The 70,555-nt window shown below is 43.4% G+C and overlaps 4 protein-coding genes across 4 annotated transcripts in view; all 4 read right to left on the bottom strand.

The window, feature by feature from the left end:
• Window positions 1-4,468, bottom strand: part of LOC138166981 (zinc finger protein 783-like) — an 11,369-nt gene extending 6,901 nt beyond the window's left edge. Inside the window, exons 1-3 of the mRNA XM_069095464.1 lie at window positions 4,215-4,468; window positions 3,542-3,910; window positions 1,683-1,809 (exon numbers count right to left, since the gene is read on the bottom strand). Of these exons, the coding sequence (XP_068951565.1) occupies window positions 1,683-1,809; window positions 3,542-3,910; window positions 4,215-4,238 (520 nt within the window). The 5' untranslated portion in view covers window positions 4,239-4,468. The remainder of the gene's footprint in view (window positions 1-1,682; window positions 1,810-3,541; window positions 3,911-4,214) is intronic.
• A 6,306-nt stretch (window positions 4,469-10,774) lies between these two features.
• Window positions 10,775-18,208, bottom strand: LOC138166982 (zinc finger protein 425-like). Its single transcript, XM_069095467.1, has 4 exons — window positions 18,048-18,208; window positions 17,144-17,270; window positions 14,826-14,984; window positions 10,775-12,908 (listed from the first exon to the last, which is right to left on the bottom strand). The coding sequence occupies exons 1-4, from the start codon at window positions 18,069-18,071 to the stop codon at window positions 11,575-11,577; spliced, it is 1,644 nt and encodes a 547-aa protein (XP_068951568.1). The 5' UTR covers window positions 18,072-18,208; the 3' UTR covers window positions 10,775-11,574.
• Window positions 18,209-20,413: 2,205 nt separating this feature from the next.
• LOC138166899 (zinc finger protein 420-like) lies at window positions 20,414-68,884 on the bottom strand. Its single transcript, XM_069095388.1, has 11 exons — window positions 68,739-68,884; window positions 67,882-68,008; window positions 62,363-62,521; window positions 59,230-59,942; window positions 55,380-55,568; window positions 55,131-55,205; window positions 52,411-52,537; window positions 50,212-50,343; window positions 47,957-48,109; window positions 43,191-43,857; window positions 20,414-21,802 (listed from the first exon to the last, which is right to left on the bottom strand). The coding sequence occupies exons 1-11, from the start codon at window positions 68,832-68,834 to the stop codon at window positions 21,166-21,168; spliced, it is 3,075 nt and encodes a 1,024-aa protein (XP_068951489.1). The 5' UTR covers window positions 68,835-68,884; the 3' UTR covers window positions 20,414-21,165.
• Window positions 25,585-32,111, bottom strand: LOC138166980 (zinc finger protein 783-like). Its single transcript, XM_069095463.1, has 3 exons — window positions 31,815-32,111; window positions 26,554-26,680; window positions 25,585-25,966 (listed from the first exon to the last, which is right to left on the bottom strand). Exons 1-3 carry the CDS (start codon window positions 31,836-31,838, stop codon window positions 25,878-25,880), a joined length of 240 nt encoding a protein of 79 aa, XP_068951564.1. The 5' UTR covers window positions 31,839-32,111; the 3' UTR covers window positions 25,585-25,877.
• Window positions 68,885-70,555: the final 1,671 nt, after the last annotated feature.

Raw genomic sequence — 70,555 nt, 5'->3', positions numbered from 1 at the left:
CCACTCTTCCTCTTTATTTATATTGTTCCGTTTTATAGGTTCCTTGTTATCTTTAATGATAAATTCCTGTGACTCTTTTATCAATGACTTTATTTTCAATTAATCAATATTTAATGCACATTAAGGATATGTAAGGTCCTGAGTGAATTATTGTCAGACATGGAGGCCCTTGGTTTAGTTCTCTCTTTTTCTGCCTTCCTTCCACTTCAACACCGCCCCCCACTCCCAACAAAGCCAGCCTCCAGGGGTGGGGAACCTCAACATGATTGTCCAAGGAAGGGATCACTTCATTCAGTTTTGCATAAACTTTCTTTTTAAAATTTTTTCTAAATTTTAATTTATTTTTTTTGCTCTAAATTTTCTAGATCTCCTTGAGATACAAAATTTTCCCAGATCTCCCTGCTCACCAGTTCTGTGGCCACTGAAAAGCACCTATGTCAGAATTAATAGGGAGAACAGTCACTTTCGCTGTGACCCTTGTGATGTGACCAATAACTGCCTCTTAGTAAACCGTCAGTGACAAAATACTACAATGTCACCTGGTAAACCCACTGGAAAAGCCTGTGAGATCACAGATCAGGTTGGAAAAGTATAAAATTGGGTACCAACAGCAGGTAATCCTGTTAGGGAAGAAATTAGGCCTCCTCTATCTGAATCCACAAAAGTTCTTGATAAAATAAGTATAATTTAACTACCCAAATGTTAATGATAACAGCAAATCTAGAACCTAATCTGGGAGACAGTTTATGAAATCAAACTGATTTTAATGAACTCAGATGTACTCTGTGGGACTTAGTTTGGTTTCCTCAGTGGGCCTCCTGCTGAGCTGCCTATGTGGATTAAGTGGTTGGAAGAATTTCCACACACTTAATTTTAAAACAACCATAATCTTTATAGCTGTGTTCACACATGATGCCTTCTAGAAATGGAAACCTCTGGAGGTCATGGAAGGATGGATGACTCTTTCAGTTAATACTGTGTAAGGTATAGAACAATGCCATGCAGCTGGTTACAAGTTCTCTGACCAGCATCACACATGTATATGAGGGTGAGTATGGATCTGAAAATTTTAAGCCATCATCCTAAGCCCTGGGCAGGGTCAGACCCAGGCATTATTCATACCAATCCTTTTTCTAAGTCCCTTTAATACAGTAACATGAAATGTAGATTTCTATGTCTGTACTCCAGAATCCTTGTGGGATCTTGGTTTGACTACAGTGAGTTTGTTATCCAGCAGCTACCACCTGCTACATTGCCCCTGCACAGACTGATAATGGGGAGGGAAGAAGGGGTAAGGGGTACGTGGCTCTAAGGTTCTCCTCATCTCCATATTCTGAATTAAATAGCCCATAAGGAGCCAATGAAATCTGAACTCCACCATGGAACAGCCAGAGCTGCCAACACTCAAAGGGTCTGGGACCTCCATACTGCAGGGAACTCCTGGTGTTGGAAACTGCCCCAACCAATGAAGACTGTAACTCATCTATGACTTGAGAGATAAATCCCAAGGAGTAGCCTGCCTGAGCTACGAGTTTAAATGACTTGTCCTGAGTCAGACTACTAGCAGCTGTTGGGGACAGTATTTGAATCCAGGTCTGCCTGCCCCCAAGGCTGGCACTAAATATGTCACACCATCCTGCCTCTACAGTCTTCTAACAAATGATTAGAAAGTAAACCCATACCCAAGGAGACAAGCATCTCATAGTTGCCTGTCATCACGTGCTTGTAAAGCTCTTTCTGCCACTTGTCCAGGTTCCCCCACTCCTTCTCTGAGAAATATACAGCCACGTCGTCAAATGTCACAGGTACCTGAAACCACAAACACCCCACATATTATCTCTGGAGAGATGCATACCATCTCATCTCTGCCCTGTTCATGCTATTTCTATCATTTCCACCTAAAATTCCTACCTTCCACATTTCTCCTCCACCAGTTATATCCCTCTGCTCAGGGGGTTAAGATGGGGTTAAGAGATCCCCAGGGGGTCTCTGGATAGAGTTCAAAGGTTCATGAATGAATTCACTTTATGAATTATTTTGATAACTATTTCAATATAATTGGTTTTCTTTGTAATCCTATGGATTTTATTTTGTGCATTTAAAAACATCTTTTGGAGAAGAGGTCCATGATGCCAAAAAGATGAGAACCCCTACTCTACTCCAAATTCCCCTCTGCAATGCCTTCCTATACTGATCCAATCACTTCATTCTCTTCAGATTCTGTACCGTTCAGTACCATTCAGTTGAGATTGGATTGCTAATAGCCAAGTTAATTTCCAGTAACTCTGTATAATTCTGTATTATGTGTCTGTCAAGAACATACAGTCTTCCCCATTAAAACCTAAGTTCCACAAGGAAAGGAGTTATCCCTGATAAATGTGTTCATTCAAAGAACAATCATTAAGCACCAGGGCTTGGTGCTGGACATCCTGGCTATCCTCCTACAACACGGCCACAGAGCAACAGCTGCTCTATGTGGTTTCCTCCTGGAAGCTAGGCAGAGTTATTTTATTAAGTGAATAAAACTGCTAGTTCTCTTGTCAAGAAACAGTCCCTTTTGCATCACATGTTTCTTCTAAAAGTTTGATATCTCTCCTCCAAATCACTAAGAGGAATGTCAATTAAAACAGCTCTGAAGTTTCATCTCACACCCATGAAATTAGCGAAGAGAACAAGGAGATGGAAATAGTCAGGGGTAGAGTGACTTGGGAAGGGGGAAGACTGATACATCATTAGTGGTCTTCTGAATTGGCCCAGTCACTGGAAAACAATTTGTTTACGTGAGAGAAGTTACTAAACTCTCCCTATTTTTGCTCCTAGGATCATAGATGAGTTGGAAAGGAGTTCAGAGGCCACCTCTTCCAACCCCCTCATGTTATAGATAAGAAAATGAAGACAGTAGGAAATGCCACATATAAACCAAAATATTTATAGTGGTGCTTGTTGTGGTAGCAAAATAGTGAAACAGTGTCAGGGTGGATGCCTGTTGATTGGGGAAATAGCTGAATGTATATGAACATATGAAATAAAACTGTGCTGTAAGGAATGGGGAAGGTGAGGAATTCAGAGAAACTGTAGCAGTCATATTATAAGTAATAATAACAGCTTGTATTTTTCTAGTGCTTTGAGGTTTGTAAAGCTCTTTGCAAACATTTTATTTTATCTTCACAACAGCCCTGGGTGGTAGGTGCCGGTATTATCCCCATTTTGTAGATGAGGAAACAGGCTGATTGAAGGGGGATCTGAATTCAGGTCTTCCTAACTTCAGATATATTCACAGAGCTACCTAGCTACCTCACATATGATGCAGAGAGAAGAAAGGAGAACCAAGAGAATGCCTATACACACACACACATTCACATAAGGACCCACAATCACGTAAAGGAAAATCATCCTGAAAGATGTCACCATCTGGATGGAATGGAAGGCCTGATCCTGGGGCAGAGTGGACTCCAGGCACCGGACGTCTGTCGGTTTGGGGGGCGCTCTTTCCTCTGGGTTACGAGGGAGGAGGGGATGGGGGTGGGGAGGAGATGCATACCTTGGGGACTTCTCCGCGGCAGCCGGGCGGGAGCCGGAGGATCCAGAAGTTGCGGTTCCTCAGCAGGTTCTCCATGTTCTCTAGCCTCCTCTGGAGCAGCCCGTACTCTTGGAGCACAGTCTCCAGCGTGGCCCATTTGCTGTCCAACTGGTTCCCAAACTCCACCGCCGTCTTCTCACAGTCGATTAACTTCTTCTCCACGGCCCCCGTCCGGCCCTCCAGGGTCATTAAGCGGCTGGCATGGGAACAGATGGTCCTCTCCACCGCCTGCATCGCTGCCACCACCGGCCACAGGGAAAGCTCCGAGGCCTGGAAGGGGGCGTCTGTCTGGAGGCCCCGGAAAGGCGCGCCCACGTCCCACTCTGGAGCCTGGGGGGAGGAGAGGGGCTGGGGCACACACACACCAAGGACACCGCCAGGACGAGTAGTCCCATCACTCCCTCCGCTCCCCCGCCAGGTCATGGGGCTTGCTCGGCCCCGGAGGCCCAGGCTCACGGATAAGAGCCGAAGGGACGTGCATGGGGGTTGGCCAGCAGCCCCTGCCGCCCGAGTGCACATGGGAGAGCCGAATCTCGGGGGCTGAGTAAGTGCAAGTAGCCCGTGCAAGCTCTTTCCACCCCCACCGCCCCGTGACTAGGCTGACTCCCGGGCGCTCCCCCAGGGAGGTCTTTACCTGAGCAGGAGCAGTCTCGGCCATGTTCCGCCCACTTCCTTCCCTGCCACCCTCCGGGGAGATGCAGCCCGCCACCTGGACTCGGCTCAGCTAGAGTAGGTGCGGCGCCAGGGGGCGGGCACCGGGCAGCCCAGGCTGCGCTCCGCGCTGCTGGAGGCCGAGCCGGCCCGTGCCTGCTCCTGGCTCTCCGTGCCCCGCTCCGAGCTGGTGCTTCCTCGGGCAGCAGCAGGGTTGTTTCCTGTAGCTTCCCGGAAGACAGCGGCTCCTAGAGATTGGAGGAGCAAAGGTAGCTGGGGAGCTTCTCATCCAGCACCGCCCCGCCCCAGGACCCTGGAACCGCCCTTCCAGATTGGCACCCCTGCTACTCAGTCTGTCTCTTTCACCTTCTTTCTGGACAGTGTGGGCAGGCTGTAAACCGGGTTAGTCTGGAGCCTGGGTACTTGGCCAAAGAAATTGAATGCATTCTTTCTTCCTAGCCTTAGTCTTCCCCGTCCTTTCCTCTCACTCTCTTCTCTATAATTCAGCTTCTGATATCATTTAACCAATGCACCGCTCTCCAAAGTCACTAATGATCTTTTAATGGAAAAACTAATAAACTTCTCACTCCACATTCTTCTTGACCGCTCTGAGCCTTTGACACTGTTCATCATCCGCTTCTCCTTTCTCCGTGAAAACTAAGTTTTCGCGACATTCACACAATCTCCCGCTTCTCCTCCTACCTATCTGGTCTCCTTTGCTGGATCTTCAGCCTCATCACACCAAGTAACCTTTAGCGTCCCTGTCACAGGTCTCCGGACCTTTTCCTCTTCTCCCTTTACATTTTTTCCACTTGGTGATCTCCTCAGCTTCAGTGGATTCAATTATCATCTCTAAGCTGATGATTCTCAAATCTACTTATCTAACCCTAACCTCTCTGCTGACCTTCAGTCTCCATCTTAAATTGCTTATTGTATATCTCAAACTGTCCTGTAGATGTATACAACTCTACATACTCCAAACTGAACTTATCTTTCCCCCCCAAATCCTCCCCTCTTTCTAATTTCCCTAACTTAATGGCAGTCCAGGATACCGCCTTCTTCCCCATCACCTAGGCTTACAATCTAGTTGTCATCCTCAACATCTCATTCTCTCTCACCTCCATATCTCATTCGGTGCCAAGGTCTGTCCGTTTCCTAATGTCTCTCATGTCTACCCCCTTCTCTGCTTTGATACTATCCTGGTACATCACCTTACACCTAGATTATTGCAATAGTCTATTGGTGGGTCTACCACAAGTCTCTCCCCATTCCAGCTGCCAATGATCTTCCTAGAGTGAAGGTCTGATCATGTCATCCCCCTACAAAATACACTCCAGTGGCATCCTATCACTTTAGGGTCAAGTATAAAATCTGGTTTAGTGTCCAAGCCCTTCATATCCTGCATCCCTACCCCTTACCTGTCCAGTCTTTTTACACCTTATACAGCTCTCCACCTTGACCTCCCCTCTCCCCAAGTACTCTGCAATCCAGTAACACTGGCCTCTATTTTTTTCCTTGAACAAGAAAGTGATTTTTGCTGGCTGTCAGTCATGCTTGAAGTGCTCTCCTTTATCTCTGCTTTCTTGACTTCCCTGGCTTCTTTCAAATCCCAAATAAAATCCTACCTTCTACAGGAAGTCTTCTTTAGTCTCTCTAAATTCTATCGCCTTCCGTCTGTTGATAATGTCTCATTTATACTGCATATATGACTTGTTTGCACGTAGCTGTTGTGTGTCTCCCCAGTAAATTAAGAGTTCTTGGAGGGCAAAGGCTTTTTTTGGTCTTTTTTTGTATCCCTAGTACTTAGCACAGTGTTTGGCATGTAGTTAAGTGCTTAATGTTTGCTGTTTGTCCTTTCTTGGAAGAGGACCTTGACATCAGGGATGTGATGCCATGACTTCCAAGTGAATTAGACACTAGCCCCTCTTTCCTCCAGAGCTATCTGGGTCCAGTGGCAAGATACAGATCAGGACAGCTGGAGATGGCCCCCTAAGTGCTTACTGGCTGACTGTGGACCACTGGCTACTTCCGGGAAACTGTTCTCCCTTGCCTGCCATGACAGGACAGGGTCCTGGTTATATATCTAGATCCACTCCTCTATCTTTTTTACTGGCTCCAATTTCTCCTACCTGTTAAAAAGGATTTCAGCCCTCTGCTCTCTTCTCATCAGTTCTCTACAGTCTCTCCTGAAGAAATCACACCCACTCTGAAATCTTCTATTTTCACTTCTCTGCAATGAGATGACTCCAGAGTCCTGCATCCTATCTGAATTTCAGCTCTCCTATCTTTACATGCCTGATGGATTATCCTCACTTGGATGCCCCGTCAGCTCAAACTAATCAGTTTTTCCTCCAAACGAATTTTTCTAGATTTCTCCATATTTTTAAGTAGTATAAGAGGCAGTAGTTGATAGTGTGCTGGAATGGAAGTTAGGAAGACTTAGAATTAAATCCTGGTTCTAACACTAGCTGAGTGATTATAGGCAAGTGATTTAACCCCCTGGGGCCTTGGTTCCAAATGCAGATAACATATGCAGTACCTACCTGTTGAGGTTATTTCAGAGAGCAAATGAGATTGTGTAAAGTGCTTTGCCAATCTTAAAAGTGATAAATGCCAGTTCTTATTATTCCCAATAAGGCTAGACACCTTAGTCACTTTTAATGCTTGCCTTCATTCAGTGTTGGGTAAGAGATCTAAGAATTAGAATACTTGAGTTCTAATTCTGATGCCTCTACTAGTCATACGTCTTTAGACAAGTCAGTCTCTTAGTTTTAACATCTGTCATAAATGCAGCTAATACCTGTCCTATCTATTTGACAGGGTTGCCCGAAGGATAAAAAAAATAATGTATGTGAAAGTAGCTTACGCAATACTATATAAATGTAAAGCATTGTTCATTTAAAAAAACATTTTGTTGATATCTAAAATTTTACTTTGCTCACATCATTCAGTCTTTTGCTCAAAAACATTGAATGGCTCTCAACAGCCAACAGGCTAAAGCTGAAATTTTTTAGCAGGGCATTCAAATCTACAATCTGACCTTGACTCCCATCTTTTTCTTCAGCCTTATTTTCTTTTTTTAATTTTTTTTTAAGCAATCGGGGTTAAGTAACTTGCTCAAGGTTACACGGCCAGTTGTTTCTGGGTGGGTGCTAAGTGTCTGAGCCCGGGATTTGATCCCCAGGTCATCCTGACACTGGGGCAGGTGCTCTTACTCGCTGTGCTACCTGGCTGCCCCTTCAGCCTACTCTTGACATGAATTCGTTGTGTGTCATATAGGGTCTTGATCTGTTTCCTTTCTACAGCTATAATTATCAACCATTTTGCTGACTGTACAAAAGATAATTCTACAGCAGCTATGGAGCTACTCAAGGATACTGTGGATTGTTGTATCCAGAGACTGTACCTTGCTAGATCTTGGGATGTACAGATTTATCTTGTATATATGTTAAAGTAATTTAAGCCCTTGCTATTACACCCCAGGCCAACTGCTGCCAGGCTGTCAGTTTAGTCCTGTCCCCTCAGTTGTTTTTAGTGTTTTCTTGGGGCCACTCAGAACTCCAAGGAGTTCTTGCCTCAAGCAAAGTACTTGGATCACAAAGAGAGCTATGGAAGCCTCAAGGCACAGTCACAAGGTGGAGCAGAAAACCTAGACTTTCCTCCTTCACTAGTACCCATGAGTGACAGGTTTCAAGTCTTGGGAGTGATGTCCAACTCTTTATCAATCCAAGATCTATCTCTGTTTTGGGGGGAGGGGGATGCTTCATATAACCAATACAAGGTAGCACCCTCAATTTGGAGACTACATAGATCCCTGGGGAAGATGGGGTTCACTCAAGGGTTAGGTTGCTTGACTCATCTGGTGGTAGGGCTCAACTCTGGGGTGGCAGTGTAAATCTAATAGATCTCTGTGTATTTATCTATCTCTATCTCTTTGAACTTGGGTTTGAGTACTTTTTGCATTTTTTGTTGTATGAAATCCCAAAAGACTGAGAAATGTAGTTTCTTCTTAGCTAGAGTGTGGAAAGGTCATGCCCCTGGTGGGAGCTGACAGCAAGTTAATAAGGGCACTGCAACCTCCAAGAAGAATAAAATTTGGGGCCATTGGAATCTTATCTGGCTTGCAGGTGTGCTTAGGGAGTGATCTATGTGGACAGAACTTGCTGTTATCTGGTCATGCCTGCCTGGCTGCTGGGTGACTTAATCCACTCTCCAATTTGTCTCCCTCAGTTTCATTGCTTCAGGGTGAATATACATTAGTGCTTATCGTTTGGAACTTCAGACACTTTTAAAGCTCTGTTATGTGTACTTTTATAATGGGTTGTATCTTCAGATAAAGGTAATCTGACTCACTGTATTCTGAGCAAGCTATAGAAGTATGGAAGCATATTTTTAAAAATCTCCTAGAATTATTAAGAAATACTGTTTCTCCAGCCTAAAACCCCTTTCAGACTTTTCCCTTTAGAAAAGTCAGAACAAAGGCTAGGGACTTCTTTTGAAACAGAGTAAGGGTAATAACCAAATTGATCCCATTTAAATGACTGCCTTCTCACTCACCAGGACTGATTAATGCTCAGACTGACCAAAGGATAGTTTGTACTATAATCTGAAATTAAAGGTTAAGATACTGATGACAGTAACTATTTCTTATCTATTGAAGAGTCCAGGAAGAGACTCAGTTTTGGAATAACATAGCTTTAGTATTTACAGATGAGGAAACTAAGGCTAAGGACTTGCCCAATGTCATACAGTTACTGTGTCTGAGGCTTGATTTGAACTGGGGTCTTCCTGACTCCAAGTCCAAGAATGATAACTCCATACTGTATTTTAACATATTGTGACCTCCTTATTCAAGGTTCTAAATGTTCCCTGAAATTGTCTTGGAGCACTCAGGTTGGAAGACGTGAGAGACAATGACAGTCTGAACATCTCTCTCTCCAATCCAGAAATTATATGGATATATGTATATATATATATATATATATATATATATATTCAATAAAATTGTTTCTGGCAGACTTGAGTCCAAATCACAGAGTACATTGGTATAACTTTTTTTTGGACACTTTAGTGGTACTCTTTTACTCAGACTACTGACACCTAACAGAAAGAACATTGGCTACAAGACAACTTCTCTCTAGGAATTTTATGGTCAACTAAATATAGGTGAGGAACCTTTTAAATCCTCTAGGAAGCTTTTCCTAAGAGAACAATTCCAGCCTTCCAGGTAGGCTCACAGGATCTGACCATTTGAGAGAGCAGCCAAGTCTGTCAGATACAGAGAAGGGTATCTGTGCATATCTTCATGTCTGTGTTGGTGGCTACCTTCCCGTGTACAATATGTTGCATGTGGAAAGCCTTCCTTAAGCAGCTTTAAATGCCCTCCGGCTCTGGGTCTAACTTGGTGAGCCTGGTGACAGGGAAGTTTCCTTACCCTCTTTTTTGCCAGGGGTAGTGACAGTCCACATAACCTTTTACTGCATTACTGCCACTTGGTTAAGTACTCCCAGCCTCAGTTTCCTTATTTGTTAACTATGACTAAAAATGGTACCTGCTTCATAGGCTGTTGTGATGATCAAGTGCCTGGCAAACCTCAAGGCTAACTATTAAGACAAGGAGTAGAAGGGGCAGGTCTTTAAGTTGATTATATTCAAATCACTAAATGGTGTAGTAATGGACATATTGTTGCAAAGATTTTTTTTTTTACAATGAATGGAATTTTCAAATATATTCCAAAGCAGGAAGGGAAACTGCTGAGAGCCACATACTTCAACACTGGTTTCCACAGTCTACCATCAATGAGCCTCTGCTTCTCTAGAGCTGGGGCAGAGGGCAGAGTGACTGGGCTTATGCCAATTCCTCTGGTCCAAGTGGAAAAGGTGGGTCCCTGCAGAGTAAGGAGCCTCTATCCAGTGATCTCCAAGACTAAACATGGTGCAATTAATTCCTGATTAATGTCTTTATGGAAAAATCTAGGAAAGGTTTAACGGGCAATTCAAGATACTACATCCTCTACCTAGGGCGGGAGCTGTAGATGTAGCATACACAGCTATCTTTGCACAGAGGAGGCACTCAGTAGACATGGGTCATACTAAATGAAAAAGGTCCGCAGGGCCAGGAGAGGTCTTCTAGTTTGGCTTCAGATCCAAGCAATTTTCCTGCCCGAAGGAAAGTGTGTCTTCTGAGTTCTGGCCCTTTTAAGGCCCTAAGTATTTATTTTTTAAATTTTTCCTAAGTATTTCTTACAAAAGGCTACTGATGGGTCCATTATGAATTCACACTAACTGCAACTGGGACCTGACTACAGGGAAGCAACTTTTGTTAATTTCTTATTAATTGGCAATTGTTACTAAGGTTCTGACCCCCCTTTTTCTATCCCTCTACCTGACCAGGAGTGATAAGGGCTTTTCAGACTTCATGAACCATTGCAATCATCAGGGGCTTAGTATATCTGGGATCCCTACCAGTGATGTGTTCCTGTCTGGTGAAACTGCAGAGTGAATACTGGGTCAGTTGTCTTCACTATTCACTATGCAGACCAGCTTTGATTCCAGAATGACTCCATTTATTATTGCTGTCATTGATGAACTACATTAAAGAAACAGACTTGCCAGCTGTGCTCATGCCTGCAAAACCTCTCAAAGGATTAACTGGTGAAATCAGGACCATGTTCTGCTGGGTCAATAGGATAGGCAGAGAGCTTATCACTCCATCCTTTTTTAACTCAGAATGGCAGGGGAAAATCTTCTACTACATATCTATGGACCTTTCCCTGTTTTTCAATGAGGCTTCAATCCAATCAGGATCGGTCCTCAGTATCTGAGGGACAACATCTCAGGTCTTAAATGGTACTACAGGAAGAGTGAGGCAGAGAAGAGATGGTGCCTAAGATATGCCAGGTACTGTGCTAAACACTTTAGAAATATTATCTGATCCTCCCAGTGACCTGTGCCATGGATGCTGTTACCATCCTCATTTTAGAGTTGAAGAAAATGAGCCAGAGGTTAAGTGACTTGTCACATAACTAGTGTCTAAAGCCAGATCTGAATGTAGGTCTTCCTGACTCTAGGCCTAGGGCTCTATCCACTGCTTTACCCAGCTGCCTTTGGTGGGCCCAAACTTTTAGCAATGAAGTCTGACTAACCCTTTTCCTGATTTCTTCCTATCAATCTTGTCTGTCTACTATGAAGACAGCTCAGCTGGCCACTGAAGGAATCGAGATCTGGGTTCTACTTCTGCTTCTGCTACTTACTAGCTGTGCAACATTTGGGCAAGATGTTGTCTTAGCTGTAAGATGAGTGGCATGCTGGATGATGATTTCTAAAGTCCTCAAATCCCAGAATCTATGAGCTCCAATCTTCCTCTATTAGCCTAAAGAGCTGGCCTGGTTTTGCTTTCCCAGGGTCATGCAGGTCACTGGGGGGCTTCTCCCTGGTGTGAACTCTGATGTGGGTACTGAGCCTGGACTGGTGAATGAAGCCCTTGCCACATTCACTGCAGGAGAATGGTCTCTCCTTATGGTGTAAGCGCTGGTGGTAATTCAGGCCACTCTTCAGGCGGAAGCTGCTGCCACACTCAGGGCACTGAAAGGGTTTCTCCCCACTGTGGACTCGAAAGTGCTCAGTCAGTTTATACTGGTGAGTGAAGCCTCTACCACATTCCCCACAGGAGAATGGCCGATCCTTGCTGTGCACACGTTGGTGGACCTTGAGGGTTCCCTGAAGGCGGAAGGTCTTGTCACACTGGGGACATTGGAAGGGCTTCTCACCTGTGTGTATTCTGAGGTGCTCTGTGAGGTGGAACTGCCTCGTGAAGCCTTTGCCACATTCACTGCAAGAGAAAGGCCAAGCCCCACTGTGTGTGCGCTGATGGGCTTTTAGAACTGCCTTTAGACGGAAACTAGTGTTGCACTCGGGGCACTGGAAGGGGCTGTCCCCGCTGTGTGCTCTCCTGTGATCAATGAGCTTAGATTTCTGAGTGAAGCCCTTGCCACACTCCAAGCTGAAGAGGGGCCTCTCCCCGTTATGTAGGAGCTGGTGGGTCTTCAGGAGACCTTTCTTGGGGAAACTCCTGCTGCACTTGGGGCAGGAGGACTTTTTGCCCTTGTGAAATCGGGTGTGTTCCGTGAGCTGGGTGAGGTCCTGGACAAATGCTCCCTCTCTTCTGTATAGGCCCTCTTCTGCCTTTGTGTGATTCTTCAAGCAGAAGTCCTTTTCGTTGTTCTCATTCCGTGGCAAGTGCCTTGGCCAGCCCTGCATGCTCTGGTGCTGCTGGAAAACAGATTGCTGCCTGAAAGTCTTCTTGCCCTTTGGGCACTGGTGCAGCTGGCCTTTGGAGTGGCTTCTTCGGTGTTTCACCAGATGTCCCTGTAGGCAGAAGCCGTTACTGCAGTCAGGACACGGGCAGATGCTCTGCCTTGTGGGGATTTTCTGGAAGGAAGGGGATCCTTCAGTTTTGTGGTTCAAGTCTTTCTTGTTCAAGTTGGAATCCTTAATGCTGTGGACTTTTGAAGCTAAAGACTGTGAATCTTGGTTACGCGGTCTCCTTAAGGAAGAGCCTTGCTGACCATGTGTAGAGGAAACTTGTCTTCTTTCTCCTAATAATTCAGAGAAGTCCTGATTTCGAAGACCACAAAAATAGTGATTTTCTTTTTGTGAACTCACAGATCCCTGGTCCTCTGGAATTGAAAACAGAAGTCCAGTCATTATACATTCTAAGTGTTTTGTGGCAGAGAACTTCGATCTGGACAATCCTCCCTGAGTCCCACTTTTGGGGCATCTGTCAATCTGTTCCCCAAATGGCTTTTCTTCAAAAGATTTCTGATTCCATGGATGTGAGCACTCTCACTCTCTCTCCTAACACAAAGCAATCCCTTCACTCCCTCTGTCCCTCCCTGGAAAGGTACCTTCCAACATGATCATCTGGCAGCCAGCCTTCTGCAGAGATGTCTTTTGAAGTTAGCTAGGTGGTTCTCAAGTCAATTGTATATTACTAGGTAAGTATATCACTCAATGCCAGGTTGGTAGGATCTTCTAGACAGAGGTGGGGAACCCTGCAGCCTTGAGGCCACATGTAGCCCTCTAGGTCCTCAACTTTGGTCCTCTGATTGAATTCAAACTTCAAAGAACAAATCCCCTAAATAAAAGGATTTGTTTTGTAAAACTTGGACTCAATCAAAAGGCCGTACCCAAGGACCTAGAAGGCCACATGTGGCCTTGAGTTCCCCACCCCTGTTAGAACATATGCTCAGCTGACCTAGCCTTTCAGGTTAGGTCAGTATACTGCAAGGTCAGCCATATACTACAATAAGGTATCTCTCAAAGGAGGACTTCAGTCTTCACTAACATAACCAAAAATAACTAGACTGCTGAGGCTCAGCTGAAATATGACAGACATACCTATGCAGAGAACAGTAAAGTAATAAAAGAATACATGTGGCTGTTAACAAGACCTGACTGTGATACAGATTCAACCAGAGGAGGCAAGGAAGAGAAGAAATCAGACTGGTAAGCTGTGTATTCACTGTCTATTGCAGGGCACAGAGAAGGTACTTAATAAATGCTTGTAGAACCAAAGTGTTGAATCCCTGTTACATTTTCTCCAGTCTAACTAATCTAAGTTCTCAAGAGGTGAGGCAGGGGAGTTTGCGGACCATGTTCATCTACCATCTGCATACAGCCCCCAAATGGATTATTGATAGAAGCAAGATATTGAGGGATATGGATCTTCATGAAGGGGAAATACTAGCCTAAGAAATGACTTCAAGGAATCCCCAAGGAACATAGCTGGACTTTCTAAGGTACTTTTTTTTTTTTAAGCAATCAAGGTTAAGTAACTTGCTCAAGGTTACACAGCCAGTTATTTCTGGGTGGGTGCTAAGTGTCTGAGCCCGGGATTCGATCTCCAGGTCATCCTGACACTAGAGCCGGTGCTCTTACTCGCTGCGCTACCTGGCCGCCCCTAAGGTACTCTTATAATGTAAATAGATGGGCCAGTGAACATGGAAAATGATGTTCCCAAATTAAAAACCAGGAAAGGAGGAAAAAAATATGGCAATCAGGAATGAATAGCCACATCTTCCCTACCTTCTCTCAGATTCTGAGGTCTCTTAATTTAATCATAACCTAAGAAAAGGCCCATTCAAGTTTGCTGTTTTCTTCAATTTCTGACCAGAATACAGGGTTCTTTGATTTGCTTAGTCTTGCAGTAAATATGAACTGCTAGGCTTCCACCTCCTCATCTGAAAGATGACCATTTGACGAGAATCAAATTATTCTAATAATAATTGCCAGCATAACACAGGCAAGTGTTCTGGAAACCACAGAATGTTATATTGAAAACTGTTGTGATAAGGCAAAAGATAGGTTCTAATCTTGGAAGACAGCTCATCTATGGGTTCAGTTGCAGAAGACAGTTCCCAGTATGACAGGGAAGTCTTTTGGGGTCTCTATGGGCGCTCTTGAAGTCTATCTAGTGTCTATTTAGACACCAAACCCCAGCTCAGCCCAACATGAGGGGAAAATGTAAGTCTCGGAACCAGGAGAATATCGACATGCTCTCTTTAGTTTTACTGCCTTCATCCTTTCTCACTCACCCCCAAACAGCTGCCCCTCTGTGCTCTTCGAATGAAGACACTCATCAGCTCTGCTGGTAACTGCCAGGTCTTTTCTCTCCAAGTTTCCCAGATCTCTGATGAATGGCTCTTGCCCCTGTTCAATCCAGGTGATCAAGTCTGGTTTGGGAATGGCACAGCCTGCACAGAGCCCACAAAGAAGGAAGCATGTTTACTTAAATTGAATGCCCTTGAATTGAAAAGCATGTTGACAGTGATTCCATTACACCTGATTTCCTAGGAGAACAAGAGAAATGTTTGGCAATATGGGGAAAATTTTTAAAACAGGTCTCTGGGGTATCCCACCCTAACACTGTGCTCTTCAACCTATTTGAATTCCCAGCCTGACTTCTCATGCTCTTAACTCCTTGAAATGTGCTACATGGTACATTTTTGAGGGGTTTCAAGCATATGATTTCATTGGTAGGAGGGAATTACTAGTGTGGAAACTCCTTTCTCTGATGCAAATCACCATGCATTCTGTAACTTAACCTTAGAGGGTTTCCTAGGGCACAGGAATAAAGTCACTTGCCCATGGTCACATAGCCAATGTATGGAAGATTCAGGATGATTTGAAACCAAGTTGTTTTGAATCTTAAGACAGTCTTTCATTCCACAGACCATGCTGGCCCCGCCCACCCTCCCCCCCCCCCATGGTATAGAGTGGCTTAACAAGTACATTAAAATTTCGAGCTGATCCTCCTGGTTGAGTGTGTGTGTGGTGTGAGAAAATACCTCCTAGGCATAGTGTAGACTTCAGGCAACCATAATAAATCTAAAGTTTAACAAAAAGAATTGAACACAATTATGTCATATGCAGAGGCTGGAACACATAGGCCCCCAAGAGGAGTAGGTATTTAATCTTACTAGGCATGCAACAGAGGGTTCTTGAATTTGACTGAAGAAATATGAGAGCCCTGAGAGAGAAGTAAAGAGATAAGAGAAAAGAGAACCTCTGACCCTCTGATCATGAGGGTGATAAACTCACAGATAGCGTTCTAAAACACAGACAGGAAAAGGTTTGAACACCCTGACTGCTATACAATATTTCATTTCTAATACACCTATATCTATAGGGGATATACACATTATATAGTACACATATGTGTGAGCAAGTAGAGATAAACATATCTTAATATTACATATATTGTATATAATGTATATGTGCATACATGAATGGATATACACATTATAGATAATTTAACACACAATTGTGTGTGTGCATGAATGAAATAATTACACATTAAGTATGAATAGAATGGAATAATAACACATTATATATAATGTAATCTTGCATACGCAAGTAGATATATACATTATATACTATATATAACATATATGTATTCACTAGTGGTGATATATATTATAAATAACATACAATAATTCATCTGTTTGGGAGAGCTGATAAAGTGGAAAAAGTGCCAGGCCTAGAGTAAAAGACACATTTTCCTGAGTTCAAATTTGGCCTTGGACACTTACTAGCCGTGTGACACTGGGCAAGTCACTTAACCCTGTTTGCCTAGTTTTCTCATGTGTAAAATGAGCTGGAGAAGGAAATGGCAAATCATTCCAGTATCTCTGCCAGGAAAACCCCAAATGGGGTTATGAAGAGTTGCATATGACTGAAAAATCACTGAACAACAGCAAAATGTGTCTATCCACTTAAATATAACATACACATAATGTGTTTATGTATGCACAAGTGGATATACACATTATATGAATATTGTAAATATGTGTATGCATGCACAATGGGTATAGACATCCTATATATCACATTTAACATATATAATGTGTATGTGTACCTGAGTGTAAAGATAAATGAATACTGAATATAATATATAGTGTATCTATGTATACATCAGTGGATAGACACACATATAACATGTAAACAATGTCCATCTACTTATGTATTACATATAATATACACATGTGTTTACACACAAGTGGATTACACATTACACACACACACACAGTTTCTTGAGAGCAGGAACTGTTTTATTTTTGTATCCCATCACCTAGTACCTTGCCTTGGCACATGCCTTCACATCAGACCCGAGGATGGCCTTGAGAGTATCTAGTGAACTTCACAACTGCCTCCTGGCAGTACAGATGACTAAGCCATATTAGACATTCTCACGTACCAGTTTCAGTCTCTCAAGTAATGAAGGCCCTAGCAAAACTACAATATTAAAAACCATCTTTTGGGTTTTCTTGGTGAAGGTGCCGCCAGGACAGTGGGGAGCAGCATCTGACTATGCAAGCTCCCCCTGCCTCCGAGACCTCCCACGGCCTCTTACCCAGGAAGACCAAAGTCTCGTAATTGGACTTCATGATGTTCTTGTAGAGGTCCTTCTGCCAGTCCTGCAGCTCCCTCCATTCTGGCTCTGAGAAATACAAGGCCACATCATCGAAGGTCACAGGCATCTGCAAGCACAGGCAGGACAGCGTCACTCAGACTGGCCTCACTACCCAGTCCCAGGCCGCCTCCCGGAGCAGGCGGGCCACGAGCGATGCCCCCAAGGTCTTTTCAGCTTTTTCACAGGGGGGCCCGTGTTTCTCCAAGAGAAAGCCACGACAGCGTCTTCCAGGAGAGCGGGCTTCTGGTCCCGGTCAAATACGACACTAGGTGGCACATCTTGCCTAGGTACAAACTCAGGGAAAAGGGACCAGCAGGCTGCTCTCACTGCGTTACTCGGCCCGGCTCGGGCCAGGGCCGCTGCTGGGAGGAAGGGCGGGCGGAGGAACGCGGACACCGTCGGGGTGCTAACCCCGGCCCAGTGGAGCGGGCTCACCTGCCTCCCCATTTCTGGCTCAGCGGGCCTGCCACTTCGCGTTACACAAATGGCTCCTGACCCCCGAGGTCGCGGCCGGCCGCTCCCAGTCAGGCCGGCCCCGCACGGTCCCCTCCTCGCGGGGAGCGCTTCAGCCCGGTATCCCCCGGCCCCTCAGGGCTCCCGAGCCGAGCGGGCGGGGCCGGCCTGGCGCGGAGCAGGCGCGTGGTGCGCACGCACGAGGGCTCATGCCTCCGAGCCTCGGCTCCGTCCGTGATGCGTAGTCACGGCACCGCAGGGCTGCCCGGGAGCTACGTGTGACAGACTCGGCAAACTTCAAATCGCCTCGTCCGAGACTTACGGATGCCCCAGCCCCCACCCCTTGTCCCACCTCTGGGAGGCCTGGGCCCCGGATGGGGGCCGCTCTTACCCGAGCAGGCGCCCCTGGGGCCATGGCCTCCTAGACTCCTCCGGCCGGGAGCCCCGAGCTAGAGACCCATCACGCTGTCCGGACCGCCCCCCACCCCAGGTCTGAACCACGACCTGCATCCGGGAAACACGCCCGCCTGCCTCGGGGAAAGCCCGCCCCTCCAGCCCGCGCTCCGCCCCCACAGCGCCGCCTGCGGGCGGGCGGGGGAACGCCTCTCCCTGCCCCGCCCCCCTACCCTGGTTTCTCTCCGTCCCGCCCAGCCCCTCCTGCCCGGGCTTCTCTCAGTCCCGCCCTGCCACGCCCCCTTCGGGTTTCCCAGCCTGGTAGCCGTCCCCTCTCCCCCACCTTGGCTCAGTGACCTCTCTCCCTCCCTCCTCTAGAGGGAGGAGCGGGCCTCCCGGTTTCCAGCTGCGGCGAGGCGGCTCTCTTCCAGATCCCCGGCCGCTCCGCCCTCCACGCACGTGTTTTCCCGCCACCTTGGCGGTTTTCTCCCGGTCTCCCGCGGTCCTCTCCCCGCCCCTCGGATCCGTTCCTTGCAGCCCTGACCCTTTGCTGGCCATGGCACGCACGGTTTAATTCGGTTGAAAACATTTACTAAGCGCCGGTGTTGGAAGCATGAAGTTACTTAGCTCCCGGAGGGGGCGGGGTGCTCACGTAACGTTTACTTGTAACTGAGTTGACCCAACGCGGCAGACGTGCCTGTGCTGGGGCCGCGGAGAAGATTCTTTGACTGGTGGGGTAGAGGGGGGAAGAGGGGACTGCCCCTGGTAGTAAGTGGGTGAGCAGTGAGGGCAACTTCCCTTAAGCAGTGTGGTAGCAAAGGGAAGGTTATATGAGGCTGCGGGACTGGGTCTCACAGATCGTGGTCTAGACCTGAATAAGGGAAAGTTAGGTGGAAGGCCGTGGGTGAGGAGGCGGGGGAGCTCACCCCGGGCGTTAATCTCAGCACCTCGAAAAGCGAGTCCAGATGCCCTCCCCAGCTGCTTCACCCCCTGGAGCCATGCACCACCGCCTACCCACCACGGGCGTCCTGCTCTCGAGTGCCTCCCCACCCCTGCTTTTCACTTCGTGCTCTGGACACCAAGATTCAGCCGCGGCGCCCGGGAGTGGTGTGACAATCCGCAGCTCTTGGGCTCTCCTCTTAATCCGGACCGCCACGCCAAAGCTTCCTTCCTCGGCCGTGGCTGTGGATCCGTGTTGTAGGGCAGGGACTGCCTCATGTTTTCGTCTCCCCATTGCCAAGCCCAGTTCCTGGCACATAATAGACATTTAATAAATATTTGCTGATCAACGAACATATATTGGGGCTTGAAGAGTATATGAAGCCACCACTCAAGATAAATGCTTGCAGAGCAGTAGTTAAAATACAATGGGAGGAAGATAATTTGAATTTGTCTTGGGACCTGGCAACAGGATTTTGGAATTTTCTCCAGAAACACTCACTGTCCCAAAAGCAGGGACAAAATGGACTGTTAAAATGATGGGCAGCTGGGGAGATTTAGGAGGGTGCAGGAAGACAGGTCATGGGCCTTAAGGACAACCAGGAGTAGTCACTGCAGTATCCGAAGGAGGGGAATGATGTGATAAAATGGTGCCTGAGAAAAATGGATCATGCAGCTCCATTCTGAAGGGCTAGTCCAGGAGAGATTTAAGGCAGAGATGAGATGAGAGCTGGCTGGTATCTACTATCTTGAGCCTGTGATGTGCACTAAGTTTGTTGAAAGGCCTGGTTCCATAAATACTATGAATGAATTGTGAATGCAATGTTAATTTCATTTTCACATGATTTTCAGTTGTTTGATTGATCCTGACCACAAACTTGTGCAGTAGGTCAGCAGGTATTACTATTTATATTGTAGGTGAGGGAATTGAAGTTCTAAGGTTAAATGCCTGTGGTCCTAGAGTGAACAAGGTAAACTAAGTGATTCAAACTCATGCCTCTCCAACTTCAAATCCAGTGTCTTTTTCTCATCTCATTCCTCCCCCATTGCAAAAAACCTAATTTCCTCAAAATTACTCTTGTGGAAATGTTTGTTCTTTTTCACCAGCCATGTTGGAGAACCTTCCTTGTCCATTTTTTTGCCTGAAATGTTTCCTATGTTCCTTTTCAGTGCAGCTCAGAGTAATCCAGTGCTTCCCAGACAAACCTTACTGGGTGTCCTCTGGACCCTTTGTGTCCATGGTGATGACAGAAGGGGGTTCTGCCACACTCACTTGTGATTATTGATGTTTATTTTCCTTGGGCTGGGAAAGCAGGGCCTAGCTCCTGTTTCCCCTCTTCCCCTGCTCATTGTAGGGAATTTTTCTCAAGTTGAGGAGATTTTGGGTAGGTGTTACAGAACTCACTGACTCTTCATAAAAACCAATCATCTCAAACTCAGAGATGTTTTATTTACCATTGTGTCATTTACAAAACTACAGCAAAAAACAAAAACAACTTCAGCAATCAATGCTTCAAATACAATTGTATTCATTCAAGACTATGTTCTACAAGGGCTTCAAAGTGCCTATGTGGCCATCAGCCTTCTCTGTGCAGGTCTGAGGTGGGCAGGAGGGGTTCCTGGCCCTGTCAAACTATTCTATATTCAGGCTTCTCTCTCACACTTTTAAGGGGAACTTCTTTGGTTTTTAGGGAGCACTAAGTGAAAAGGGATTTTCCAATAGAAAAGATACTGTGACATTTGAAGAGGTGATAACCTCTTCAGAGCTAGCTTATGAGGCATATAAGAACACCAGTCTCACTTTTAGTTACACTTAGTTTTTGAAAAAAAAAAACAACAAAAAATCCAGCATCATAGTTTGATCACCAACTCTATTGGCCAGACTTCCCTGAATAGTTGAAGAGCTGCCTTATGAACAAGGAACTTAACTTCTGCTTGGCTCCAGAAAGAACTGAAAACTAGGTGGAAGTTATGAGGAGCCTGATTCTAGTGCAATCCAAGTAAGAACTTCCCAGCAATCAGAACTATCCCAGACCGAATATAGCCTGCCTCATGAGGTAGTAAATTTCCTGTTACTAGAGGTGCTCCAGCAGAGGTCTAAAGACCACTAGTCAAAGATGTTGTAGAGAGCTTGGAGCATATTTGATATTCACCCCTTGTATGCTAGAGATTTTGTTTTAACTCCAATCTAGGTCCGTGAGTCCATACAGCAAGCACTTGTAATGCTGTTTCTTGGTATGTACCTTAATGTGGGCTGTAAGCTTGGACTGCTTGGGGAATGCCTTATCACACTCACTGCAGCAGAATGACCTGGCTTTGCTGTGTATTCGCAAGTGACCCTTCATGTCTGCTTTCAGGCGAAAGGTCTTGCCACACTCCGGACACTCAAAGGGCTTCTCCCCTGTGTGCAATCTGATGTGCTCAGTGAGATGACAATGTTTGGTGAAGCCCTTACCGCATTCACTGCAGGAGAAAGGCCGTTCCCCGCTGTGTATACGCTGGTGGGCCTTCATGTCAGCTTTCACTCGGAAGCTCTTGTCACACTCTGGACACTGGAAGGGCCTCTCCCCCGTGTGCAGGGGCAGGTGCCTTAGCAGATGCCCCTTCTGGTGGAAGCTCTTGTCACACTCTGGGCACTGGAAGGGCCTCTCCCCCGTGTGTAGGCGCTGGTGCCTGAGCAGTCGGTCCTTCCGGCCATAGTTCTTGTTGCATTCAGTGCAGAAGAAGGGCTTCTTTTCTCTGTGTACCCTGATGTGATTGGCTAGTTGAGATTTGTGGGTGAAGCCCTTGTTACACTCACTACAGCGGAATGGTAAGAGCCAAGATGAGTTCTGGTTTTGAAGGTTTTCCTGCTCTTTTGAACTCAAAGATCTAGAATTCCCTGGAATTAAAAACAAAAAATCCCAATAATATTCATGGCTGTGCCATGTTAAGAACTAAGGAACTTTACTTTATAAACATATATTTCATATATGTGTATACACACACTCCCAATTTCAAGGGGATATTGTGTCAATAAAAGGGTAGACTCCAAATAATACTTTGTAAAAGAATTTATGCCTTTATAAAGCACTATATAAATGTAAGGCCTGATATTTTTGGAAGCAAATTAACTCCTCTATGTCTTTAGTAAAGTTAGATACTGACTCTGAGCTGTCCTAAAAATCCAAAATTTCATTGCTGGAGATGCTCTTGCTTTGCCTCTAAATTCATTCTTTCATTTCATTATCACGACTGTGGTACAGACTGCTGAGACTCTTTTCTTTACTCCCAATCCCTCATTACATGTGACAAAGTTAAAGATTAGAATCCATCTGTCCAGTAATGTCAAGCCCTGTGAGTCCACAGATTCCTCTCTGGAAGGCAGTCAGTCATATGAATGAAAATACTCTGGAAGGTTTGGGTACATCGTGGCTACATCTTCCCTAGTTTTTGATGTGACTCATGGAGATCAGACAGGGGAACTCAGGGAGAGTGTTAATCTCAAAAATTCTATTACAACGTTCAAGGAAAGTTTGCAGGAAGATCTTCCTCTGGAAGAATGGTGGGTCTCTAGGACTTTATACATACCACCTCATGTGAGTCTACCTCACAGCAAGTCTGTGAGGTAATGCTTTATGTGTCGTGCAAGCACTGCCATCCTCACTTCACAGATGAAAGTTAAGATGAGCTAGACATGGCTCAGATTAAATGGATTGTGGTCATTGGTACAGGTGGGAGGTTAACTCAAGCTATACTCAGTTTGGTGTGCTCCTTTCACAATACCATGGTGCTTTTCTTATGGACTTTGAGGAAAAAAAAGGGATCAGGAGAAACTACCTTGTTACATTCTCCTTCCTTTGCAGATTCAAAGTTGACAATTCAATTTTGCTCCTGAGCCAAAGTCCGTTAAAATGATTTTTCCTCAGATTCTTACTGATCTGGAACAAATGTTTCTAGCAAAAACACTATGGCTATGACAGGTGGATTACCGTTGGGAAAGGAAATCAGATGCTTAAGGACTTGTCTCTTGTGAGGAATAATATCGTAGCCACCCCTGCTCCCCATTTTTATTACAGACATGTCATTTATTTTAGTCAACCAAAAGCGGAAGGTCGAAATTCCACTGACAGTTGAAAAGAACTATGTGTCTTTTCCTTCCTGCCTTGGTAGAGCTAACTAGGAAATCCGTGCTTCTTCACCCTGGAGCAGGGTCTTGTTTTAGTGATCTAGTTCCTGTTTTATTTAGCCACTGGAAGGCAACAGCAAAAAAGGAGCAAGACATTTTTTATCATGATATTACAAATTTGACTCCCTAACTCGTGACAGATTTCTTTTTCAGAGGCTAGACTTTCAGATTTCTGAAACAAGAAAAACAGGACAGGACTCCTGTCTGTATGACATATGTGACATGAAGTTGTTTGGGGTCCGGAGCTCTGGACAGCTGATCTCTTTACCTGCCCCCTTGAAGCCAAGCCCTGCCCTGACACCAAACCCCAGCTCAGCTGGACATGAATCTGAAAGTTTCATCCTCAGTTTCACTCCTTTGACCTCTTCTCACTCACCAGAAAACAGCTGCCCCTGTGTGCTCTTCCCAATGGTCAGCTTTCTTGTGTCTGAGTGTCCGCTATCTCTGATGAATGGCTCTTCTCCTCGTTCAATCTGTGTTATCAAGTATGGTTTGGCAATGGCATAGCCTGAACAAAGGCCACAAAATAGCAGTTAAGTTTATTTTTCTTAAGATCCCTAGAAGCACAAGTTTTGGGGACACCTATAATAAATGGGCACTCCATGGTGTTATAAGAGAATGATTGTCAGCATCCTAGCATTAGGTTCCTAGCGTGTGCACAACCTATCTGGCTCTAAGATGCCCATGACTTAAGTTCTTCACATCTCTTAAAGTGCAGTATTTGTATGGTGATTAAATTGTAATTGTTTTTTGAGTTCCTTGATAGCCACTTGAGTTGACTCGAGAGAGACATGGAGCCTGTCATAAAAACAACGTCTGAATGACTGTGCCTTGAAAACAAGTGATTCTAGGTAAAATGTTCCCTAGTGTTCTTGGTGATAAGTTTCCATTACCATCTGGCTCAAACAGATAGACTGTCCTGCTTGGAGTTAAGGGGCTGTCCCAAATCAAGTCATATTTATATGTCTTAAAGTCTACAGAGACCTTATGAGATGGATAGAGCAAATGTTATTATTCTCATTTTAAACAAAAATAAATTGAAATGCAAAGGGATGAAGTTACTTGCTTGTAGTCATATTAAGTACAGGGAATGAGATACTTACCGTGCACCAGGCACTGTGCTAAGCACTGAAGACACAAAAGAAAGGCAAAAGACAGACCTGCCCTCAAGCTCACAGCCCACTTTGGGAGGCAACACCCAGAGAACCATGCACAAGCAGGACATACAGCCGATAAGTCAGTGATGATCACCTGAGGGAAGGCACTGGCATTAAGGGGGGTTAGGAAACGGTTCCTGTAGAAGGTGGTATTTTAGCTGAGACTTGAAGGAAGCCGAGAAGCCAGGAAGCAGATATGAGAAGGAAAAGCATCCCTGGCATAGGTGATAGGCAGTAAAAATACCTTATTTATAGTCAGGTGATGGAGTGTGTTGGTCAAGAAAGAGCAAGGAGGCAAGTGCTACTGGACCATGGAGTATGCAGGAGTGAGTAAGGTATGAGAAGATTGAAAAGGCTGGGTTATAATGGGCTTTGAATATTAAACTATGGATATCCACTATGCCAGGTTGTCTTCAAGTCTGACCAAGTCAACCTTCTTAAGTTTCAAATGCAGTAAGACGGTGTTGCATAGGGGAAGTTGGATGTACAGAGTTTGCTGTAGTCCAGGTTTTCAACTTAAGTCCTTTAAACCTAGCTTTCATTCTGACCACTCTGCTGAAACTGGTCCCCATGAAGGTCACTGGTTAAAATCATCAGCCACTACTCATTTCACCTTCTCTTTGGGGTCTTTGCAGACTTCAGCAATCAAACCTTTTTTGAAGATTCCTTGACCAACCTCCTCTAGGAAGTATTTCCTCACCCTGGAGTTTCCCCCTCTTCTGAACACTGCAGCTTTACAGCTGGTAGTGCTGGCTTCACCTCATGACAACTCTTGCATTGCTGAATTTATTTCTTGTACTATAATGCAGAAGAAAGTGTGGCAGATTGGACAGAGTGCTGGGTAGGGAAGTCCCAAGAGTCAGAACCTGTCACTGACACTATCTGAAGAGCCAGGGGCAAGTTAACCTCTCCCCAACTGGAAGTTTTGGTACCAAAGGCAAGGGGGATGGGCAGAGGGCTGGATTTGGAGGTATAAGTCACACTAGCTATGGGAATCTGAGCAATTCTCTAATGTTTATCTCATGTATTTCCACATCTTCACAAAATCTCAGCTCTTTCCTATTATTTACACATGTATATTTGTATCCTATGCGGTCTGCTTACGTTTTAGGTTTTTTTCAAAGAGAATACTAGTTCTTGGAGAGTTAACAGGTTGTATGTTTTACACTAATAAGTTAAGAGAAGAAAAGCGACCTAGAGCAGGAGTGTTGAAACTCATAGAAACAGATCCTAGCTGGCAAAACACTGACTTAGAAAACCACAAATTAACATTATCTATGTAGTGTTGTATTTTTATTTTGTTAAACATTTCCCAATTACATTTTAAGCTGGCTCCCCAGTGGCAGTATGTTTAATACCACTTGAAAGAACTGAGCAGGTCCAGAGAACTGGACCTGGAGTCAGGAAGATCTGGGTTCAAGTTCTCTCTTTCTTTTTCTCCCTCCTCCCCCATGTCTAGCTGCACATGTACATTACACACATTTCTATGTATTTTCCACAAAATTGAATGTAGTGCTCCATACAGTAGGGATATATTTGTCAGCCATATAAAGTTAATTTTCCTTTATGCCACATAGTAAAGCAGAAGGCTTCTGTAAAATTCTGGTTGCTGTTTTTTGACAGAAAGGGTCCCAAAATTTAGAAGATATAAAGCTGTTAAAAGGAAAAAAATGAGGAGATGCACTTCAGGATGGAAAACTTGAGTTGTCATTTGTTCTTGTAGGTATTCGTGAGATATTTATAGAACTGAAAAGGAGATGATGACTCCAAATGAGAAAAGTGAGGTAACTAAGATTGGCCTGAGACTCCACTCTTGAGGGTGAGTACCATTAGCCAAGCAAAACGCAGACACCACAAAAAATAAGAGAAAAATGCTGTAGGGAGGATATTTTACTTGATAGGATGGACCTGGCTTGGTGACAAGTTAGACCAGCATCACAGCCCGAGCATGTACAGTGACCTACACTTCCAATTTCTAGGCAGTCTTTGTCAATATTGATAGCATATATTATATGTTACAGTTTCACTTTTGTCCTTGTATTTCTAGCACCTGCCACCTTAATATATATATATATATATATATATATCGAACTGAACTGAACCAAAGTATTACCCAAATTGAAGGACTACCTATCTATATGCATTAAGATTTAAGCACTCAAGCTAGATGACTTTTTGAGGTCTTTTCCAATATCTTATTCTATAAGACAACCTCAAATGTTCTCATGAAAATACCTTACCTAGTGAGACCAAGGTCTCATAGTTGGTCTTCACTACATCCTTGTAAAGTTCCTTCTGCCACTCCTCCAAGGTCCTCCACTCTTCCTCCGTGAAATACATGGTCACATCGTCAAATGTCACAGCAACCTGGAAACACAGGCATGAAACATATTTACCTTCACTCTTTGCCATTAACTCAGAAACAGCTTTTTCTTAAATTCCATTTTTATATCTTTCATTTTTCTGTTGCTTTTATTTCTGAAAATAGTCCTCCTTTTTCCTACTCAGTAAACTATTCCATGTAACAAAGAAAAAGGATTAAAAAAAGCAGCTCAGCAAAACCAACCAACAAATGAAGAAATGAAAAAGCATTTAGTAAGTGCTTATGCTATGGCAGGCATGGTGTTAAGCACTAAGGATAAGAGTGCAGAGAACCGACTTTCTCCTAGGGGAGGACAACACATAAGGGCACTGGTGGACAGGGAGGGGTGTTTTAGTAGGGAAAATCACACAGATGGTGAGTCATAGGGTAATTGATTGATATAGTTCCAATCAAGAGTGCAGGACTCCAAGGCGGTTGGGGGTGTTGGGTCCAAGGCAAGAGGGCAGTGTAACAGGAAAATGGCAATGGTATCCAACACCATGACACTCACAGTCCTCTACTCTGAAAAGAGGGGAGAGGGGTGGGATTTTCCCAATACTTCTTTGGGGTCATTATAATTTAGTTTTTAAAAAATTCTTTCCATTTAAGTTGTTACCATTGTGTATATTGTTTTCATGCTTCTGCTTATTTCACTGCATCAGTTCAGAAATCTTTCAATTTCATTCCTTTCACATATGGTGGATGTAACAGACTGATTCCCACAGGATGTATTTTTATCATTTTAAAGTTAACTTTGACTGTAGCCCACAAGAAGTCTTGGGTGTAAATACATCTTCCAAAAAACCAAGTGTTCTTTTTTCAAATGTAGTAATAATGCTGCTGGAAGATACTCAAATGAAGTGATTTACATTCTGAAAAAATCTGAGACCTGTTATCCCATGGAGACAAAATTTCCCAGGGATATCCTGAGATATCATTTCTTCATATCTGTTTCCTCATCTATAAAATGAGGCAGTTGTACTATGAAATCTTCAATGTTCCTTTTTGGCTCTAAAATACAAAAAATTCTACTCTGATGTCTCACTCTGCTCCTTTCTATCAAGCCCAACCCAGGCCCAGGCCCCAGATAATAACGCTCTTGCCATCTGACCTCCTGCCCTGGCCACCTCAGCACAAGACACTGGTTTATGCTTTACTGAAAATACTGAGACCATCTACCCCAAACCCCTCTATGTTGTACATATTAAAGTCCCTACAATATCACACCCATTCTCTCCTCCTTTGCTCTAGTGCCAAGGCCAAGGCCTCTATTGTTACAACCTCCCCTCTGTGCTCTTTGGGAGCTTATTCCTTCAATCCTTCTCATTCTCTTATTTTTGGTCTCTCCTTATCTTCTGGTTCCTCCTCTGCTGCCTACATTTACATCTTGTTTATGTTTAGAAAAGAAACTTGATCCTACCATCTCCTCACACTAGTCCTCTATCTTTCTTTCCTTCTATAGCCAGTTCCTAGGAGCTTTCTGCCTTTTCTCACTGCCTCTGCTTCCTTGCCTCCTATCCATTTCTCCACCTCACCATTTGACTCATCCTGTTCTTGACTGCCACATCTTTCCTGAGTTCCCAGCCTCTTGGCCTACATGCAGCATCAGCACCTGATGAGATGCCCTCGCCTTTGGTGGTTGTCATGACACTGCTCTTCTGGTTAGCCCCCTTTTTTTCTAACCACTCCTCAGTCTCTTTGCAGGGTTGTTTTCCAAGTTCTGGCCCATAAGTGTGAGAGTATTTTAGGTTTTAGACCCAAGCATTTCTCATGCTACAATCTCTTACTGATCTCATCAGTTTGCATATGTCAACTCTCTTTTTCATACAGATAATTTCCCAATCTACATATACAACCCTCCTATCTCTCCAGAGCCCTCGTTCCATATTATCTGCTTGCAGGGGATCTCCACTTGGATAGTTCATGGGTATCTCAAACTCAGCATGTTTAGGACTTGTTATCTTTTCCCCAAACCTACTCTTCCTTATATTTCTATGACCATTCTTCCAGAAAACCTAGGTATTCAATGTTGGAGCCACCCCTGACTCTTCACTATTCCTCATTCGCCGATTATTTAATTAGTCACCAAGTTCTCTGTGGTAAGTAAGATGAACAGAATGGTCCCCTTCCCTTATTCAGTAGCAATCCAATCTTTCTAACATGTTGATGACAGACAATAAAATAAAAACAACAAACATTTAAAGTTATGGGAGGGTCCATTAGGGAGCCGGATACAATTCAAGTACTGTGAAAGACTGACCCATACAGACAGCAAGAAAATGGAATAGAAATAAAAGTATTTTGGAAAGGGAATAATTAAATCTGAACAAATTCAGGATAGAAGATGTCACTTTATCCTTCTGATGAAGAGGACCCACAGATTTATAAAATGGATTAATAATTTTCAAGCATAAAAGTTGTGGGAGTCAATTTTTGTTCTTTTAAAGGGGAAAAAAGTCTCTGAAAAAGATCTCAGTACTTTCCAAGAGCCCATGACAAACAACTTAGCTGGACTGCTTCTCTTAAAATCCCAAATCATGGTTCGTTAAAGCCTGAAACATGGTTCTGCTCTAATAGGAATTCTATTTCCTTCACTGTTATATATACCGATTCACTTTTCAGTGTGGGCAGTGTTTACCTGAGGAATTCATAATTCTCATGTTCAACGTTGAGTCATTTATTGTTCTCATATTTAAGTAGCCTACTACCTAAAAAACTCCAGTAGCCCCCTATTACCTCTAGGATGAAATATTAAGTTCTCTGTTTGGCATGTAAACTTCTTCATAACATGTCCCCTTCCCATCATTTCCATTTTCATACACATTACTCATCTCCTGGCACTCTGAAGTGCTGTTCTTCACAAAGGATGTTCCATGTCCCATCTCCATGCCTTTATGTCGACTGTGCCCCTGCCTGGAATGCTCTCCTTCATCAATTCTGCCTTTGGATCCCTGGCTTCCTTCAAAATTCAGCTTAAGCATCTATCTTCTGGGGGAGACTTTTCCTGTTTCTACCCTGAGACGCCAAACACCAGTTGCGAATGCCTTCTCCTTTAAAGTTATCCAGTAGCTTGTATATGCGTATGTTTGTGTGTTCATTGTCTCCTCTGTTAGAATATAAGTTCCTTGAGGGCAGGGACTGTTTCACTTTTGTCTTTGTACCCCCAGTGCTTAGCAGAGTGTGGGCACCTGAAAAGCAAATAGTGAAATACTTGATTGACTTTGAAAGGCAGTCTCTGAAGGTGGCAGACAAGATAGGGAGCAGGTAGGGGTGGCTAGGTGGTGCAGTGAATACAGCACCAGCCCTGGAGTCAGGAGGACCTGAGTTCAAATCTGCCTCAGACACTTAACACTTACTATCATGTTACCTTGGGCAAGTCTCTTAACCCCAACTGCCTTCCAAAAAGCAAAAAAAAAAAAAAAAAAAGATAGGGAGCAGGCAGGGAGAGACCAAGATGGGCAGCAGGGTCCAGGAAGGCTTCTTGAGTAGGTGAATCTTGAGCTGGAGGAAGCTCGACTGGGAGATGAATGGCCCAGTATCCCTGGCATCAGAACTTGTGGATTGACAAGCACCAATCACACTCTAGTCTGAACCACATGGACAATGTGCTTGGGCAAGGTGTGGGCCACCACCTGAGAACCGCCCACTGCCTAAGTCCTCAATGCTGCTTCCACTGTACTTTGGGGGGGGGGAACATCACTTTTAGGGACCCCTATGCTGCTGCCCTGAGGAGCCTGCTTTGGTGTTTCTGAAACCATAGACCCAGGCTTATTTCAAAGTCAGGTAGTTACTAAGTAGCTGGGGAGAACAGGGGGGGGTGGGGGGGGGGAGTGAACCCGAAAATGCAATGGAGAGTGAGGAGTATTAAAGCTCCCCCACCTAAACCAGGTTCCACTCAAACTGGCAGCTGATGTTCCCTTCACATACCATTCTACCTTGGCCTTGACACCATTAGGCCGTTTTCCATGTGTGGAACATTCCTTAGCCTTGTACTCATCCATAACTTTCCTATATTCTGGTTTTGTTTTGAGCAAGAATGCCAAAGTCCATGGAATTAGTTCTCCAGTAACTTGTCTACTCGCTGATATTCAGAAAAGAATCTCATAATAAAGTACTAAGTTAACTCATCATTAAAAAACTTGGGTGATTCTTGGCACCTTCTACCACTTGGGTAAGTTGGGGCTTGATCAAGTCAGGATATTATCTACCCCCAGTATTATCTGGGGGATACCACCAATCTAGAGCCCGGCCTCTGATGGGCATTCTCCTAACAGAGGCCAACTCCAGCTAATGCACGCTGCTTTCCCTCGGAAGATGAGGCTTTTTTTTTTGCCTGCGCTGATACTGATGATCAGAGCTTCACTGACCCTTGTTTGTTCTTGGGACAGACCTGAGAGACTCCCGGCTGGGGGCGGCCTACGCGGCGCATTCTGCTCCACACACACTTTTTAATAAAATATATAAATTACAGCGCGATCCTGTCGGCGGCTTCCCGGCTTTTCGAGGGAAGACCTTTTTCTGTGTCAGTTTCTGCCTCCCCTTGCACAGAGTAGGCACTTAATAAATGCGCATCCCTAAGATCCCTCTAGGAGGGAGGAAACCTCGGGTTTCTCACCCGCGGAAGGGGGCGGGCCGATGACTTGGTTTATTTCCGCGGCTCCAACGGCCAAGAAAATTTCTCCCCACGTGGGCCTCGCCGCCCCGGCAAAGTTGGTTTGGGGCGGCCAGGCCCACGCAGGAGGCCGGCAGCAAGCTTTCCCCAAAGTCCCTTCCCTCCCATTCCCTGGGCAGCTGCCAGCGTCCGCCCGGCTCTGCCCTCCCGGCCCGAAGCTTTGGGTCAGGGGGTGGGCCTCTGGGTCGGGGAGGCCGGAGTTCAAATCCCGCTCTGCCGCCGGCTCTCTGGGCCTTGGTTTCCCCTTCTGTAACATGAGAGAGGTGTGGCCTCTACGGCTTCTCCCAGGTCCCTCCCAGCTCGTATCTGGGGCCCGTGGGTGCCGGGCCCACGAGCCGGAGGCTGTCCCTCCCGCAGGCTGCAGGTCCCCCCGCCCCCCGCGAGCTCCGCCTCCCTCCCGCCTCTGGTCCAGGGCCTCCTGCCCCGCCTCTGAGGCCCGGCCCCGGGCGGGCGGGGGCCGGTCTTACCGGAGCAGGCACCCCCGGGGCCATGGCCTCTTCGTCTCCTCCGACCCGGAGCCGGGTATCCGGAGGGCCCAGAGCGGCTCTGTGCTCGCTCAGTCCACCCCGCCGGCTCCAAGCGCCGGGAGCCGGGCTGCACCTGGGACACGCTCCCCGCCGGCCGAGGGGAGGGGCCGCCCTTCCCCGCCTCGAGACCCCTCACCCCTCCGCCCTCACAGCGCTCCCTGCGGCCGGAGGGGAAGCGCCCCTGAGAAGGACTCCGCCCCGCCCCTTCGGTCCGGGCTCCTGTCGGCTAATGCCCCTCCAGCCCGGGCTTCTCTCGGCCCCGCCCCTCCCCGCTCCTCCTGCCCCCCCCCCCCCTCGGCTCCGCCCCTTCTGCCCGGGCTCCTGTCGGCTCCGCCCCTCCAGCCCGGGCTTCTTTCGGCTCCGCCCCCCCACCCCGCCTTCTCTTGACCCTTCCTCTCCTTTTCGGGCCTCTCCCGGCCCCGCCCCTCATGCCAGACCCCCTGCTGGTCTGCATGCACTACCTTCAATTCTACTGAAAGAACAAAACAAAACAAAACAAATTTAATAAATACCGACAATGTGCAAAATGCACAGTGCTAGGCACTGGAGAGACAGAAAAACCCGTGTCTGTCTTCAACGAGCTAACATTCTACTGGTAGGAGATTCAGCAAATAAATATACACAATTATGCATAAAATTATATATAAAGACATGTGTTGTTATGTATTATATACGTAAATACACACACGTATAGACATCAATTTAAAGAGCCTGCTATGTGCCAGGCACTGAACTAAGTGCTGAGAGTACAAACACAAGTTAAAAAACCCCACACAGGCCGTCCTTGTCCTCAAGGAGCTTACAATCTAATACATAGAAAGAGGTGAATAGAAAAGATTCATGTCCAAATCAACAGTACTCAGAAAATTAGTTGGATTGTGTGAGGGTAAGAAGGAGGCAAAGAGTCCAGGAAGTCTCTAAGGTTGGGAACCTGGGGAAGGGACAAGCTTTCAACAGAAATAGGGAAGTGGGATGGAAGGAGAAGCAGAAACTGCATGACTTTCATTTTAAACACGTTGAATTTGAGATATATCCAGATGAAGATACAAAATCAAAGAATCTCACAGGTAGGAGTACTTCAGTAGTCATTTAGTCTGACTCGCACTTGAAATATAATCCCTACTAAAATATATCTGACAAGTTATCATACAGTATTTGCCTGAAGACCTGCCATATGGCAGAATTCATCCCCTCCAAAGGCAGCGCATCCCCTATTTGGATATTTCTAATTGTTTGCTTGTTTTCCCGCTTCAAGACTCAGTTTGTCTTTTTGTAACTTCCATGCATTACTCCAAGATTCGTCTTCTGGGGCCAAGCAGAAAAAAGCCTCATGTCTTTCCCAAATGGAAGCCCTTCAAATAATTGGACAGCTAGCTATCACATTCTTCTGATGTTTCTTTTCTCCTGGTTGACAAAGCCCCATTAATGACTACTCTTCAGGTCCAGCCAGCCAACCAGTTCTTAATCCTTCAAACTGTACCATAGTCTAGCACTAATTTCACCTGATGCTTTTATGGCATTAAGGCAGTACTCTTAACCATCCTTTTCCTCTAGATACTTTTCAGTTTATCAGTGTCCTTCCTAAAACACACTACCTATAACCGAAACACATATTTCATATGTGATCTGACTAGGGCTCAGTATGATAGGATTATCACCTCCTTACTACTGCTATGACTGCTTAATTTTAGCCCAAGATCACATTACATTTTTTGACTGTCCTATCATAACTACATTATTGATTCACTATATTTTCCATATCTCTTTTAGACAAATGTCCATCCAACCATGCTTCTCTTAACTTGTTTTTATGAAGCTGATTTTTTTAATATCAAAGCACAAGACTTAACATGTATCTCTATTACATTATATGTATATTTTAAAAATTAATTTGTTTACTTTTAGTTTACAACAAACAGTTCCACAATCCCTTGAGTTTCAAATTTTCTCCCTCTCCTCCCTCTGCCCCCATGTCAGCGTGTAATCAAATATAGGATCTACAAATACCTTCACATTAAACGTTAGTCAGGTTGTAAAGGATTATAACCGATGGAGTGAACAATGTGTGAGAGGAAACAAAACAAAACAAGAAAGAGAGAGAGCAAGTAGTCTGCTTCAATCTGCATTCAGACTTTGTAGCTTTTTCTCTGGATGTGGACATCTCTTTCCATCATGAGTCTTTTGGAGTTGCCTTATAACCTTACATTGCTCAGAGGAGTCCAGTCTATCAAAGTTAGTCATCACACATACATTGTGTCTGTTACTGTGTACAAATTTCTCTTGGTTCTGCTCTTCTCACTCAACATCAGTTTATATAAGTCTCTCCAGGTCATTATGAAGTCTGTCAGCTCCTCATTTCTTATAGCACAATAGTATATCATTTTTTTTGGAGGGGGAAAGGTAGGACAATTGGGATTAAGTGACTTGCCAAAGGTCACACAGCTAGTTTTTGTGTTAAGTGTCTGAGGTCAAATTTGAACTCAGGTCCTTCTGACTCTAGGGCTGGCCCTCTATTCACTGCGCCATCTAGCTGCCCCCACAATAGTATTCCATTACATTAATATACCACAACTTGTTCAGCCATTCCCCAATTGATGGGCATCCCCTTGATTCCCAATTCTTTGCCACACAAAAAGAGCTGCTAGAAATATTTTTGTACATATGGGTCTGCTTCCCACTACTATGATCTCTTTGGGATACAACCCTAGAGTGGTATTACTGAGTCAAAGAGTATGCACTTATTTGTAGCCCTTTGGACATAGTTCCAGATTGCTCTCCAGAATGGTTGATTCTGTTCACAACTCCACCAACATTGTATTAGTGTTCCAATTTTTCCACATCCTTTCTAGCATTTGTCATTTTCCTGTTTTGTCATCTTTCCCAATCTGGTCGGTGAGATGTGGTACCTCAGAGTTGTTTTGATTTGCATTTCTCTAATCAATAGTGATTTAGAGCATTTTTTCATATGCTTATAGATATCTTTAATCTCTTTCTCTGAAAACTGCCTGTTCATATCCTTTGACCATTTATCAGTTGGGGAATGACTTGTATTCCTATAGATTTGACTCAATTCTCTGTATATTTTAAAAATGAGACCTTTATCAGAGACACTGGTGGTAAAAATTCTTTTCCAATTTTCTACTTCCCTCTTAATCTTGGTTACATTGGCTTTGTTTCTACGGAAATTTTTCAATTCAATGTAATCAAGATGATCCATTTTGCATTTTATAATGCTCTCTAACTCTTGTTTGGTTATACAATCTTCCCTTCTCCATAAATCTGACAGGTAAACTATTCCTTGCTCTCCCAGATTGCTTACAGTATCATCCTTTCTATCTAGATCGTGCATCCATTTCAACTTGATTTTGGTATATGGTGTTAGATATTGATCTATACCTAGTTTCTGCCATACTATATTCCAGTTTCCCTAGCATTTTTGTCAAATAGTGAGTTCTTATCCCCAAAACTAGGGTCTTTGGGTTTATCAGACAGTAGATTACCATAGTCATTGACTCGTGTACCCAATCTATTCCATAGATCCACTACTCTATTCATCAGGCAGTACCAAGAAGTTTTGATGACTGCTGCTTTATAATATAAATTAAAATGTGGTATGGCTAGGCCACCTTCCCTAGCATTTCTTTTCATTAATTCCCTTGATATTCTGGAGCTTTTGTTCTTCCAAATGAATTTTGTTACTATTTTTTTCTAGCTCTATAATTTTTTTGTAGATTGATTGGTATCACACTAAATATGTAGCTTAATTTAAGTAAAATTGTCATTTTTATTATATTAGCTCAAACCTAGCCATGAGCAACTGATGTTTTTCCAATTAGTTAGATCTGACTTTATTTGTGTGAAAAGTGTTTTGTAATTTGTGTTCATATTTGTTTTGGCAGGTAGATTCCCTATTTTATAATGTCTACAGTAACTTTAAGTAGAATTTCTCTTTCTATCTCTTGCTGTTGGATTTTTGTTAGAAATATATAGCAATGCCGAGGACTTATGTGGGTTTATTTTATATCCTGCAACTTTGCCAAATTTATTATCTCAAGTAGTTTTTCACTTGATTCTCTAAGTATATCATTATATCATCTGCAAAGAGTGATAGCTTAGTCTCTTCTTTGCCTAATTTGATTCCTTCAATTTCTTTTTCTTCTCTTATTGCTACTGCTAACATTTCTAGTACCAAATTGAATGGGGGGGTGGTGATAGTGGATATCCTTTTTTCACCCCTGATCTTATTGGAAATACTTCTAGCTTATCCCCATTACATATAATACTTGCTGATGGTTTTAGATAGGTTCTACTTATTATTTTAAGGAAGACTTCATTTATTCCTATATTTTCTAGTGTTTTTAATAGGAATGGGTGTTGTATTTTGTCAAAAGCCTTTTCTGCATCTATTGAGATAATCATATGGTTTCTGCTAGTTTTGTTGTTGATGTGATCATTTATACTGATAGTTTTCCTGATATCAAACCATCTTTGCATTCCTGGAATAAATCCTATCTGATCAAACTATATTATTCTTGTGATAAGTCTTTTTACTAACATTTTATTTAAAATTTTTGCATCTATATTCATGAGGAAAATTGGTTTATAATTTTCTTTCTCCCTTTTGTCTCTTCCCAATTTAGGTATCAGTACCATATTTGTGTCATAAAAAGAATTTGTTTCTATAATTTCTTGTTTAACCCACTCATTCTTTAGGATTAAATAATTTAGTTTCCAATTAGTTTTTAGTTTATTTTTCCATGGCTCTTTATTGCATATGATTTTTATTGCATCATGATCCGAGAAGGATGCATTTAATATTTCTGCCTTTCTGCACTGAATTGTGAGGTTTTTATGCCCTAGTACGTGGTCAATTTTTGTGTATGTGCCATGTACCCCTGAGGAGGTATATTCCTTTTTATCTCCATTCAGCTTTCTGGTGCATATATATTAAGTAATGATATTACTTCATTCTCGATGGTGCCTTTTAGGAGGATATCCTTCCTTATCTCTTTTAATTAGATCTATTTTTGCTTTTGCTTTATCTAAGATAAGGATTGCTACCCCTGCTTTTTTTTTTTTACTTTAGCTGAAGCATAATATATTATTACATTCTATATTATTAGAGTAAGATAACTAGATCCTAATCTATCAAGATCTTTTGGGATCCTGACTGCCATCCAATCTGTTCCTTTACTAGAGATATTCCAGCAGAAGTTGAATGATCAAGGATGTAGTAGAATTTGGACTAAATCATGATCTTTGACTTTCATAATCACACTTGTCTGCCATAGGTTCTGTCTCAACACCAGTCAAGGTCCATCAGTCCATAGAGCAGGCCCTTATAGTGCTATTTCTTGGTATACACCTTAATGTGGTCTGTGAGTCCAGACTGCTTTGCCAGAGGTTGGCCACTGTGCATTCCTTAGAGACAGGGGGTACCAGGATAGGATTATATCTGTCTGCCCTAAATATTGTTAGTCTAGACCCAGCACCTCTTAAGTTGTGGTTGTGACCCCATATGGGATGGCGTAACTGAATGTGGGGGTTGAAAAAAAATTTGGCAATGGTAAAAGGCTTCTTCTGAATGTGCAACAACCAAAAATTTATTAAAAATCAAACGGGTAATGAATCTGAGGTGTTTCTGGTGGTACTTGCCTGTGTTGCATCGAATGACTTCACTGCTGCCTTGGTTCTGAACACAGCATCGACGATTATAAAATCAAAATATCGACCAACTCTCAAAAAACATTATCAAATGTATCAGCAGTATCAAATATTCCACCAAGATTTAATTTTTTATGTAAAAATAAATAAGCACCTCCATTTACTTTCATCTTTAATAAATGATAAAATAATATGTCTACCAAAGAGTTTTTTAAAAAACAAAATTCTTTATGATTTATTATTAGTAAATGTTTGATTTGTGTACTTATATAGCCTAGGGTTGCATAAAAAATTCTTGAGTGAAAAGGGGTCTCCAGTCGAATAAAGTTAAGAAGCCTTTGGAGAAAAATTTTTTTTTGGTTCAAGTTGTGCTTTGGTCACTATCCCTTAATGGGGAAGGAGTGTCCCAAGTTATGTATCCAAGTCATGACTCCCTTTCCCACTAGATGACAGTTCCACAATGAATATACATGACAAAGAAGTCCATGTATCCAAGCAGATATCAAACAGAAATCTAGAGAAAGTATAGATATGAGCATATGTGCCAGATAATACTTAGAGTGAATGATCCCTCTCACTGAGAGTGAAATATCTCAGCTCAGCCAAGAAAGTCTCAGACCTCAAGTTTCTAGTGTACCAACTGGGGTCAGGAACATGATTGAGGACTGACTTCTCTACGTCTTGGCTTCTGCCCAGAGGTTTTTTTTTTCCCTCTAGGAACCTGATGAGAATCTGGAAAAGCATATCATCTCTCTGAAAGATGGAAGCCTGAAGAACAGGATTTCTCTTCTCTCAAGCTCTCACCAACTCCTCTCTTCACTAAAGCAAGAACCTGAATTTTTGTCTTTCAGACTGCTTGTGAATGATTTCATTTCAGGTGATCACACCTTGCCTCTTTAGCACCCTGCAGCAGCAAGCACCCCAAGCGTCCTCAGGGTTTGCTGCCAACACAGGTTCTTAGATCTGCTTTGATAAAGGAAAGCAACTCAAAATGGGTTAACAAGCTTACTTTAATCAGTCAGATGTGTATCGTTTACCTAGTTCGGGGGAAATAGGTCAGCACCCCGAACTTCAAAATACACAGACAGAATTATCAAGTCAGAGAAACAGATCAAGTAGCCAGCTTTCCAAACTGTCCAACCATTACATCCATACCAAATCAACATCTGGGTTTCAACATCTGGGTTTTTCAAAGCCAGGGGGCTCTGGACAACAGCTTCCCAGAATCCATATCAAATCACAGAACACTTCTCAAAGTGAGCCCCAAAACAAAGCCTCACATCAGGGCTTATATAGCCTTCTCCTGGCTCAGAGAATGTAACAACCTTTTGGACCCACTAGCCAATCAAAAAGTATCTACTGAAAAACAAGCCTCCCACCCCAGGCTCCAGGTGCACTTTAGCCTAGGGGCAGGGAAGATCTTTACATTTACATTCCCATTACACACCCCTAAACAATTAGATAACCCCATTCAACTTTCTTTTCCTTGTCTCACTAGCAGCTTTCTCTCTTTTTCTTTTAACCTTTTTTTACCTTTTTTTTTTTTTTTTTTTTTTTTTTTTTTTTTTTGCTTACCAACTACTATTCTCCTCAAATCTTTCTTCCTTAGGGCTCTTACTCTCAAGTGTACTTTTTCAGAAAGTCCTCCTTAAATCAAATTGTTCTCTAACTTAAAAAAAAAGTTTCCCCAAATTTCTCCTCCTTAAAGCCTTCTTCACAATTCCACAATCCTTCCAATCACCATAATGATTATCAATAAAAACAACTTTAAAAGACTTAAGAATTCTAAGCAACTACTCCCAAGAAACTGACATGCTACCTAATTCCTAAAAGAGATGATAGAATTAAGTCTACATTTTTCAGAATTAAGCATATATTTTTGGACGTGGTAAATAGTTGGATTTGTTTTTACCTTACTGTGCTTATTTGTTGCAATAAAAGTGAACTTTTTTTATTTAGAAAGGATTTTTTGGGGGAAGATATGAACTGCTAATAGTATTACCCTTTAAAAGAAAAGAGGGTCACTGAAACATTTATTTTTGTCTTTTTGGAGGGGGGCAGGCAGGGCAATTAGGGTTACTTGCCCAAGGTCACACAGCTAGTAAGTGTTAAGTGTCTGAGGTCGGATTTGAACTCAGGTCCTCCTGACTCCAGGGCTGGTGCTCTATTCACTGTGTCACCCAGCCACCACCCATTGAAACATTTTCAGAAATATGTAAAAGAGAACAGAAGTTCAGAAGGAAACACAAAAAGTACAGCTTTGAAAAATTGTTGAATTTATTATATACATTCTTAAAAAGCAAATTATACATAATAGACTCACAATTTTGCATATAATCTTTTTTTTGGTTCTACTTTGTATATGGAAATTTTTCTTTTTGGTATTAAATTCTGATTTAAAAAGTTAAAAAAGAATGTAAACACCTTTAATCAATAAACATTTATTAAGCACCTGTTGGGAGCCAGGAACACTGCTAAGGGAGCTTACAATCCAACCAGGGAAAACAACATGCAAAGCAAGCTATATACTGGATAAATGGGAAATAATGAACAGATGGAAGGCACTAGAATGAATAGGGAATAGGGAAGGCTTCCAGTAAAAAGGATTGTAGTTGGGAACTTAAAGGAAGTCAAGGGGATCAGTAGCCGGAGCAGAGGGGAAAGTTCCAGGCATGGGGGATGGTCAGAGAAAATGCCCCAAACTGAAACACAGAGTGTCTTGTGCAGGAGGGCAGCATCACTGGATTGAAGAGCACATGTTGGGAAGGAAGAAGACTGGAAAGGTAGAAGGGGGGCTAGGTTGTGAAGGGCTTTGAAGATAGGGACTTTTCCACTGTGGAATCCCAACATTTAGTTCAATTTCTGGTACAACGTAGACACGTAATCGGTGCTTATTGACTGAACTGAGTCCTAAAATCACTTAAGATGGGAGAATGATGTAGAGGTAGTTTAAATGAATGTAGTCTCAAGGTCATAAAGGGATATTGGGCATAGCAATTGCTGGTAAGTGGTTTAAGTAGAATGCAAAAAATATGGCGCTGCCTTCTCCTAGTCCTGGAAGCAGAGGGAGTGGGAGGTCTTCATCCTATAGACTCAGGTTAGAAGTGAGACTAATCAAGGATGTAGGAGTCGTGAGCCCTTAAAAGGAAGGGGGTCACTTCTTCCACTGAGGTACTCAGTGGCTACTTGAGGAATGCTTCTTGTGACGTGCTGGATGTGCAGACACAGCTACTTTAGCGTGGAAAGGAAGGTATAGGAAATGTTTAGAAGCAAGGAGGGTTGGAGATTTTGCCAGATAGCTTTAGGCTCCTCTGCTAAGTGGGAAAAAGAGGTCAGCTGCTGAATATTAGGGATGTTCCTGGAGTTTGAAGAGTGTTTAGTTTTGGAACAAATTTAGAAGGAATAGGGAACAATGCAAATAAGTTAAATGAATGCTGGCATCGGTTAGGATCCAACTGAAGTTACTGAGAGTTTGTGCTGGGTCTAGTTAATATGATTTTGAGACTTCTTTCAAACATGGTCCTAGACACAGGAGGAGTGAGCAAAGCGAGCAGAGGAGGATGGGAGATCAGTAGGAGTCTTAGAAGTAAGCAGGAAGCCAGGTCATGGTAAACTTTGAAAGGTGGGCTGAGCCTGTATTTTATGAGAAAGACAATAGGGAATTACTGAAGCTTCCAGTCAGGGGAATAATGCAGTTAGACAGTGCTGAAGAAACAGTAATCTTGCAACTGAATCTGGAAGGACTGCAACATGGGAAGATTTAAGGCAGAGACAGTTTTAGAGATCAGAACTGGTCTTGAACAGTCTTGAACATTACTGTTAATGTGAGATGTGCACTGAATACACCATAGTTCCTAATATAATCACAGAAGATGCTCAATAAACATTTTCTGACTGAATTACAATTGCTTTGTTTACACAAACAAAGTGTTTATGTGCTTTACATAAAACAGGTGTCCCTGAGCAGGGACACCTCAGGCTCTGACAATATCTTTTCTTTTTAAGAACTCTGGGGAAGTTAGGACGTTGGGGTCCTTTTTACTGGGCTACAAGTGGACAAGAGGGAAGCCAGGGTGAAGAGGCAAGGAGTCGGACGTGATTACATGACTGTTTGTAGGCTTTTCTTCTTTATAACAGCTGACATTTATTTACCTCGTGCTCTTGAAGGCTGTAAAGTGCTTTATAGGTGTATCTAGTTTGAGCCCAACAATAATCCAGGGAAGCAGGTCTATTATTATCTCCAGTTGAGAGAGTTAAATTGAGAAAGTAGAAGTTCAGAGTAAGTAACTGGCTTGCTCACAGTCAGAAAGCTGATGCGTTTCGGGGGAGTGATCCAGCTTTATGCTGTTTGTTTGCTGTTGGCTTTTCTCCCACCACATCATAATGCTTCTCCTAAACTTAAGCCACTAAGCCCGAGTTTCTTTCTGCCACTGTAAAAACATCACTGCTCAATAATATCCCCACAGTTGCTTTTCTGCAGCCAAACAAATTTGGTCTTGCTAGATTTCCCCAGGACACTTTCCTGCCAGAAACGCTTCCTAATTTCTTTCAAACTCAACTCAAAATGCTTCATGAAGCCTTCCCAGGGATATTTCATCCAGGAATTTCCCTACGCTTACACAGGGTGTTCTCAAAGCTTTACAACAATAGGCAGAAATTGCTCAGGTGTGCTTGTCTGGCTTCCCCTGGGATTTCTGTTTCTATGTACACCATAATCAAGGAATCTTTCTCAGAATGAAGGCAACCCCACTTTTTCTATTTCAATTGCATCTTCCCTCACTGTCTGTCTAGTACAGACACTGCCTCAAATTAGGGGAGATGTTACACAGGTCAGCTGAAGCTTCATCCTGAAAGATGAGTCCAGATTCAGTGATGTTCTCTTTATTGTCAGTAATAAACTACTGTAGGAAAACCATCCCAGCACCTGGTGCCTCCACAGCAACTGGATTAATTCAGGACCACATTCTACAGGTTCTTTCAGGTTTTCCAGATGACCACCAACATCATCTTATTCAGGTCTGGGACTAGCAGGACAAAGATTTCCATTTCTGTCAGCCTGACAATTTTATATTTAAGTTTATTAGTAGACGAGTCTCAGGCTTTCAGGAAGAAATTCTTTGGCCTTTAGAGAGTAATGAAAGGATAACAGGGGGTTTCAGCAATGGGTAGACAGTATTTGTGACATCTTGGTAACCTTTTTAGAGTCAGTTTATGAGCGATATAAGACAAATATCATTATTTATTAGTTATTGCTTGTTTTTGAAAAAACGAGCAAAACCCAGCACTATCCAGTTTCATCACTCACTTTATTGGCTAGATTGTACCCAACAGTTGTGATGTGGACAGGATAACCTTCTGCTTGGTCAAACTGGAGATCCGTGACCAAGAAGGGGAAGTGACAGAGAGCCTGATTCTGCTTCAAGCTAAGGAGATGCTTCCCGACAAGGAGAGCTTTGCCAGGATGGAATGGCCTACCTCATGAGGTAGTGAGATCCCTGTTACTAGAGATGTTCCAGCAGAAGTTGAATGCCCAAGGATGTAGTAGAATTTGGATTAGATCATGATCTTTTTCATAATCACACTTGCCTGCCATAGGTTCTGTCTCAACCCCAGTCAAGGTCCATCAGTCCATAGAGCAGGCCCTTATAGTGCTGTTTCTTGGTGTGCACCTTAATGTGGTCTGTGAGTTCAGACTGCTTGGGGAATGCCTTATCACACTCGCTGCAGCAGAATGACCTGGCCTTGCTGTGTCTTCGCTGGTGGACTCTCATGTCTGCTTTCATTCGAAAGCTCTTGCCACACTCTGGGCACTGGAAGGGCCTCTCCCCTGTGTGTATCCTGATGTGATCAGTGAGATAGTGATGCGTGGTGAAGCCCTTACCACAGTGACTGCAGGAAAATGGCTTTTCTTCCCTGTGCCGCCGCTGGTGGGCCTTCATGTCCCCCTTTACCCGGAAGCTCTTGTCACACTCTGGGCACTGGAAGGGCCTCTCCCCCGTGTGCAGGGGCAGGTGCTTGAGCAGATGCCCCTTCTGGTGGAAGCTCTTGTCACATTCGGGGCATTGGAATGGTCTCTCCCCCGTGTGTAGGCGCTGGTGCCTGAGCAGTCGGGACTTTTGGGCAAAGTTCTTTTCACACTCAGTGCACTGGAAGTGTTTTTTTGGCCTATGAACTCTAATATGATTGGCTAGCTGAGACTTGTGGGTGAAGCCTTTGCTGCACGCACTGCAGCGGAATGGTAAGGGCCCAGACCAGTTCTGGTTTTGAAGATCATGTCCATGGCTTTCCTGTTGTCTTGAACCTGAAGATCCAGAATCCCCTGGAATTAAAAATAAAGATCTAGTTAGGAATTCATGGCTACCCTACAGAAGATTCAAGGGACTTTGAAGGACCAGGGGCCAGGGAACCAGTTTAAATCTTGGCTCTGATGATTACTAGCTATGTGACCCTGGGTACATCAGTCAATCAATCAATCCAGCAACCAGTATTTACTGAGTGAGGTTGGCTTTGCCTTATCTGTCAAATTAGGGGGTTGGATTTAATGGTCTGAGGTTTTTACAACTTTAAATCTATGAGCCTACTAAAATCAATCAATTCAGCAACAAACATTTACTAAGCACCTACTATGTGTCAAGCTCGGGATACAAAGAGAAAAAATGAAACAGTCTGTACTCTAAAAGGGGCTCAAATTCTGTGGGGAGAGACAAGTACATATTTTAAAACATTCAGAATAAACACACAATAAATGCAGGATAGTTAAGAACAAAAATAGGGAGGGAGGGTACCAGTAGATGGAAGGATCCAGAAAGGCTGTGTAGACAGTGGTGTTTGGAATGAGTTCTGAAGGAAATGAGGATTCTTGGAGGCAAAGGTAAAGTGAGAACTGAGGGTATTCCAGGGATGGAGGGAGGGCAGCAAGTGCAAAGGCCTGGTGAAGGGAGATGGAGTTTTGTGTGGGGCTTGGTGAGACTGTTGAGTGAGGGAAGAGGGGGAAGGCATAAGGAATCTGGGCAGAGAGATTAGGCTAGGCTATTAAGAGCTTTAAAACCAGAGAAGTTTAACATTTGAGCTTGTGGAACATTCCTTTGGTAGCTGTATATGGAGGCTGGACTGGAGCTGGAGTGGTCCTCAGGTAGGGAGATCAGTTATGAGGCCACTGCATTGAAATCAGGGAGAGGCATACAGACTTGGATTAAGGTTCTAGGTATGTAAGTAGCGGAAATAGTACACTTGGGAAGAGTGGTTATGGAGGTGAAAACTGAGAGATTTGGCAATTTGTCAAATACATGGGTGAGGGAGACAGAGAATTTGAGGATAACACTCAGGTTATGAACCCAGGAGACTCAAGAATGGTGGCACCCTCAGGAAAAACCAAATAAGTTTCAAAGAAGGGAGGTGGGGAGGGAAGATGATGAGTTCTGTTTTGGATGTTTTGGGTTTGAAATGTCTATGAGAATCCAGGCTAAAGTGTTCAAAATGCAGTTTGCAGAGCTCAACAAAGAAACTGGGGCTGGGTAGCTAGATCTTGGAGACATCTGCATAGGGATAATTAAACCTATGGAAGCTGATAAAGTCACAAAGATAAAAAATATGGAGAGAAGAGGGTCCAGGATAAAGCCTTGGGCTATGCTTACATTTTTGGACAATAACTAAGTGGGAGAAATAGGAGAGAACAGTGTCACAAAAACCCAAACAACAAAGAGTATCCAGGAAGAGAGTGGTCAATAGTGTCAAATGCTGCAGAGACATAGAGCAGGATGAGGACTGAAAAACTAAAAAGAGACTGTCTGAATTGGAAGTGAGGAGATCATTGGTAATTTTAGAAAGTGCAGTTTCAGTGTAGTAAAGTGAGAAGTCAGATTGCAAAGGGGTGAGGAGTGAGAGGAGAGGAAGGAGAGGTAACAAGTGTAGATACTTTTCTCCTGGGAGTCTGGCTGGGAAAAAAAGGAGGGATATAGGAAGAAACTGTAAGGTCCAGTGAAGGTTTTTTGATGACTGAGGAGACTTGGCCATGTTAGGAGGCAGTAGGGGAGGAAATAGTAGATAAGGAGAAAGTGAGGATTAGAAAGTTGAGAATAGATGAGAACAGGGGTAGTCTGCTGGAGAAGACAGGAGGGGGTGGAAACAAGGTCACATTGGTTGGAAAGGCCACCTCGTTATTTAAAAAATGAAATCAAGGAAAAGAGAAAGGGGGATATTGTCAAGGGGTTTGGACAGAAAGAGAAGGGGAGAAGGGGGAGATTATAGCCTTAATTTCTTCAGTAAAGTAAGAGGTGAGGTGCTTGGGTGAGATGGTGGGGTTAGGAAGGAGCATGGGAGATTTAGGAATGAACAGAAAGTCTGGAGTTGAAGAGGGAAACACTTTGAAGTTAAAAGGATTTCCTTGTTGCAGTGAGGGCCCAGTTGAGGCTAGAACTCTGTAATAGCCCTGGTTATCATGACTTCCTTTAGCAACACATGAGGAGGGATGGAAAAGGAGCATGATGAAACAACTTAAAGTTTTGGTGCGACAACAAGTAAAGGGCTTGAGGGACCATATAGGACAGTGTGCAGTTGAACTCACTAACTATAGAGGGTTGAGATTGTGAAGGGAGGAAAGTGGAGTCAAAAAAGGAGTAATAGTCTGAGAAAGTACAGAGGGGTGGAGGGAATGGAGTTCATGATGAGGGAAAAGAACAGATTTAGGAGGGGTAAAGGCTGAGGAGAGATGCTCATAGTTAGATCCAGGAACAATCCTAGGACCATGTCTTATTTATCTTTCTATCTCTCCCAGCATTGATCCCAGGACTCTGGACAACATGGCAGGATGGGAAGTGCACTGAATTTGGTATCCAATGACCTGGGTTTGAATCCCAGCTCTTCCATGCATAAGCACTGTGACTACTCTAAGCTTCAGCTGGATTAACACCAAGGTTGTTGTATGAACCAAATGGTATATTGTTGTCTTTTGTAACAATAAAGCTCCATGTTAACAGGACATTTTAAATGTTTATTGAATTTACCTCTTCATGTCCCTACCAAAGTAAGACTCTGATTTGACCTGTCCTGAAATTCCTTGCCCCGATCCCTCAAATTTCATCCCCAGTGAAGCTATCATTCTTCCCTTAATTTTGCTTCCTCATTAACTCCAGCTCAGCTTGTCAAATGTAATCATACTACTTAGACAAGGTTTAAATGGATGCACATAACCAGGTGAGAAATGACCCACAGCACATAAGGTTCAGACACGTTTTGTAGCATCAAATCTCAAATGTGTGAATCCACAGATTCCTCTCCCTGAAGGAAGACATGAAGGCATGGAGAGTGTTTATGAACATCAGGCTGAATTCATGTTGATATAGTGATATAAAGCTCCTTCCACACACTTTGTCATAATTGACATGCATATCGGACTTTACATGGTACGTTTTATATATTATTACCTTATTTGATGTTTGTAATAATCCCTTGAGGTATTGTACACATAACACGTTGTGTGGGACTGAAGCATCATTCTTATTTATAGATGAGAAACTGAAGTTTGGAGAGATTAAGTGAGTTGCCCAGGGTTACACAGCTGATAAAAGGGAGAGGTGGACACGCAGTGTCACCTTGGTCCCCCTGGGTGCAATTCTCTTTCCACCAGACTGTGCAGCCCAATAGTCATGAGGAGATAAAGATCAAGAAGAACTCTCTACCTTCTCCCTACCTGCCCAGATTCAAAACTGTGCTCCAAGTGAAGGTCTGTTGGGATTGTTCTTTCTCCAAATTCTTATTTACGTTGGAACAAATGTTTCCAGCAGAAAACTTTGGTTCCTGGAAGTGGCAAACCTACTCTTGGGAAAGAAAATCAGATAAAAGTGCAGTCTTTTTTTTTTCTGATACTATTAGCCCTATCTTAGGACTTTTAACTTATTTTTTTATTTCAAGTATACATACTTTAGATAACTAAAAAGATGGTAGAAATATGATTAACTGTATAGGTAAAAACAAAACAAAACACCTGTGCCTTCTTCCTAACTTACAGAGCTAGAAAGATAACCCTTCCTCTTCTGGGGGCAGAATCTTAAAATCTTGTCCTCAAGAGTTCTTGATTTATTTATCTACTGGCAAGCAGCAGCAAAAACATCTTTCCTCATGATGCTGAACACTGACCTCCTCAACCAATGACCGGTTTCATTTTTACTTCTCAGAATTTAGGAGTTCAGATTTCCCAATCATGAGAAGGGAGCCCATCTAGGGGTTAAGTGAAGATCAGTGCCCAGTGGTGTTGTTTTAGGTCTGTAGCCCTCACTAGGCAGTTTCTTTATGAGATCTCTTGAAGCTCATTCCTGCCCTGATATCAATCTGTCATGAAAGGAAGACTTATTAAGTGCAAGGAGGAGAAGAATCAGAACATGTCATTCTCAGTTTCACTCTTTTTGTCCCTTCTAACTCACCCCAAAACAGCTGCACCTCTGTACTCTTCAAGTCAAGACGTTCATGATCACTGGAGCGGACTGCGAAGTCTCCTGTTTCCAAGTTCCCTTGAATGCTGATGAGTGGCTCTTGCTCAATTTGGGTTATTGAGTCTGGCCTGGGAATGGCACAGCCTGGACGGAGGCCACAAAGAAGCAATTAAGTTTCTTTTCCTTAAGCTTACACTAGAGGTACAAGGTGTAGGAACACATATACAAAAATCTGGGGTTTGAGTGCTATAAAGCAGAATACAGCTGCTCACACTGTAGCAGATTAATGTCTAACTCATTTGGCTCATAGCTACCAACGAGTTGTTTGATTTCTCCACATTGCCCACACTTCTAAAAGCACTGTGCAGTTTATGTTCATTTAATAAAGACAACTAAAATTATTGTTGTTTTAAGAATTCTTAGAGACTGACTTGAGGTGATTCAAGATGTGCTGAGCTGTCACAAAACCAATTTTTAAATTGCTATGCTTTGAAAGCAACTGACCTCAGCTGAAATGTTCCCAGTAGTGTTCTTGGTGGCAGTTTCCATTGCCCCTTGGTTCAATGGGATGAGATCGTATTGTTCAGAACTAAGAAACAGCATCCCCCTCCCCAAAATTAATAATTATATGGTGCTTTAAGGTTTTAAAAACATTTTATTTACCACAGCCTTGTGAAATTGGCATCCAAGTTCATCGTCCCCATTTTAAAGATAAGGAAACAGGCTCATAGACCATGCTATAATTTCAATTTGTTGAAGGTCCATACTGTCTATAGTGGAACTACCATTCAAACCTGGGTTTCCTAATTCTTTCTGCCCTTGGTCCTGTCCAGTTTCTACTACACCAAGCTATTCCTAAACAGTCTATGGAGGTAAGCTGTAAAGTATAAACCACAGGTGGGCTTCCAATACTGGAAGGCAGTACAAGAAATGGGGAATCTGATAAGCGGAGATTGCCCTGGTTCAGACTGTCATCTTCATCCCTTCAAATCTAGTTTCTATCTCAATCAAGTCAATAAATATTTATTAAACGTCCACTATAGGAAAGGTCTACAGATACAAATATAATGAACGAAACAGTCCCTACACATGGTGCTTATATTTTCCCAAAACTGTTGCCATGAAGGAGATAAAAAATTTTCTATTATCAGCTATTATTCATTTCATATCCTCTTTTGACTTGCTGCAACTTTTGTACTCAAATCTCGCTTTTGAAAAGTTGCTGATTTCTCTGTGAAGCCTTTCCAGAGTCCACTCTAGACAACAGTGTTCTCAACCTCACGCGCACATTTACAGCACTTGTTACTGGACAGATGTGTTGGGCACGTAATCATTGCATTGCCTCCTGAGGTCTCTTATACTGATGCAGTGAATTGTTATTTGCATTTTCAAATATTTATGTCCTGCTTGTTTACCTTTTAGGTATCCCTAAATGGCCAAGTTCTTTGAAAAGTACTGTGTAGTTTATGGTGATAAATACTTCTGGTCATACACACTTCCATATATCTTTAGAATTTAAAGTGCCCTTTACAAAGTAGGAGTGATTATCAAATGAATGTCAAATATTAGTCATTTGGTATAGGTGGGTAGGAAAGATGTATGAAATTCCTGTTTGCTATGCTAGATTAAGGTTGTGGTTGTGTGTGTGTGTGTGTGTGTGTGATGTCAATGTTTATATTAGTACTTTTTGTGGTAGTGGAAAAACTGCAAACAAAGTGGGTGTCCATCAATGGGGAATAGTTAAAAAGTACCCCGACAGCATATGAATGTAGTAGAATTATACTGAACTTAAGAAATGTTGATTATGAGGAATTCAGGGAAAAGAGAAGATTTTTATCTACTGTTGTGGAGTTAAATAAGTGGAACTAAAAGAATAAACACAATGATAATATAAATGAAAAAAAATCACTAAAAGGAAGTTAAACTCTAAGCAACTAGAAAATCAATAATGAAGCTAACAGTGTATGATATAATTTGCTCTCCTGAGGCTAACATTTGACTGTCATATTTACAAGTTTGCTTTTCCTTCTCAGACTCCAGAATCTTGGGTTTCTTGATAATAAGAAAAACAGGACAGGGCTCTTGTCTGTGTATGACACATGTGACAATGAAGTTGTTTGGGGTCTGGAGCTCTGGATCCTGATCTCTTTACCTGCTCCTTGCCCTGACACCAAACCCCAGCTCAGCTGGACATGAATGTGAAAGTGTCAACCTCAGTTTCACACCTTTCACTTCTTCTCACTCACCAGAAAACAGCTGTCCCTGTGTGCTCTTCCCAATGGTCAGCTCTCTTGTGTCTGAGTGTCCCCAATCTCTGATGAATGGCTCTTCCCCTTGTTCAATCTGGGTTATCAAGTCTGGTTTGGGAATGGCATAGCCTGGATGAAGGCCGCAAAACAGAAATTAAATTTAATCTTCTTAAGATTCTGGAAGCACAAGTTTTGGGGACACCTGTAATAAATGGGCACTATAATAAAAGAGAATGATTGTCAGCATCCTAGCATTAGGGTCCTAGAGTGATGCCCAACATATCTGGCTCTAAGATGCCCATGAATTAAGTTCTTCACACCTGTTGTGTACAGTGATTGAATAATATCAGTTACAATTATTTTTGGTTTTTGGGTTCCTTCATAGTTAGTAACTTAATTGCCAGGAAATATCTTTTGGCTCAAATTTTTGGTCATTATTCATTTTATATCCTCTTTGGGCTTTCTACAACTTTTGCTCATTATATATTTTTTAAACCTGACTATCCTCCTGTGTGTACCCTTTCTAGCATACTCAAGATCACAATTATTTCTTCCTTCCCTGTACATTTGCTGCACTTACAATATGGATTTGGCAATTAATCAGGTACCACATCCTGATGTGTATTTTATTGCTGTAGCCAACTGTTATTGATCTTTTGTATTATTTGTCTTTATATGTTTCTATGCTGTTAATGATCTCCCCAAACAGAACACAAGTTCCTTGTGGACAAATACATATTGTATCTTATGCTGCTATGTATTCCCTATAGAATTTAATAAAATACCCTTCACAGTAGGCATGAAACAAGCATTAATCCACCGACTGACTAGTAGAGTTAACTTTCCTCCATGCTGCAATAGGCAGACACAAGGGGTATATGGAATTCTTGCTGGGAATGTTGGGGAAAATTTTTTGTGAGTTACTCTGCACTAAATGTGTTAAAAGGGAAAATTAAAAATACACGTGACATGGGGCGGCCAGGTAGCACAGCGAGTAAGAGCACCGGCTCCAGTGTTGAGAAGACCTGGAGATCAAATCCCGGGCTCAGACACTTAGCACCCACCCAGAAACACCTGGCCGTGTAACCTTGAGCAAGTTACTTAACCCCGATTGCTTTATAAAAGAAAAAAATACACGTGACAAGCTAGAAAATTTGAGTTGCCATTTTTCTTTAGTATCTTAGGAACCCTGAAATGAGAAGCAGTGAGATGATTTGCAATAGCACCTGAGACCCCATGGTTGGAAAAGATTAATACCAGCCAGGCTCAGTAAACATTACTGGGGAAAAAAAGATGTTAAAGGGTTTAAAAGACACGTTACAGACCTGAAGTGACAGGGAGGCCAGGTTCAACTAACATGACAGCCTGTGTAGGGACAGTAAACAAACCTTTCCAATTCTAGGTGATTCATTTCAACTAAATAATTATGGCTGTATTAAAGTTTACTCTTTCCTTTTTGCATTCTATCTTATACTTCTAATGTTTACTGAGTTGAATAATATTACTGTCTATTCATCTAGTTGTTAAGGTCCAAAGATGTTTACAAAAGCTATAAAATGTGAATTTATCTCATATATACTAAAATATTTGGAGCACCAATTTCTGTGTTAACACAAAACTGGAAAAAAGACAGGCACCCATTGATTGGTGAACAGGTGAAAAAATAAAAACTCCATAAAAAACAAGAAACAGAGGGAGGGATTCAAAGAAACACTAGAAAACTTGTAGAAATGGTAGAAAGAACAGGGGTAATGATATATAAAATGACAATTACATAAATTAAAACAACATTAAAAAGACATAGAATTCAGGTTAATTGCAATGTTCAATCTTGATCCAGGAGAACAGATGACACAATACATTTCCTTCCACTCAGTAAATAAGGAGAAGACCAAGGGAGTAGAATGTTACATACACTTTATATGAAGTCATTTTTGTTGATTTGTTTTGCTTTAACTGTTTTTCTTTGTTACAAGGGAAGGTGGTCCCAATACTGGGAAAGTATTGTTGTTAAAAACAAAAGGTATAATAAAACTTTTAAATAAAGTGAAATTGTGGAAAGCATCACTAAGGTGGGGGTTTCCAGAACAACTTCCAGGTTGTGGATGGAACAGCTGGATGACCTTTGGAGGTCTATTCTATTTCAGTATCTGATTCTATAAAACACCCTCAAAGTTCCTGATGAAAACATCTTACCCAGTGAGAACAAGTTCTCATAGTTGGTCTTCACCACATGCTTGTAAAGCTCCTTCTGCCACTCCTCCAAGGTCCCCCACTCCTGCTCCGTGAAATACATGGTCACATCATCAAATGTCACAGCCACCTGGAACCACAAGCATGAGTCATACTTTCACTTCGCATCACCAATTCAGAAAATATCTTTTTCTATTTAATTTCTTTCACACAAGGAACATGCTATAAACTGATCCCCACCAGGTATATTTTAAATACTTTTATCACAGTCAACAAGAAGAAACCCTGGGTGTTAATTTTCCAAGATTGTAAGGTTTTGGGGCAGCTAGGTGGCACAGTGAATAGAGCACTGGCTCTGGAGTCAGGAGGACCTGAGTTCAAATCCGATCTCAGACACTTAACACAAAACTAGCCGTGTGATATTGGGCAAGTCACTTAACCCTAATTGCCCTACCTTCCCCCCTCTAAAAAAAAAAAAACCAGATTGTAAGGTTTTTCTTGCCAAGTGTGTGGTAGCAATAATATGGGCAGCAAATGGTTAAGCAAAGTTGATGCAGTCTGTGAAAGGTGTGTTGAGGTAAACTGCAGAGAAATTCAGGAAAATCATCTGACCTCTCTGGCAAGTGATGATGATCCCCAGCTCCATCCCTGCTCTAAATCCCCAAACCCTGAGGCTCCTGAACCTTTGTCCCTGGAGCACAGAAAAGGTGATCCCTCACCTCTCTCCCTTTCCCCAGAGTTATGGGTTCTCACTTGTAATACCTCCTCAAACTTTCCAGCGCTCCATCTCTCCATATTTTCTCAGCTGAGAAGCTTGCTTCATATTTCACTGAAAAAAACTGAGGTCATTTGCTAACAATGTCTACTTTTTCTCTCCTCATTTCACCTCACTAAGATGCCATGTCCTTCATTTGTTTCTCACATAAAGATATGGCCTTTCTCCTTGCAAAGGCAGTCCCCTCTACACGCACTTGGGATACCATCCCATCCCAATCCCATCTTCTCCAGTATATGTCACCTCTGGAATCTTCCAGTTAGCTATTGTCCTGTATCTTGCCTCTCTAGTGAATAAACTTTCTACAATCTGTGCCTGGCTTTTGTCCTCATCATTCAACTAAGATGGGTTTCTCCAAAGTTACCAATTTCTTAATTGCCAAAATTTTCTCAATTCTCATCCTTCTTGACCTGACACTGTCCATCATCATCCTCTCCTCCACGGTCTGTTCTCCCCCGGTTTTCATGCTGCTGCTCTCTTGGTTCTCTTCCCACCTGACTTGACCAATCCTCAGTCTCCTTTGCTGCATCTTCATCCAGGTCCCACCCTCTAACCATAGGTGTCCCCCAAGTTCTGCCCTAGGTTCTCTTCTCTTCTCTCCTCCCCTCCCCTCTTCCCCTCTGCCCCCCTCCCCTCTCTCCCCCTCCCCCCCCCCCCCCTCTCCTCCCCTCTCCTCCCCTCCCCTCCTCTCCTCTCCCCTCCCCTCCTCTCTCCTCTCCTCTTCACTATTTCATTTGTTGATCTCATCAGCTCCCAAAGCTTTCATTACCATCTCTATGCAGATGAATCTCAGATCTTCTTATCCAATCTAAACTCTCAGGTCCTCCAGTCTCACACCTCCAAATATCTACTGGACAACCTGAACTGGCTACCCCAAAGACATCTTAGACTCAACGTATCCAAAACTGACCTCGCTCTCTTTCCTCCCCAATGCTCCCCTCTTCTTAGCCTCCCTCCTACTGTACAGGGTCACCCATGCTTACAACCACTTCACTCTCACCAATGGTCGTCAAGGATGTTTATTTGACCTTCCTAGCAGATTGCATGTATGAGACCCCCTTTCTCTTCTGATGCTGCCCCAGCTCTGGTATAGAAATAATCTGAGGGGGTCTGCAGGTCAAGTCTCTCCACTCCAGTCTGACAGTGCTCTCAGCTCGGTTCTGACCAAGTAACTCCCCTGCTCAAGAGGCTTCAGAAACTCCCTGTTAACCTCCAGGATAAAAAAATGTTAACTCTTTTGCTTGGCTTTTAAAGCCCTTCAAAATCCGGGTCGTTCCTGTCTGTGCGGGCTTCTCCGGTCTCCCAGACTGACCCGCATCCTCGGACCGCGCTCCTTCCCCATCCCTGTCTGCAGGTTTCCTCTGAGGCCCTGCTCAGACCGCGCGCCCCCCCACCCCCGTCCCCCGTTCCGGGAAGCCCCCCGCAAGTCTGCTTCCTCCTGATTCTCTTCCATTTATGCTCATTGACTTGTTTGTCCACAGTTGTGTGCGAGTTGTTTTCCCCAGTTAAACTAAGCTTCCCCCCAGCTTGGCGGCACCGGCCTGGCACACAGTAGGCGCTTAATATGTCTATCCACTGTGTGGCTGCAAGTGCTCAGCCTCCCCCGATCCCTTCTTCTGTCCTCCCACCCTGGAGCCCCGACCAGGAGGCCGCATGGGGCAGGGGATAGGGCACTAGGTCGGGGTCAGGGAGGCCTGGGTTCAAATCCCACGTCAGCGCGGTGTTGGTAGCTGGGTGACTCCATCTCTCTGGGCCTCAGTTTCCCCTCTGTAAAGGAAGGGGTGAGACCTCGATGGCTTCTCCCAGGTCCCTTCCAGCTCGGGATCCGGGATCCTCGGGTGCCGGACTCTAAGGCCGAGAGCTGTCCCTCCCGTAGGCCGCAGACCCTTCCCGAGAGCTCCGCCTCCCTCGCCCCGGGCCTCTGCGGCCCGGCCTCGGTCGCTCTTACCGGAACAGGCGCCCCCGGGGCCATGGCCTCTAGGTCTCCTCCGGCCGGGAGCACGCAGCACCGAGCTCGGCCCAGCTGTCAGGGGTACCGCTCGCAGGGCCACGAGCCGCATCGGGGACGCGCCCCACCGGCCGCACTGAGGAGCCGCCCCTTCCCCAAGCTCCGCCCTCGGCCCCGCCCCCATTTCCGGACCTCTCTCGGCTCCGCCCTCCCCCTCCATCCCGGGCTTCTCTAGGCCCCGCCCCTTGCGCCCAGGATTCGCTCAGCCTTTCTCCGCTGCTGGGGCGGGGGCGGCTCTCTTCCTAACTCCCGGCCGCGCCTCCCTCCGGGCAGGTTCTTTTCCAGCCTCTCAGTGACCGCCTCTTTTGCGGTTTCTCCCGGTCTCCCGCGGTCCTCTCCCCGTCCCTCGGATCCTTTCCTTGCAGCCCTGACCCACTGCTGGCCGTGGCACGCACGGTTTAATTCAATTAAAAACATTTATTAAGAGCCTGGTTTTGCTCTGGGCAGCACATTAAAAAAAGGACTGACAAACCGCAGCCGTGCTGGAGGGGCCAGCAGGACAGTGGAGGGGCTTTGTGTTCTTGCCGTGCAACTTGGTGAAAGGAAGTGGGGCTAGATAGGAGCCGGGGTCCTCGGGTTCAAATCTGGGGCAGCCACCGAACCAAGGCGCAGTGTTAATGGCGCTGTGTCAACCCGGCGCTTGGGGGGAGGTGATTTAAGTTTTCTTCCAGTTGGAAGGGCCGTCAGATGGAAATTGGCCTTTTACTGCTTGGCCCCTAGAGGATGGACCTAGAAATAACAGGCCTGGGGTACGGAAAAGCTTCCTAATTAGGAGTACCCTAAAGTGGACCCGACTACCTTGCTAGGTAGTAGGTTCTCACTTGGGGGTCTTCAGGCAAAGTCTGCATGCCCATGTGTTAGGAATTTATAGTGGGGAGTATTTTCTGGTAAAGGTTGGACTATATATAATGTATAATCTCCAAACAGAGATTCCGTGTTATTCGTTAACTTCACTAGATGTCCTACAGATACCTGAAATCCAACATACTTAGAAGGAATTATTTTATTAAATTTTCCCCAAGCTAATCCTTCCTCCAAACCTTCCTGTTTCAGTTAAAAGCACCACCATCTTTTCTGTCATTCAGGTCCAGGGGCTTGGAGTCCCCCTGGACTCTTCTTGTCCCTCATGCTCCTATCTCCAGTCATTGCTAAATCTTATTCATTGAGAACTCCACTCATACCTGCCCCACTTTTCTGTTTTCACAGCCTTTTCTTAATAGATTGTCAGCTCTTGTCTGTACTCTTACAAAAGCCTCCCAGTTGGTTTCTCTGATTCCAGTCTCTTCCATCCTCTAGGAGCTATTCCACAGATAACCTGTGGATCCCCTTCTCAGCATTCTTCCTAAGTTTTGAGTTGTCTCCAATTTAAAGTAAAAACAAAACAATCTTCAGGCCTCCACAATAGACTCAAACATAGATGGAAATTACTTCAGGTGCCATTTTATTCCAACCTTTACCGAAAAGATGTGCCTAGAAAGGGTCATCCAGCCTTTGATCAAAAATCTCCTTTGTGAGGGGGAACTACAACTTCCCACAGTAGTTCATTCCACACATGGGTGTCTCCAACTCCTAGGAAGTTTTTTCCTCATTTCAAGCCTCAGTTTCTCTCTCTGCAACTTCCACTCATTGCTCCTAGGTCTGCCCTCTGGTGCCAACCAGAAAAATAAATTTAATTCCTCTTCCACAAACCTGAAGATAGGTATCATATCCCCACTGACTTTTCTCTTCTTCAGGTGCACATAAAACCACTGTCACTTTGTGTCCTTAATCAGTTCTGAAACTATGTAACTGTATTATTGCCTAGTCACAGCTCCTTCAGACGATCCCCATGCCTGAAATGCTTTCCCTCCTTGTCTCTGCCTTTCCCAACTCCTCTTAATTCCAGTGCCTTGTCACTCCTAATTATTTCCTCTTTATCCTGTGTGTAGGTTGCTTGTATATATTTGTTTGCTTGTTTTCTCCTTCATTAGGCTGTGACCTCCTTGAGGGCAAGGGCCTGTCTTTTTGGGATTTAAAAGAAGCAAGTAAGCAGAGATGAAGAGGGAGAGTATTTTAGGTATGAGGGATAGCCAGACAAAATGCCTGGAGTCAAGAGACAGTCTTGTTAGTGTAAGAGTAAGCAAGTCACTGGATCAATGAGTACTTATCAGGGAATAAGGTGTCAGAAAGGCTGAAAGGTAGGAGGGGGCTAGGTTATGAATGGCTACTAATACTACTAAATATTTCTTATTCGTTAATTTTTAAATATATTCATGATTCTGAACAAAAAATATGAGAATTATTTTAAGATAAAGGAAGTGAGTGTTGGCAGACAGGTTTTAAATCAACAACACAATATACCGGTTTATAGTAATAAACTATATATATATGTGCATGTATATAGGTTTATTATTACTATAATGTGTTATTACTATATTTGTTGTTATTATTATACCCCCTGAAACTTTTAGTGAAACACCACCATAGAAAAATGATTCACTGTTTATTATGGTCACTCATTATTATTTAAAAACATAAATAAAATGTTATAAAAATACAGAATAATTCATAATTTCATGAATCCCTGACAAAATCCCAGGAATCATCATTCTTCATTCTGGAATCTGAAAGATTAACATTTGTTAGGAATTTGAAAACACTAGTTGGAATGATGCCCTAAGTAAAAGTCACTGGGCCAAAAATGCACAGTGGAGAATTTAGACCAGTTTCCAAAAATAGTTACTTGGCCTTTGTCAATTATATAGTGCTTTAAAGTTTATAAAGTGCTTTATAGGCATCAGTTAGAGGTATGTCTATAGGTATTATCTACATTTTATATAAGAGGAAATTGGTGTTCTGAATTAAATAACATGTTCATGGTTACAGAACTAATAAATGTTAGAGAGCAGATTTAAACCCTCAGATTTCAATGGTACTTTATATGATACACCACAATGCCTCTGTATTATATCAAATTTAACCTCCTGAGACCTAGTTTCAATGCCTTCCTCCTACTATAAAAACCTTACTACTACTTCCAGTCATTTTTCTTCAGCTAAAGCTGGTCCTGATGGGTTTTTGCAGTCTACTTCCTCAATCTCTGATGCCTCTTACCTGCCTACCCAACCCAGCTCAAAATTCTCCATGAGGGATTTTCAGGTAAATTTTGACAATGTTAGTTGGCATCTTCAGAACTCTTATATCCATGGGAACTACCGAGATATGTTTGCCTACATTCATCTGTGGTCATGTTTCTTTGTAAGTGCTCCTATTCATTAGATTGTGCCCTCAGGGACTATGGCTCCTAGTTCCACTGTGTCCTCCCTCAGTAGAGAGCTCTGTACAAGCTGGGGAGAATGCATAGGTTCAAAGCAGTTAGATGAATCTCCACACCAACTAGGGGCTCTCAGATTGAGAGGCTCCATTTATCGTGTCAGCAGCAAACTTACATCAAGGAAACAACCACCAAGTTCCTCACCTACAACAGGATGAAGCTGGAACCACATTTTATAGGACCTTCCTTCAGGGTGTCCAGCTGAGTATCAGCTTCACCCATTCGTGTTTGAGAGAGGAAGGGGAAAGATTTCCATCCCTCACATACTGACTACGCTTTACTTAGGTTTATTCAGGGGTGTCTCACAGTGTTTCAGGGCCTAACTTCCTAGGTTTTTACAAAGAGTAAGAATATTCTATCGACAGAGGTGATACATTTTGGTAACCTCTTCCTTATTTGCTAATAAGCCCTATGAGAACACCAGCCTCCTTACTTCTTAGTTTTACCTTATTTTAGAACAAAGACAGCTTGGTCCAGTTTAGTCATTCAAATTATTGGCCGGAGTTTACTCAGAACAACTTGAGGGGATGCTATGTGGATAGGGTACCAAATAATTGCTTGTTCCACAAAGAACTATAAATAACAGTTTGAAGTTATTGGGATGGGATTCTCGTTCAATCTAAGAATGTTGTAGACCGACTGTACCAGATAACATAGTAAGTACCTTCCCACTGACTCTGAGTCTGTACTTGATAATCACACCTTGTATGTTATGGTTCTGCCTCAACCCCAGTCAAGGTCCATCAGTCCGAAGAGCAGGGCCCTGTAGTGCTGTTTCTTGGTGTGCACCTTAATGTGCGCTGTGAGCTTGGACTGCTTGGGGAATGCCTTATCACACTCGCTGCAGCAGAATGACCTGGCCTTGATGTGTCTTCGCTGGTGGACTCTCATGTCTGCTTTCATTCGAAAGTTTTTACCACACTCTGGGCACTGGAAGGGCCTCTCCCCTGTGTGTAATCTCATGTGCTCATTGAGATAACAATGTTTGGTGAAGCTCTTACCACATTCACTGCAGGAGAAAGGCTTATCTCCCCTGTGCTGGCGCTGATGGGCCTTCATGTCAGCTTTTAGCCTGAAGCACTCATCACACTCTGGGCACTGGAAAGGCCTCTCCCCTGTGTGCAGGCGCTGGTGCCGGAGAAGATGTCCCTTTTGTCGGAAGCGCCTGTCACACTTGGGGCACTGGAAGGGTCTTTCCCCAGTATGCAGAAGTTGGTGCCGGAGTAATTCATATTTTCCAGCAAAGTTCTTGTTACACTGTGTGCACCAGAAGTGTTTCTCTCGTCTGTGAATCCTAAAGTGTTTGGTTAATTGAGCCTTGTGGGTGAAGCCCTTGCTGCACTCACTGCAGCGGAATGGTAAGGGCTCAGACCAGTTCTGGTTTTGAGGGTCAAGTCCATGGCTTTCCTGTTGTCTTGCACTTGAAGATCCAGAGTCTCCTGGAATGAAAAACAGATCCAATCAGTCCTCACGACCTAACGAGGTGCTAACCACAACTGCAACAATATTGTTGTAAGTTTTGCAGTGTGCTCTACATACTTCATCTTATCTGATCCCCAGGACAATTCTCACTTTACAGATGGGGACACTGAAGTTGCTTGCTCATGGCCATGGAGCTAATAAGTGTCTGTGGCAGGATTTAAAGCCATATCTTCCTTACACTCAGAACAGTGCTCATTTCTTTATGCAATATCTTACTATCAGGGAACATGTCTTATTTACCTCGGTAGTCTGCTCAGTATGGAGCCCAGCACTGCCAGCAAGCTACATGGGAGGGAACACTGGGCTTGGAATCAGATGGTCTGGTTTTGGGCACTAGCTCTGACATTTACCAGCTTTATGACTCCTCTGAGCCTCATGTGCAAAACTGTGATAAAAATCCTTACATTGTTGTGTGGACCAAATGGCACATTGCACACAAAATCCTAAAAGGTACGATATAGATGTAAATCATTAATTAACATCTGTGGAACTGAATGTATCACTACAGGTCCTTCTCCAAGTTAGACACTGACTCTCTGGCTTGTCCTGCAATGAAAATCCAATCCCTGTCCTGTGTTTTGCTGCCAGAGAGGCAATCACTCCTCCTCTAAATTCACTTCTTAATCAATGCAATGGAATATAATTAGATTGCTGAGACTGCATTGAAACTGGAGATGCCTCAGGATGACAGGTAACAAGTATTAAGGCTTTGTATACCATGTCAAATGACATTAAAACCTTTGTTAGTCCATACATTTTCTCCCCTGAGTGGAGCCAGTCAAGTGGGGAGGAGAAATGCTTTGGGAGAACTGAGAATGTCTTTTTCCAATCTATGGAATGACTTCCACAGAGGTATTTGAGAGAAACTCAGGATCATCATTACCCTCTGAATTTTACCATCATATTCAAGAAAATTTCCAGGAAGATGGAGGAATGATAAATCTCCAGGAGATGGAAGTGGAAACTTATAAAATGAACACAGGGGAATTACTCAGAAATTGTGATTGATTTTCCCACAATTTATGATGGGCAAACAGGCTTAGCCAATGTTTAGGACAATAAAAAAGAATAAATGATGGAATGCTATGTTATCATTTTAAAGTTTTTATTCACTTTCCTTACAATTAATCAGTGATATTATCGACATCTTATGATTAAAAAACACTTTAAACACATTACCTTATCTGACCTTTACAACAGCCCTGTGAATTAATGAATATAAAGTGCTTTTTGCATGTGATGCAAATGTTTTCACCCTCATTTTACAAGTAAACAAACTTAGAGCTGAATTGCTTAAAGTCACACAACTTACAGGTGGTGATGATAATAGTAATAATAACTAATAGTTATATAGCCAGGCACTATGCTCAGGGCTTTACAAACATCTTATTTGATCCTCACAACAACCCTGGGAAGTGGGTACTATTATTATCCCCATTTTATGGATGAAGAAATTGAGGTAAATAGAGTTTACATGACTTGCTCAGGGTCACACAGCTAATGAGTGTCTAAGGCTGAATTTGAACCCAGGTCCTCCTGACTCCAGGCCCAGTGCTCTACCTACTGTGCACCCAGCTGGTTTTGTTGCCTTTCTAAGGCTCTTGGGGAGAGAAAGCTCAGGAGGGGGAACAGTAACTGTGCTCCTGAGCTAGGGTGTATCAGTACTGGCTCCCCTCTGCCCTCCTCCTTCAAATTCTGATGATCTGTGACACACATCTCTAGAAAACATTGGCTGCTACAAATGGCAGAACTACTCCTAGGAAAGGAAATCAGATAAGGGCTCAACTTTGTCTCCGATGAGAGAGAGAATCTTGTCCGTACTTGAGGATTTCTGACCTATTTTATTTCAGGTGTCTTTTATTTAAATAAAAGAGATGGCAGGAATCTCATTAAATTCTCTTCCTCCCTGACCCATAGAGATAACCAGTTGTCCCTTAAACCTTTTTTTCCCTTGTCCTGGGACAAACTTTCGAACCTTAACATCAATAGCATCCCTGGTTTATTATTCATTGGAAATCAAGAGCCAAAAACAAAATAATAACATCTCCCCTTGTGATGCAGCACATGGGACTTCCTGACTCATGAAAAGTTTTGTCTTTTTAAAAAAAATTCAGAACTTCAGGAATCCTGATCATGCAGAAAAAATAGATAACTCCTCTCTCTGTGTTAAGTTGAGTTAAGTCCCCCATATGACAGTGAAGTTTGTTTTGGGTCTTGAGGCCTGGAGAGTTAGTCTCTTTACCACTCATCTGAAGCCCAACCTGTCCAGACTCCAAACCTCAGCTCAGTTGAGCATTAAAGGAAGATTTAAGTTTACCAGCTAAGGAAAGCTTAACATACTTTTCTGGTTTCATTGTTTTCATTTTTTCTCACTCACCACAAAGTGGTTGCATCTTGATGTGCTTCAAGTCAAGACTCTCTTCAGCTCTGGAGTCAATTGCCAGGTCTCTTGTCTCTAAGTTTCCCTGACATCTGACAAATGGCTCTTCTCCCTGTTCAATCCAGGTGATCAAGTCTGGCTTGGGAATGGCGCAGTCTACACAGAGGTCACAAAGAAGAACTTAAGTTTATTTAAAAAATATTTACATTAGACGCACAATAGGATTGCATATGCAAAAATATGTGGTCCTTGGGGTGCTATAAAGCAAAATACAACTGTTCACATTCTAACAGAGTTAGGCTTAACTTATTTGGTTCTAAGACACCCGTGATTTGTTTCATATTGTGAGGAGAATAAGAGCAAGCTGAGATCTGGGTTTTTTTCTTTTTTTAAGCAATCAGGGTTAAGTAACTTGCTCAAGGTTACACGGCCAGTCATTTCTGGGTGTGGTGTTGAGTGTCTGAGCCCGGGACTCGATCTCCAGGTCGTCCCAACACTGGAGCCGGTGCTCTTACTCGCTGAGCCACCTGGCCGCCCCTAAGCAATTGGGGTTAAGTAACTTGCTCAAGGTTACACAGCCAGGTGTTTCTGGGTGGGTGCTAAGTGTCCGAGCCCAGGATTCGATCTCCAGGTCATTCTGACACTGAAGCCGGAGCTCTTACTCGCTGTGCTACCTGGCCGCCCCGAGATCTGGGTTTTTAGATAAATTTAGAGTGGATTTATTGATCAAGTGCTTGACTGCCTGGAGTATACACTCAAATCAGGCAGCCCTGTATTGGGGTACAGACTGAGTTTATAAAGGTAAAAAGCACAAAAACCACAATTGGGGAGGGGAGCTAGCATAAGCAGTGACATACAGAAGCCAAGAACAGCCATTGGTTGGATCTATAGCTCAGGGGTAATTTGGAAAATATGGCGCAAGGGTACAATGACGTGATCAGGATCTTTCCTAGAACAGGGTGGAGGGCACAGGGGCAGTGGAGTTCTCCGAACAGGTTAGGATCATGGACCAGGTCGGGGTTATGTTCTGGGTGAAGGGTGTTGGGGAGGATGCTTGGTCAACATCTTGGGTGGAGGACCTTGTTTGGTCAGCATACACTTGCCCCATGATCTCTATACAGGCTTGCACCATAATTCTTATACATGCTGCTGTTTCAAGGCTTATTGATTTAGGGAAGTTCTAACTTAAGAAAAGATAAGAGGCCAGACCTATGCCTTGGGTTAACTCTTACCCAGGACTACGCCTTTAAGCTGTAACAAGCAGTTACAGGGCTTATGATAAAATGACAAATAATGGTGGGCTCCAAATCAGGTGGAATGTGATTTGGGTTACCTTACAACTCCATTTCCCCTCTCCAAAATACTACTACATGGAAAATAAATAATTTAATAAAATCAATTCAAATTATTTTTGTTTTGAGAATTCCTTGAGAGCCATTTGAGTGGTCTTAAGATATTCTGGGCTATCAAGAAATGAGACATCAAATTACAGAGTTCTGAAAGAAACTGACTTTGGAAGAAACATTTCCTATAGCTTCCTTGAAAACATTTTCCATTACCACTCAGCTCAAATGGATGGAACATGTCCTTAGAAGGAGAGCCAAAAGATTTAAATGAAGACACTTAAAAATAAGCTTTTGTGCTGAAAATGTGTGTCACTTATAAAAACTTTCATATCTTCATACTTAACTTAGACACAGAATTTTCTAACCTGTTTAAAAATCTTCCAAACAAAGAGTTTCAGTGGACTTGGAACCTACTTTTGAAAAAATCCAACACTGATTAGTTTGTAAGAACAAATAATTGTTATGATGAGAGATGGATTAGTTCATTCTATTTATATGGCACCATAACATTTGTAAAACATTTTCCTTAAAACAACCCTATAAGGTAGGTAATGATAGTTATTGTATTCCCATTTTAAGATGAGGAAATTGAGGCTCACAGAGATGAAGTCACTTGGTCATTTCAAATACCTGGGAAAGCATGGAGCTAGTATCTGAATCTAGGTTTCCTTGTTCCATTACCTCTTCTCATTATACAGTGCTCTGTCCAAAGTTACCAATGACCTTTTAAAAACTTGACAAATTTGGTGACCTCTTCTCAGCTATCAACCTCTTTGATCTCTTTGTAGCATTTGACACTATTGATCATCTCTTCCTTCCCTTTGGGTTTTCTTTTTTTTTTTTGTTGTTGCTTTTTTTGGAGGGGGGAAGGCAGGGCAATTGGGGTTGTGACTTGCCCAAGGTCACATGGCTAGTAAGTGTTAAGTGTCTGAGGCTGGATTTGAATTCAGGTCCTCCTGACCCCAGGGCTGGTGCTCTATTCACTGTGCCACCTAGCTGCCCCCTTTGGGTTTTCTTGACATTGTTCTCCTCTTATTCTATGTGTGTGATGGTTGTTCCTTCTCAGTCTTCTCTGCTGGATCAATATTCTTGTTCTGTCACCTATGTGGGTGTCTACCCCATGGCTCTGTCCTGGGCCCTCTTTTCTTCTCTTACACCAGTGGTCTCTAAAAATTTTTGATTGTGTAACTCTATTAGTCCTATAATACCAATTGCCTTTTGGAATCTCCTTCTGGATGTCCTTTAAATATCTCAAAGTCGCTATGTCTAAACCAAAAATTCATTTCCTTTCCCCCTCAAGACTTTCAGTCATTCAGGCTCACTAAACTAGTCATCCTTGCCTTTTCTCCCTCCCTCATCCATCACATCCAATACCTCGCCATTTTCTATTGATTCTAGCCCCACAATATATTATGTATTGATCCCCCTTACCTCCACTCACACTGCCATCCCCTAATTCAGATCTTCACTCACTCTTATAAGATGGCAACAGCCACCCCAATCTGTTTCCTACCCTCATCTTTCCCCTCTTTAATCTATATTCTGTGTGGTTACCCTATTTATTCCTAAAGCACAGACAGATCTGATCATATTACTCCCCTGCTCAAGAAATTCCTGTGACTGCCTCTTGCCCATAGGACCGAACACAAAACTCCTCTGGCTTTTCAAGCCCTTCACAATCTGTCTCCAGTACACCTTTTCAGGCTCATCGGACATTATTTTCTTTCACTCAGTCTAAATTCTAGACCAAGAAATCAGTTTGCTATTGCTTGTACATTACTGTGCATCTCCTGTCTCTATGCTTTTGTGTAAGCTGCTTCCTTCTTCATTTCCACTTCTTAGGATCCCTATCAGCCTTCAAAGAGTAGCTCTAGTATGACTGTCACCCATAAGAAGCCTCTCTTGATAGCACCCAAATGTTAATGCCTTCACCGTGGAAATTACTTTGTATACACTTTTCCATGTAGATGTTGTTTCCTCCAATAGAAGGTAGGTTTCTCGAAATCAGGAGTCTGTTCAGTTTTTGTCATTGTATCCCTAGCATCTAGTATCAAGTACCCAGCATGTAGTGGGCACTTAAAACTATCAACTGAATAAAAAGGAACCTTCAAATAATCTCTGAAGTGGGTGGTAAGGTCTAAGTCTCAGCTGAAAAAGATCTGGCTTAGGCTTCATATGCTGGATGGTGCTGATTACGAGATGGGGAATCTGAAGAGCAGAGGTTGTGGTGATTCAGTTTTCCATCTCAACCTCTTCAAACCTAGTTTCTATCCAAATACCTCTGCAAAAACAGCTTCTGTGAAGGTCCCTAATAAATATCACACAGTTCAGTCTTTCAGCAATTACTCACTTCACATCCTCTTTACTCTGTTACTTTCATGTAAACCTTTGTTTTGAAAATACCTCGACCACAAGTATTCTCTGTAAAGCCTTTACAACCTCATTCTAGACCTCAGTGATTTCTTCTTCTTCTGAACATTTATGGCATGTTTGGCAATTAATCACACATTGCCTCCTGACATATTACACTGCTATACTGAACTTTAAAAAAAGATCTCTTATATCACTGTTTGCAATTCCTTAAGTCCTATTTATCTTTTAGTTCTCAACAAAGAACAAGCTCCTTGAGAGCAAACAGGGATGTTTTCTTATGCATCTATTTATTCTTCCCAGAACTTTAAGTAACTTTCGCAGAACAGGCACAGAAAGAAAAAATTCTAATTGGTGGATTGATGAACTTAATGATACTCTTTGGCATACAGGCTGGTAGGAAGAGTCTCTGGAATTCTTGTTGAGTGTGCTCAGAAAAGATTTTTTTCATGATCTACTATGCAAAACCAGTTATGGCAAGATCGTGGAGTCAAAAGTGTAAAAAGAAAACGACATGACATACAGCAGGCAGGAAAATTTGAGGCATCATTCATTGTTAGCAGGTATTTATTAGATATTTGTGGGACTGAAATGAAGCAGATGACGGTGAGGTAACTGAGAATAACACTTGCTATTTCTTTCTTTCTTTTTTTTTTCTTGGCTATTTCAATCCTGGGGGAGACTACTATTAGCTAGGCTGAGGCACACAGAGACCAGTGACAAATATGGAAAAGGCTATTATGGGTATGAGACATTTCATAGACCTGACATAGCATTGTGTCAGGCTAGACTAATATGAAAGTCTGAGTACATACAGTGAAAAACCCCTCAATTTCTGGGTGATTCACCTCAACTAAATAATTATGGCTGCTATCATGTTACTGTTTTATTTTAATTTTCATATCCTGGCACCTAGAACATAGAAGATGCTTAGCAAATTAACTGAATTGAATAATATTGTCTTCTAGGTGCTGCATGACTATAAAAAGTAAACTTGTGGGAAGCATCAATCAGGACTGAGTTTCTGAGAACTTCTGTCCTTGGTGGATCTAAGTGCTATAAGACCACTTGAGATTTCTTCTTCTGGCTTATACTGTTACTTACAAAAGCATCTTTTGAATTAAACTAATTATTAAAATCTATTCATCCATTTATTAAAGTCCAAAGTGGTAAAGAGAACACCTGCATCCCATATATACCAAAATATTCATAACAGCACTTTTTGTTACAGCAAAAAGCTGGAATAGGTGCACATCAATTGGAGGGTGGCTGAAAAAACAATCATGAAAATAATGGGCTTATCCCATGGAATGCAAAATATGATGACTTCGGAGAAATGTGGAAAACTTGAAGCAGAATGAAGTATAACTAGGAGAACAATATACATGATTACAATAACACAAATGAAAACACCACCAAAACAGCCAAACTTAGATGGATGTAAAGGCCAATTTTGGTCTGAGAACAGAAGAAATACACTTTCCTTTTCTCTGCAGAGAGGTGGGAAACATGGCAGCAGAATATCAAATACACTGCAAACAATCATTTTTTGGTCTGTTTTGCTTAATAGTTTTCTGTGTTTATAAGTTTAAAATGGGGTGGAGTAGATTCAGACAAGTAACTAACTTAAAAAACAAACGGCATCAATAAAACTTTTTCTAAAATGTAAACTAATCGATATGAAAAGATTATTTTAGAACTGGGTTTCAGGGAACCTCAAGTTAGGCTGTGTGTTTTTTGAGGGCTCTTCTAGTATCTGATTCTATATGACCCCCCAATTTCCCTATAATAATATCCTACCCAACGAGACCAAGGTTTCATAGTTGGTCTTCACCACATGCTTGTAAAGCTCCTTCTGCCACTCCTCCAAGGTCCCCCACTCGTGCTCCGTGAAATACATGGTCACATCATCAAAAGTCACAGGCACCTGGAGACAAGCAAGAGAAACACGGACTCATTTGACCCATTTGATCAGTGGCCCCACTGCAGACACCATTTCTTCTATTTCACTAACCCCCCCCCCCCCCCCCGCAAGCAAGGTAGATGCTACAAGCGGATTTCCACCAGGCATACTTTAAATACTTTCATCACAGCCCTGGGTGCTGCCTCGAGTTCCAAGACTGTAAGGAAGGTTTCTCTTCCCAAGTTCAAGGCAGACACGCATCTGTAAAGCCCTTTGCAAACCCTAAACTAGGAGCCGCACAGATGCCATTTGTGCTGATGCGGAGGAAAGGCTCCCAGCAGACCAGAAAGCCCAGGGAGTCACGTGACCAGCACCAGTTCTCCGTTCCCCCCCCCCCCCCCCCAGCTGCTGCTGAGCCTCTGCCCCCGGGGCGCTCTCTCCCTTACTCCAACGGGAAGGGCTCCCACTTTTCTGGGCGGCTACCTGCTTCTCCCCCCTCCTCCAGCGGGCCGCGGCGCTGGGTTGGGGAGGCCTAGGTTCAAATAACGAGGGCGCTCAGCGCTGTTAGTAGGGAGACTCTGTCTCTCTGGGCCTCAGTTTCCCTCTCTGTAAGGTGAGGGGGGGTGGCGCCTCGATGGCTTCTCCCAGGTCCCTCCCAGGCCTTTTCTGGGCCGGGCCTGGAGGCCCAGAGCTTTCCCTCTCGCAGGCCGCGATCCCGCCCCGGGCCTCTGTGGCCCGGGACCACCGCTCTTACCGGAGCAGGCGCCTCCGCGGCCATCGCCTCCTCCTCGTCTACTGCAGCCCCGCGCCAGTCAGCGCGGGCCTCTGCCTCGGTCAGCGCGCGCGCCATCCGGGCCACGCCCCTCTCCTCCCTGCAGGGAGGGGCCTCGCTTTCCCCCTGCGCTGCTCTCTCACAGCGCCCCCCTGCGGTCCGGCGGGGCAACTCCCCCGAGCCGCGGGCCCTCCCCTCCGTCCTGTGAGCGGCTTCTCAGTCTCTCTTCCGAGCATGTGCTTGCCAGGTAAGAATGCAACTCCCCCATTGTACAGACGAGGACACTGAGGCCTAGAGAGGAGAAGGATCCTGCAGAGAGAAAACTATATAAGCCTCCAGCCTTGTAGGTAAAGGCTTCCTTCAGTGCCCCCTGCCGTGACCCCATGCGGGCACCTGGGATAGGTGCTAACTAGGCTTCGGGGGTCTCCGGGCCCTTTACACTCAGTGGGGTGCTGATAAATGTTTCACAGCTGGCTCCCCCGAAGAAAAATTGTATGCATAATACATTTTTAAGTTCTCTCTGCCTTATTAAGAGTTTCTCCGTCACTTTCTTAAGTCTAGACAGTCGACAAGACAATACACCAAGCCCTGAGAGTCTTTATCTATTGCTGAGATGTAAATGCTCACTGAAAATTTAATAATCGGCTGAGCAATAGGATCTTGCTCTGGTGCAGTATCGGTCCTGTATAAAAGCATCATTGAGTCTCTCGGTGGCAGACATGAAGGCAAACGCTCCTCCAGAGTCCCAGTATCTGTTGCACATCATAAAACTGACATGTCTGGGGATAATGGGATGGGAAGCATCTTCACGCTGGTCCCAGCCTAGCCGCCACTGCTTTTTCATTTCACCATCAAGCTCAATGAGCATGTGCATCCCAAAGGTTTCATTGGAATAATCATTCATTGCTTTTCTCAATCTAAATCTCACTCCAGAGAGGTAGTGATTTGGCTCTGGGCTGATAGTTACTCCCTTTACATGTAGATGAGGGAACTCAGGCCCCTTTCAGTGTTAGCATTCTATGTACTGAGCTCTGTTTCCGCTCTGATAATCCATGTGCCATATTCCCGTCCCTCTAACTTTAAATTTTATGGTGCTGTGAGTTGTGATCCCCACTGCATAAAGAAATCTAATTATATAGAGTGCCATACTTGTATTTGGATAGGCAGTTCTTTGTATTTAACTTTTCTGAGCTTGTTTTTACTTAATAAATGTAACCTGCCTCATGAAGCCCATTAGTATGAGACTCTGTTCTCATTGGTGGAGATCAGTGCTCTGCAGGGAGAGGGCTGGGGCTAGAATTGGCTAGAGGAGAGAGGAGAGGGTCACTCCTCTTTGAGTTGGAGGGTCTTTTTCTGGCACTTCTGGCTTCCAGATTAGAGAAGAGAATGTGGAAGATACTAAGTCCACTTCAGATTACTGAAGGGAGAATTAGACTCTGGGAAGAAGCTGACATGAGAGCAGCTGGTAGTCTCCACCATGTTCCCATTCCCTGCTTCCTACACTAGAGACTTTGGGGAACCTCCCCTTGAGTGAGAGCTAGGACTCTCTCCTGGTTGAATTATCTTTCTCCCAGTCAGGTAGGGATGGAGGCCTACTTCACTTTGTATTGTCTGGTATACATTCTATATTTACTTTCTGTTTGCTATAAAATTGGATAAATGAGTTTCTTTGCTACTTCCTCTGTGTGTTCATTGTGGAATCGGTATTTGATGGGAAAGGGCTCAAGCCTGGGTAATAAAGATTGGGGTCCTGCCTCCCCTTAATTAACAAACCAGTGATCAAAAGTTAGATTAAACCT

Source organism: Petaurus breviceps, unplaced genomic scaffold (assembly GCF_028583685.1).
Source record: "Petaurus breviceps papuanus isolate PSGF00001 unplaced genomic scaffold, PetGlider_PUasm1.0 227, whole genome shotgun sequence".
NCBI classification, from domain to species: domain Eukaryota; kingdom Metazoa; phylum Chordata; class Mammalia; order Diprotodontia; family Petauridae; genus Petaurus; species Petaurus breviceps.
Note: the sequence above shows the minus strand (reverse complement) of the source record. Positions and strands in the feature narration are given on the sequence as shown.

What these genes read in the sequence shown, in the direction of transcription:
- LOC138166982 (XM_069095467.1), bottom strand. Translation starts at nt 18,071, where the DNA reads ATGGCCCCAGGGGCGCCTGCTCGG. An exon ending in CCCCAGGGGCGCCTGCTCGG is followed by an intron (nt 17,271 to 18,047) that starts GTAAGAGCGGCC and finishes CTGTGCTTGCAG; the next exon opens with ATGCCTGTGACCTTCGATGA. An exon ending in CGAGACTTTGGTCTTCCTGG is followed by an intron (nt 14,985 to 17,143) that starts GTAAGAGGCCGT and finishes GGCTCTGTGCAG; the next exon opens with GCTGTGCCATTCCCAAACCA.
- LOC138166980 (XM_069095463.1), bottom strand. Translation starts at nt 31,838, where the DNA reads ATGGCCCCGGGGGTGCCTGCTCCG. An exon ending in CCCCGGGGGTGCCTGCTCCG is followed by an intron (nt 26,681 to 31,814) that starts GTAAGACCGGCC and finishes CTGTGTTTCCAG; the next exon opens with GTTGCTGTGACATTTGACGA. An exon ending in TGAGACCTTGGTCTCACTAG is followed by an intron (nt 25,967 to 26,553) that starts GTAAGGTATTTT and finishes TCCTTTTAACAG; the next exon opens with CTTTATATCTTCTAAATTTT.
- LOC138166899 (XM_069095388.1), bottom strand. Translation starts at nt 68,834, where the DNA reads ATGGCGCGCGCGCTGACCGAGGCAGAGGCCCGCGCTGACTGGCGCGGG. An exon ending in CCCCGGGGGCGCCTGTTCCG is followed by an intron (nt 52,538 to 55,130) that starts GTAAGAGCGACC and finishes TTGTGGTTCCAG; the next exon opens with GTGGCTGTGACATTTGATGA. An exon ending in ACAGGGACAGCTGTTTTCTG is followed by an intron (nt 48,110 to 50,211) that starts GTGAGTGAGAAG and finishes GCCTCCGTCCAG; the next exon opens with GCTGTGCCATTCCCAGGCCA.